At 36.2% G+C, this 72,089-nt stretch overlaps 1 protein-coding gene across 1 annotated transcript; it reads left to right on the top strand.

The window, feature by feature from the left end:
• The first annotated feature begins 42,761 nt into the window (after positions 1-42,761).
• LOC129901604 (alcohol acyltransferase 9) lies at positions 42,762-44,388 on the top strand. The gene has a single exon (XM_055976845.1). It carries the CDS (start codon positions 42,911-42,913, stop codon positions 44,219-44,221), a length of 1,311 nt encoding a protein of 436 aa, XP_055832820.1. The 5' UTR covers positions 42,762-42,910; the 3' UTR covers positions 44,222-44,388.
• The last annotated feature ends 27,701 nt before the right edge of the window (positions 44,389-72,089 follow it).

Below are 72,089 nucleotides of genomic sequence, written 5' to 3'. Positions count from 1 at the left end.
AATACTGATTCGAGGCATCAAGGATACGCTCTTTTTATTATATTAATTTGAGGCATTGAGAATGCGAACATTTTATGATAATAGCCTGATCGTAGAGATTTTTGACCCTTTCTATATTGATTTGACTATTTATCTCTAGTCATCACAATGAAACGGATTTTATGATCGGATACATATTGATATAAGACCTACATCGGCACCAGGCAGGTATATAGAAGCACTCCCGAGCTTCCCATGGCGATCCCATAGAGGTACATGGATCCTACTTCCTGACCAAGACTGAAAGTCAGTGTATATATCTTGGATGAGGCACTTTGCATTGATGGTATTACTGGTTTTACTGCATGACTTTAATTTACATATGCATTGTCTACCACCCGCATAGTTGTTTGTACCTATCGGTAGGATGGGATGACGTGTGGGTTTACTTATTTGTGAGTGAACTTCTTGGGCACATAGGGGCTCAAGAGGTATTGCTTTACCATTTGTGAACTTTTGGCGGTATAAACGGTGGTCTCTTATTTGAAGGTAGTTTTGCCCTTATTTTTATTTATCAATCTTTTTTGCAGGGATTTAGTGATACGGTCCATTGGGGCTTTATGTGATATTTGTGTTTAGTTCTATTAGTAGGTTATCACTTAGTTATCTTCCTTCATAGTAGGTTGTTGTGTTTAGGTCTTGGGCTGGCGCCACCAGGTACATCCTCAGTTTCCTTGTTTGTTTCCTATCTTCTCTCTCTTTGGTATATCTGATGCTTTTTATTGCATGGTTTTGTATTATTCTTGTTAGTTACTTGTGATATATACACCTTGCTTACATGTTCCTTATACCAGCTTTATCTTTTGAGTTCAATTGGTCGATGCCTACTGATCATAGTATGGGTTTTCACTATTGATTGGATATCGTACGAAGCAGCTTTTGGATTTTGGAAACTTGGGTGAGCTCTTGGCGTTCAGAGTTACCTATCTCCTTCTATTTTGGCTTGTGCTAGTCTATTTTTGGTATTCGGAGACAATCCATATTATTATTACTATTATTGTATCTATATAAAATTTTGTATTTCCTTATTTGATCTAGATACTTGACTACCAACTGATACAGGGTCTCGGTGGTTGTCTTGTTGTATTGATATTATTTTTCTTTGATTATGTTATTGTTATTATTATTATCATTCACTTCTTTCCTTTTTCTTGTGATGATCCATTGCTAATGGTTCCGGATTGTAGGGTTGGGCTCACCTACTGGTGGGTGATAGTAGGTGCCATCATGACTCGAGAAATTGGATTATGATAGAGTGGTATCAGAGCTTAGTTTTTTTGGTATCGTCGGCATAAGATCAAGTGCCTAGTAGAGTCCTGCGGATCGATACGGAGATATTTGTATCCTCTCTTCGAGAGGCTATAGGCATTTTAGGGAAACTTCATTCTAGATGCCTTATCGTGTGAATTTTTTTGATCAACCTCTAAATACTTTCTTAAAATCTCTTTCTCATTAGATGGATAGTACAAGCTTTTTGATGGACATGGCTGGAGCATTAGCACATATTACCCAAGTTTGACAGTATCTATGACCGCCTCAGCTTTTTTGGATCCTTCATTAGAGATTCAGCATCTCGATGAGCATACACCACAAGCAAGAGTAGTTTTGGGTTCATCGATCAGTTCTCATCCTAGAGTTGGATCTATTGGTCCTCAGTAAGGTTCTTCGTTTGTTTCTGAATATATGATTGAGTTTCTGGGGTGGAACGGATAGACTTCCCTTTTTTTCCTATTGAACGAGAGTTGATTCAGGGGTTTATTGATTTTGCCACTCCGTCTTACATCACAACACTTGATAGCAGTGGGGTCTACTTTTCCCCAGGTAATCAGTTATGTGAGGTTTATTGAGACGTATGTATGGAGACTTATAGAGGTGGAGATAAGAGATACCGCCATCAATGAAGTAGAGGTAACACCCCGCTGTGAGGTAGGCATCATCCTTGTGAGGGTCAGCATCAGTCTAGACCTACCAGACACCTGGATGGAGCACCTCATATTCCAGGCAGTCCTGTGATAGGTTATGGTACCCACGGTGGATAGAGTTCACGACAGGCTTCTTAGGGTTTGTTATCCAGGCATTCAGGTTTAGGGGATCACATTAATACAGTTGGTGTATCTTATCGGGATACATTCGGTAGAAAGTGTCATACGTGCGGTGAGTTTGGGCCTCTAGGTAGGGAGTGTCCTACAGTCACATATTGAAGGTGACAGGCAAATCGGATTCGTAGGGCTCAAGGACAGTCAGTTAGAGGTGGTACCCCTAGTTTTCGATTAGTGGTTTAGGTGTTTAGTTTGAGGCAAGGCACATTCTATCCCATGCTTCTGTAGGTCAGAAAGAGTACGGGGGTCCAAGTATCAATCAAATTTGCATAAATTTTATTTCTAGAACCTTTCTTGCTTGTAGTGCTTGGGTGTTGGGGTCTTCATACCCATTGGTAATTATTTGGATTGTTAGATCCATCTTGTGAATCTGGTAGTTACTTTACTTAGACTTATGTGAGTATACTTATCTAGCCTGATTACTTGTCTATTATTACTATGATAGCTTTATTTGAAACTATGTGTATGTATTTATCTTATCTAAGTGATTTCTTTTAGTAGTGTATTATATTGGTGTTATTGTTATATGGTAGTAGTGGTAGAGTTATACCTTTTAGATGTTGAGCTTAGTTGATTTCTCTAGTAGGCTTTATTCAGCTATTTTAGAGTTTCTAGGCTTAGTCTGTCCCCTTTCTAGTTTGCCCACTATTGTGGTTAGCTAATGTGAGGTTACTGTCGAGAGAAGGATGCATCAGTAGTCGTGGCCTTTGTGTTCTACTGTATATCTTTTTTGTGATTCCTTCTTAGTTCGATTTCATGTTTTTATCTCCTAAGGTTAAGGTTTGCCCTTTGGATTATCTGGGTTGTCTCTTGATGGTAAGTTTAATGGTTAAGTGATCGATTCACCAGGTTGTGTGATGTAGTGTCAAATGGATATGTTGAGTTGGGAAGGATGGAAATGAAATTTTCCTTATTCAGTCTAAGTATGGCGATGTTTCATCTTGAAGAGTCATGTAAAGAGGTTTTATTAGGTTCATAGAAATGGTGGTCTTCTTATGCTTGTGACCGACCAACAGTTAGAGGAAAAGGATGATTGTGGAGTGAGAGCATTCAAATTAATGAGTCTTAATTTATCAGAATTGCCTTGGTGTTCTCTTATGAATTATGGACTTTAAGGTGGTTAGTTAATATGTCAGAAACTTCAGTCACCGGCTTGTTTTACCTTACAACTTGAACTATATTTAATCTCGACGATTTCTTGTTGTGCCTTGGTTCTGTTGCTAAACTACAACAGGTGTGTTGATGGTTCAAGAGTCATATTGTTGATTTGGGTTTTCTTCTATGGTGTACTTTTAGTAAGTTAGACTTTCGTTTCCATGGGTGAATGGAATTTCTCTTAGAAACCTCAGCCTCAGGATAGAGTCAAAGTAATTCTGGGATCACATCTTGGTTTCTTGTTAAGGGTGCGAGGTTCGCTTGTGTTATTGTGGTTAACTGGAAATGTTCCTGGTGGTATACCTTGTCATGGTTCAACTTCATTTGAAGTCACTTTTGGTGAGTTGATCTACTTACTCACTACCTATCGGCTTAGCTTTTCTTGAGTTTAAGTAGTTAGCTCAGACTTGCACTAGTGGGTCAACTTGTGGTATTTGTTGCAATGGTTCAGCTCCATTGGGTCACTTTTGGCAGGTTTAACATGCTAATAAATTACGTATTGGGTTAGTTTTTCCCTTGGATTAGTGGTTTGCTCATATTTTGACCCGTGGAGTGGTATGTGGACTCATGGCCTTAGTTCCGATTGCTTTTGGGGTTAGATTTTCATATTAAGCTTTGTAGAAGTTTTGTTGGCAGTAGAGAAACATTGGAGCTGGTCTCAGTGCGATATTTCTACTCGAGGATTTAGTTGTCCCTTGGAGTAGCCTTTTCAGTTTTGAAAGATAGACTTTAAACTAAAGCTTTTGGTTTTGGGGGTTATTGGGTTCGAACAATAGGTTTGTGCCTTGGGCTAAATTGGTTGTTTTGAATTTTTGTCTCTCTTCAATGTTCAGGTGGTGTTTCCGATTCCTTCATGGTTGTTTGGGAAATCTTCAAATGGTGTTGGGAATTTTTACTGTGGTCTAGGATGGGTAGGATACCCATGATGACTAAAGAGTCTTGAGTTGGGAGTATAAAGAAAAGGATTCAACTTGGGAGTTATTTAGAATCGTTTTTGTTTGTGGTCGCCTAATTCTGAGAAATCTTTGTGGTTTTGGGTTATCTTGGATGAGTCTGCTGCATTTGGTTGAGTTTGTTCTTGTTAAGTTGATGTTAGTATCAAAAGAGAGAAATTGGAAATCGAGTTGAGTTATGATGGAGAAAAGTGAATTTGAGAGTTTTCTCTTAGCCTGAGTCTAGGTTGGCGTTGTCCGACCCGAGAAGGTACTTGTAGGTCAGGCGAAGGTTGCTGGCTTAACTTCTAATCTTTTTGTGCCCTTGGGTTCTTTTCTATCTCTTGACTTTCGAGGACAAAAGTCCTTTTAATAGTGAATGTTGTAATGACCCTTCAAGTTATTTTTGTCCTTCTTCATATTTTCAGCATTTAAAGCTTTCCTGTAGTGATTTCAAGTCATTTATGATTTGTTAGCACTAACAGTTCGATTGCCTAGTCGTCCGTTTGAGTTTTATGTCTGATTCCCTATTTTGGAGTTTTTGGAGTTTGAATAGTTGACTTTGATCAAAATTGTAGGAAAATAACCTCGGAATAGAATTCTAACGGTTCAAGCAGCTCCGTAATAGACAAATTAGGCTAGTAGCATGGTCAGCACGAGCATCGAACCTTACAGTGTGAGTTTGAGCTATTATGCATTTTAGCCTTTAAGCTTTAGCCTAGGGTTGAATTTGGTGAATATTCTTGGTAAACGCATTCGTATTGAAATTTTATCACCTAGGTTGGCTCTGAAATGTCGAGTTTGGTCTAGAACGGTCTTACATTCATGTCCTGAGGCTTTCGTTCCCATTTTGAGCCTCCTTGTAGAATTGGCAAAACATTATGCTTGGGTATGGAACCCATGTTTTTTCTAGACGACCACGGATGAAAATTTTGACTGTGCCATTGAGTCTAGAATATCAAATTTGGTGGGGTATCATAGTATGTTTGTGTGCACGGGATTCCTAACGAATCCCAACCACCCTGTTGTTAACATTTTTCCTCAAACATCAAAATGCAATTTCTTGAAAGTGGGAGCTCTGATTGAAGCGATTTCAAGTCCTGGGTGTTCGTGATGATCTTGGTTATGCATGAGAGTGTTCGGGGAGCTTCGAAAAGCATCGTAGTGAGGTAATTTCTTGCCCAAAGGAGCTGTCCAAGCTTAGTTAGGGTTTTAATGGTGAAATGTATATGGATATAATCAATTTCAACGTCACGACCACTAAGAATAACAATGAAAATCTACATGTTCATATTCACTACTTTCACTATCAATCCAGCCCCGCTTCTTGCGAATATGAGGACGTACATGCTGAATTGTGCAACATTTGGGCCTTTGTTCTAATATAAAAATAAATATTAATCATTTTCTATATTTTTCCAAAATAATAATATTTGTAAGTGTGAATTGCAACGTAAAAAAATAATTTCTTTGTAATAGTTAATTTACCTTTAATATTACTGACACATTATACAGTATATGACTAATTAGTATTAGTGGACGTTCATAAGTGATTCGTATAACAATATTTTTTGAATATATGTGTTTATAAATATTCAAATCTGATGACATTATACTGTTCCAAATGAATTGATCAAGTTGATGGAAATTATTCTAGTTTAACTAATTTGGTTACAAATAATGTTATAATTGCAGCATCTCACATAGTCTTAGAGTACTATATTTAATGATTTAATATTATATTAATAGCAGCATCTCACACGTATTTTCTAACTTGTGAGTTAAATTAAGTAACATTTTTATCATAATTTGGAACATATAATGCAGCAGATCATTTAGGTAGTACATTATAGTGATGTGACAGCCATGGCAGCGCATTTATTGCATTGACACATACTTGTCGTGTCATTAACGTTGATTACAATAAAGTAAATAATTAACGTTAATTAAAATTAAAATGAGGAAAAAAATTATTTTATTTTACATACTTCAAATAATTAATTTTGAGTTAGAATTATATTACAACATAATAAATAAATAATAATAAATAAATAAATAATCTTGAAAAAAAGGAAATAAATCTTTATAGGTCTTTTCAATATCTTCTAGGAAAGGTAGGGTCAGAAGGTGTAATGATGAACAATTAGTGTAGTTAAAAATTAACCAAATGAAATATAATCCGGTTCCATCGTTTTGCTTCATTTTTATCGACTTAAATTAATTTTACTTTACGTAATGTCATACATTTTACATTGAGTTAGAATTAATACACTTCTCCTCTGTATCTAACAAATAAGTATCTAAATTATCAAAATTAAATATATATATATATATATATATATATATATACAATCATTATTTTTGTAATTTTGTCTATAAATTTTGACTCCAACTTCTCCTTACCAACATTCCTAAGAACCACATTTTACAATCCATTCCTCTTTTTCTTCTCTAAAAAGATATCGACCTCACGTACACAAAAAATAACTCCTCGCCAACTAACGACCTCTCCGAAGGTTGTAAAGAACTCTATTACTAAAAACGGGATGTCGTTGAGTAGCTGGAGGAGGAAATGCGCGAGGTTTTGTTAAGACTCATTTAATGGAAGGATAAGAATTGGACTGAAATAGTTCTCTTGACCAACACCTTCCCCTTGACCCAAACATTCAATGCCTTTCAGAAAGTCGTGAAGAAGTATCCTAACATCGACTTTAAATATGAAGTTTATAGACTGAAAAATTCCTCTGCTAATACAGTGCACGACATTTCAAATGACAACGACTCTATTATCGAATCAAGAAGAAGAATTTCCAAAGATCATTGTTGTTGTAGGTTTATGCAACAGTGTCATTCGTAATGTAGTGCACGTTGTAGTGATGTTGTAAGATATTTTGATGTCATTTTATTTACTTCATCCATGGGTATGTATGTTATTTTATTATTGTTCTTAATAAAATGGTATTTACCTTGGTCAAGTCGTCAAACCAATTCACAACACTTCTTACTAAAAAATCATATTGCACTAAATTGACGAAAATAACTGACGCAAATCCACAACATATATTATAAGAAAAAATAATACGTGATTTGTTTTTTTTGGTGCCTGATCATGAGTGCTTATTTGTTATTGTAGTCTCTCATATGTTTCCGTATAACGTTCATATTTCGCAACATAAGACTCAAAAGTTGAATCAGATGACAGTAATATTGCAACATAAGCTTCACTTGTCGCAACATAAGGCTCATATGTTCCAACATATGTCTCATGTGTAGCAACATACATCTCATATGTTGTGACTCATGGGGTCTTATTTTGTGATATATGGGTCTTATCCTACAATATTACTGTCATCTGCTGCAATTTTTGAGTCTTATATCACAAATTTTGAGTAATTTATTTCACGTTCTGAGTATTATGTCGAAATATAAGATTCATTTTAAAATTCCTGACTAATAAACATAACTGTGATGACTAATACAACATAAAAGAATACATGAAATTGTCAAAGTGAAAGAAAACTAGTAAATAGAAAACAGTTATTAATTACTTATAATCTCCCAGATATCACTTTACAATTCAAACTCGATAAACGCAAGCGAGTATGATCTTATTCGTATGATAACTTATCAACACAAATTCATGTTATTTAATCTTGTAATAAATAATTATTATTTCTCACTAGAAAAAATTTAGACATCACACCTAAATTTTTCTACATTCAAAGGGGAGGCAGCAAAACAATCAAGTCACTCAACTACCTAGAGTGGTCATTGGGCTATACCAACGAGATTAACAACAACGGAGCCACTGAGTCTCATTCCAACTTTATTTAACAAAAGCTCTCTTTACGATATACTTTGTGCATGCATCCATCAGAGAGAAAGTGTGGCAACTACAATGACAAAACTAAGTAGCCTAAGTTATGTCTACCCCAACAACAAATATTGTCACCATCAAAAAAATTCAACAAAGGAGTCAGATATGAAGTCTTGAGCATGCATCCAGCAAAGAGATCTACAAGAAGTCTGTGAGGAATGAAAAACTTGTTTCTCTCCACTTCCTCTTCAACTGAGGAAAAAGAAAAGTCAGTACTAAAAAATAATGATTAAAAGAAGAAGGGAAGCTTACCTAGTTCTTCAAAGAAAGAATACAGGACTCCAGCTCTTAATTACATCGTAATAGCAAAACATCTTTGCATGGAGGGTTAACAATATTTATCACCCAAAAAAGAATGAGAATAAGACTAGAGTTCGAGGAAACAAAATAAAACACCAAACAAAACATTCTCGGCCAAGGCAAGAAGAAGTAGGAGAAGAAGAGCTTAGTGAGAACTTACTTAGGAAGAACACTATTTTTTATGGTTTAAGTTTGGAATTTTGAGATGGTTTTTAAATCAAAAACTTTTTTTATTGGGACTTGCCAGCTCAAAGCCACGTGCCCGTGATTTAGCTAAACACGTCATAGACCATAGTGCATATATCAGTTGATACTATGAGAGTAATTATCCGTTTATTTTCAATAATTTTATCTATTGATATTAATAATATTAAAACAACAAAATATTATTATAATGAATTTGTTCACAATTCTTACTTGTCTTACAAACAATAATAACAAGTTTTACGCTTTGTCTTCATTGCAATTCACAACATAAGTTACTGCTAGGTAAATTTTTTTTTGGTGACTGATCATGACTACTTATTTATTATTGTAGTATCTCATATGTTGCCACATAACAGTCATATGTTGGAACATAAGAATCAAAGTTGCAATAGATGATAGTAACGTTGCAGTCTCATACGTTTCAACATAACAATCATATGTTCAACATATTACTCATGTGTAGCAACATTCGTCCCCTACATCTAGAAAAACCATTGAAGCGACATATTGATGGTATCGATTTGCTTCAACTAATTTTTGGACCATGGTATAATACATTCATCTTTAAAATATTAATCGTTCTTGATCAAAATCAAATCAATATATAACTCAAATGGGTATGATTTGACTACTCAAATATAGTATTACTTTCTACTCAAAACTTTCTACATCACTTCTACCACCTCTAGTTCCACCACCTCTACTGCCTCTACCAGCCCTTCTACATCCAACCCATCTCCCACTACCCCTCCGATCTTGACTAGTCTCACCCTCTTAGGATGCATCATAATAAGATGTATTCCATCTACCACCACATCTCATAAATATGTTATCTCAAGCAGATCTGTTTCTTTTCATTTGAGGCCTTCCACACAAGCGCACTTTCCTTGAATTTCTAATGAATGTAACATTATTGTCCGAGTCTAAATCACCAATACTTGGGACAACCATTTCATCATTCCAATCGGCATATGCATTGAAATGATCTTTCAAAATATTTTTGAAGTCCACATACTTAGCGCTATTGTCCAACACAAGATCACAGTTCCTATCAAACCATTTCTTCAACGAATTATACTTCTTGTACTCATCCGTCATTGTTGGATAGCCTCATGAAAAAAATTTGCACAAGTGAGGTCAGATTATATCTCATTTCTACCAACGCAGAATATACCTAAAGTAAAAATTGTTAATCCAGTTGAGAGACATGGTCCTCAAAATATGACAGCAAATGATACCTTCCCTTTAAAAATTCTTTCAATTGCATTTGAGATATTGATTGTATGGTCGATATTCCACAGTTTAAACAAAATGACTGCCATGAAAATTACTCCTGATTGAATGATTTGTTACAATGTACTTCTCAACTCTCTCCACTGCAACAAAATTAACATGATTTTCTATTTCGTAGTAATAAAACCTCTTTAAATGCTTGTTGAGGAACATATCATAAATATTTTGGGTGTAATGTGTTTGAACCTGCATCTCCCAATCAAATCCACTAAAGGGCACTGAATGCGTCTTTCTTGAGTCAGCTTCTGCATGTAGTTCCTTCTCGTATTTGTATGGCAATGCTATTGCATATTGCTCGACAAACTACTTTAGAAAGCTTCGTCCGTTTATATAGCCATCAAAAAATACATGCATTGACTCACATCTTTGAGTAGATCATGCCAACCCAAAAGTAGTGCTTGACAAATACAGGAAACCAGTTTTGCCTTTCAGAATATAGATTATGGAACCACATTCTTTCTTCAAGCTCATACTTTTGGATGAATGCACCCTATTTTTCCTCGAATTCATTTATGGTGATGTTGTTGAAAATTATTGATTTGAATTCTGATTTGGTAGACCTCTAATCCGACACATCTTTTAGCCTTGCAGGTAGCTTTGTCATGATGTACCAAATGCAATACCTATGTATTGTGTTTGGAAGCACCTCTCTAATTGCTTCCTTGTTACTCTCACATTGATCTGTGAGGATAGATATTGGAGGTGCATTATCCATTGCCGCGAGTCAAGTAGAGAATACAAACTTATATGTCTCGATATCCTCGCTTGTGATCAAAGTGCAACTCAAAAGAATCGAATATTTGTGTTGATTCACACCGATGAACGAAGCAAATGGCATGCGCATTGATTTACAAGCTATGTTGTATCAAAAAAAACATCACCAAACTCGCGATACACATACTTGCAATGTGTGTGAACCCATACTACATTGCGAAGTCTTGCACTATTATCCGTGTTGATAACATAAAAAATTCATCATCCTTCAGCTGCATATCGGAGAAGAATTTATGTATTGTTGCGGCATCGGTGGACAATGTCCTCATCCTCCGTTGTTGAAGAATGTAATTTCGATAGTCTTTGGGAGTGCACCTCATTCTATCAGGACCACCGGCTTTGACTTCCAATAATTTTATGCTCTTTGAAGGTTTTATTCCTGCAATATCATGACTTTCAAGGCTTTTCTTCAATGTCTGGCTTATCTTCCTATGGCAACTAAAAAAATGTGATAAATAAGATTTCAATTGGTGATTGTGCTCTGTCACAATTTTTGTAACCTGACATAAACCATCAGATTCGACTAGGCAGTTAACTCTTGCTCTATAATCGATCCTTTTAGCTGTTGTCCTAGGTGTTGATTTTCTACTTTTTTTCACAAGCAAAACACACATACCTAGAATATTCACAACCTCCTTTGTTTGTGCTCTTCTTAACAACACCAAAACCAGTCAAATGACTATATTCTTTGTAAAATGAGAAAAGAGCTTCGACACTACCAAAAATCATACCTTCAACAGGGCCATCAATATATTGTTGCTCGGAAATATTATCATCATTTCTTGGATATTCTTAATCTTCTTTAGACCATATATCCTCAAAGTCAGATTCGTCTCCGTCCAAAACACTTTTCAGATGATTCTTGCTTCGCTTGATTAGACTTATTCAACTCTTCATGAAGCAAATTTGGAAGATTATCATCCGAACTCTCCAAAAAAACATCAGGGCCATCGCCATAGCCACCATCTGAATCTTTATGTTGTTCGCTATCTGTGCTCATCAAACTATCACTTTGAGCTAATCCGAAAACATCATTCAATATTCGATTTATTTCACTATTGCCATTACTAAAATTCATTTTGATAAAATTGTATTACTTGAATTTACAAATAGCCCAATAAAAAACAAGGACAAATTTAGAGAGAAATCTGTGAAGTTGGTAATAATGCCAATGAAATAAGAAAAATCAACATGGTCTTGATTTTGAAAGGAAAGGTTAGTGATTTTGGAGCCAAAAGGGCATAACTGTCAATTGGCATTTCGTGCCAATTTGTGACAATTTTTTTCGTGCCATCTATATTTTCCGATATATATATAGTAACAATCGTTTTTCTTCCTTTATTGTCATTAATATGACATTACCATTGCAGCGTATTTACTTGGCACTAAATCTAAGGCAATGCACTTTGGCTGTGATATGGTCTTCTGATCATGAGCTTTTTGCTACCTATATATGATTGGAATCTTTTTCTTATTGTGGACAGATTTGAAAAGATAAACTCTTCTTCTAATAGTAGAGTGTGTTCGGTTGTTCATAAAAATGAATTTATGTTAGTTTTTGACTTCTAATTTGTTGAATCATGGCCGATATATTTATACAGGGTGAGATATCGATCTTAAGGATAATATTATCGACATGTATCAAGCTTTGAAGAATTCTCTACAAATATTCATGATGAAATATTTTTCATAAGATTTCCAACTGTTAAAAGATAGATGACAAAGCTTGGATGAGACAAATTAATTAAATGCCCGTGTTTTGCACCCTATTTCACCTGGCAGTAGACTGTATCTAGCTAGCTCTTATATGTATTGCTTTTCTAAGATTCCCTTCTCAAAACTTGGAATGCTACTCGTAGCCTAACTTTTGCATCAAAATCTTTTCTGAAGTCGATTTGAAAAATCTAAATGCATAGTTGTTTAATTGAAAAAGAAAATATACTAACTAGTTGTTCGTTAGTTGAATCATGTATGTATGTGTATATAAATATATTTTCAAGTGTATTAATACTTTGAACATAGAGAGGCGGTCACCATGCATATATAAGATGCTGACCCTCCACAAAAACCAGCCTGGTCCACAGGCTGTCCTTTGCGCATCTCTGCTCATCAGCACATGGCTAATCTGTTGGCAAATGGCGATGTGTTTTATCTTTTCTACTGTACAATTGCTGCCATTGCCCCATGTTCCACATATTCCTTTGCTCCGATACATCAATCATTAATCCAATACACCCGCGACTCATTTTGTCTCTCTATTTAAAGGACTAATACATAAATTAACTTTTCTCTTAATATTCCACCAAGAAGCAAGGATATGCTAACTTGATTTTAAACCGTAAATACTTGTCTTAATGTTTACTTGTTTCAGGGGTTCCACTTTTATCATGATCTGTGATCAAATTTATACTACTATACAAAAATCAAAACGGACATACAAGTTTCTCAAAGTATTAAAAATATTCCAAATAAAAGTGGATAAACAAATAGGATTGACAAAGCACTAATTTTGCATCACTATATAAAGAGTTTCACTCCCCATCCCTTCCATGACAGCGTATTAATTTATCACGTCCTTTAAAAAAAAACACTATACTCTAAGGAACGAAGGAGCACGACAAGAGTCGTGGTACAATTAATTTGATCTATTTTAGTTAAAGATAGTGATCCTTTCCATCAATATTAATTTGTCTTATGGCCTCCTAACCTACCAAGAACTACAATTAATTGCATAAAATCTCAAGCATGGAAACTTAATTGGTTTTTCTGATTTATTTATTTTTAAAAGAGCAGATTGCATTTGTTACGGAGAGGTCTAGAATATAGTATATTATTTTTCATTAATATGTAAAAGCACTCTTTATATCCGCATATAACGTGCTGATATAGAAATGGCAACAAGAGCATCTCTTTTCATACTTTTTCCTTTCTTGTTTCTAATAGTAGTAGGTGAAATTTGATGATATATATGAATCTTTATGTGGTGATGAAGACTTTGGAGTGATTGTGGATAGTGTGAAACTGTACGCCACCCTGTTCTTATTTATATAGCCCTTGTTTCATTTTGAAACAAAATATTTGACACAGCTTACTGTTAATATCATTTTATATGACTCATAAAAGTTTTTGCCAATAAAATAAAACTAAAATTTGGAATCTATGTGTGCATGGATATGTCTTCTTCTTTTTTAAACACACAACTACTATAATTTATCTTTTTGGTGCTATTGTATGAATGAGACACAAAAAGAGCAACCAAAATTTGTTACAAGTTCAGGGACTATAATATTGATATTATGGAATCTTTTGTAATGAAATGAAAGACTTAAAAAGTTATGTCATTTCATGCGCCTCATGGCCATCCGACTGAATAGACAGAAAGGTGAAAGCCGAGCTGTTTCAATTGATTTTGTAGTCATATTTTCTTGATTTTTCCATAAAGTAGTGCGCTAGGAGAATCTTGCACCAATCTTTTAAACACCGGAGAGTGGAGAAATGAAATTAAAAAAAAAACTTTTAATGGATAAACATGATTTGACTCCTTTCTATGGCACTTTCTCTCCTTTCCCCAAATATATGTTTAGATAATTAAGCACTTGCCTAGGACAAGTTTTAAAAATTAAGATTAGAATAATTTAACAAGTATCTTAATTATAATTAAAATATTAATTTTTAAAAAAAAACATTCTTTAATTTTGGTATTCAATATAAATCTTCGCACATATTTTGATAGTCATTAATTTCAATTTGTAATTTCCATTAAACTTCCCTACCCTCTCCCATTCAAAAATCTGTATAAATAAGAACACCAATCCGTGATCATAAATCTTAGAAAATTGATTTAACAAGTCTAAAAAATAAATTAAAAAACATATGAGCGGAAGTGAAATCATGGTTCTAATTTTTAATTGACCAATGAAATGCAAACTAGAGTATTAAAATTATCTATGATAATATTTATTTTGATTCTCTTTCATTTAATCTAGTTAAGGTGGTCAATATATGATGAGACCTTACAAGAGCACCATGACAGTAATGTTTAATTTAATGCTATTAAATTTAGTTAAGAATCTATATCTATTTATGATAAAAAGAAGAAACATAAAAAAAGTAACATGGCATCTCCATTCATATTTATCTTTTTTCTTCTTTTTTGACTTTTTTTCTTATTTAAATTAATTATTTTATTATAAAATAAATTACTTAATTTATTACAAATACATATTTTATTAATGAAGGAATAATTACAACTAAAACTCTTCACATGCCACTAAGTAACTATTCATAACTCTCATCTCTCTAATTTACCTTCTTAATAAATTTGTTTTCCTTTTTTCTCCTTTTTTGGACCTTCTTCTAATATAAAATGATAATCTTTTTAAATATTTTAAGTATTTTTCTCTTTATTATTTACAATCAATCTATATATCTATATGTATATTTTTTAGGTTTTTAATATACATACTTAGGAGAGGTGATGTGACATGCTTCTAAACCCAAAAATGACATTTATCTTTTTTTTCTCAAATTTTTGATATTTTTTCTTAATTTTATTTATTGATATGATTTGTTAGAAAATCTAAAAATCATTTCTTAATTACATTCTCTTAAATACCCATCTAAAATGTTCAGTTTAGATAGTGCAAATAGTCATTGTTATAATTAGTGATCATTTATAATATACTAATAAATAAAATAATATTATTACTTTTTGTTTTGGCTACTACCAGTCCCATCGTTTTTCCCTCCTATTTAATAGTGCAAATTCAACACTTAAATATTTATCCTATGAATTACACCTCATTTTACCTCAATTATGTCATTAATAAAAATGAGATTATATCACATTTATTTTGTTATTATTTTTTATTCCTTTCATTATGTTATTTTAGTTTAAGCCCTCATAAGTCATAACTCACATCTATTATTTTCTTAATCTCTACTTATTATATGTAATTCCAACACCCTTCATGTTCATAACCTCCAAAAAATTAATGTGTAGATTTATAACACCTTATGATATTTTCCTATGAAGTAATCATATAAATTAATATTTTCTAATTATGTTGCAAAGCAGTTTTTTTTATTGCGGTAGTCTTGAGAATGCATCATTTTGAATATCAATGACATGTAGGGAGACTTGGTAGTGTTTCTAATTGATTTTCTTGAATCTTCTCATCTTAGAAGTTTGCAGGTACACGTCTCATATTATATCTTCTAAATGCATATGTTTTCTTCTGTTAATTAGTCATGGATTCAGTTATGTCTAGCACACTATAATAAATTCATGTAAATGTATAAGAAAAGTTCATAAAATAAGAAACGATGTTTTATTAAGGAAGGTTCACCTCATCAGCAGTGAAAAAAGTCTTGTTGTCACGACTCAAATATGAATGTGATGGCACTTGTCCTTTTCCATCTGACAAGTCAACCTAAAACCCAACATTTCGATAAATAAATCAGAAATAGTCTAAATAAGTAAATAATAAACAAAAATGAAAGTTCTTCAACTTAAATACCCCCAAGATTGGTTGTTACATGTACAAGCCGCTAAAGAAAACAAAATTGAAATGAAATAAAGTCTCAATATGTCTTCAACTCTCAAGTAGAGTAAGCATAAAAGTACAAGAAATAGGAGAGTAAGTTGATTGTCAATAACTACCTCTCTCAAAAATTCTAGAAGCCTCGAATGATCAGAAAAGATGGTGATCAAAATCCAGGCTTAGAACCTACACAAGTGTAGAAGCAAGGGTGAGTACCAAATAAGCGGTACCCAGCAAGCTAATCAGAAAATTAAGTATATATAAAAGAATCCACTAACTCCTTTTCCAACCCGCCCGAACCTCCAAACTACAACCTGCACGAAAATCAGCCCAACCTAACAGTTCATTCTATACAATTCAATAACGTTCAGATCACGGCTCAATATCACAAGAAATATCATACAAATACTCACAAGTCACAAATAGACATCAAACTGTCAACACAGATAGCAGAATATGTGTATGCACACTTAATGATCATGCAAGTGTGTAATTGTCGGTAAAGACCTCGGCATAATAAACTCTGATCAGAAATGACCTCAATCTCGTAATCTCTGACCGGAAGTGACCTTGGTCCCACAACCTCACTAGAAATGACCTTGCCATATAATCTCGTCGGAAATGACCTTGGCTATGTAATCCCACTAAAAATGACCTCGGCAATGTAATCCCGCCGAAAATGATCTTGGCAATATAATCCCACCGGAAATGACCTCGTCAATATAATCCTGTCGGAAATTACCTCAACTATCACAATCTGACCTAGGACCTAGTCGTAACACGACGATCGGGATGTGAGGAACCCCAACCATAAGCCATCTTAGAATACATCGCATACATAAGGTAAAGAACATGATAAAGATAAGCCGAAGTAATCATCACAAGGGAATGGGAATAAGGGAGATCAACTCTATAAACGTCTAATCGGACTACACCATAATATTGTCTAACCATGCCTCTAGTCTAATCTTTGATGGGGGATTAGGAAAACCTCCTATATCACCTTAACAAAAGAAGAAATTAAATATCATATCAATATGAATAAAATCCATGTCCTCAACAGAACGAGGACACATCAACTTCTCGAGAATCTAGGGTAAACTCTGGCCGCAAATAGGATGATCGTGAGTGTCGTTCATCCCTTTATTATGAGATAATATAGGCAAAATATACGTTAGTACGTTTAAATATACTAAGTATGTGAGTTATGCATGAACAAGTAAAAGAACGTAATCAATATGCCATAAGATGCATGACCAATCATAATGAACATGAGTAAAGCTTAAAAGCAATTTAAAACATAAAAAAATCTTGGTCAATACATAGCATAAAACTTTATCATAAACTCATAGCTTGACATGTCATAACTTAAGTCCAGCTTGTGTGAGATAGGACCATTAACCGACAACTAAGACTATGCGAGCTATTACATAGAATCTGATGACTCCTGCATTGAAACAGGGGAGGCTACCTTGCCAGGGCCTACTCTAAAAATAACTCAATTTAACTGTGCTATATGTAGATCCATTAGTTAGGCCATGAAGGCAACCTATGTGAGCAACATAGTTTGAGACTTTAGGTTGCTACTAGGATTCCCTTGGATAACTAATTGTGTTACCGAACCGAACCCACCTAGAAGGCCTCTCGGTGCTTAGTGAATATCCCAACGAAAACTCATAAACATGATCATAACATAGTAGGGAAAGATAGTAACTGTCTATCAATCCATCTTTAAAATATATTAGGAATAGCTCATCTATTTGGTGATTCACAAGAATCCATAACTTCGGTCAGAATTGTCATTATCACCATCTTTAAAACATCTTTTGATCGTAACTCTAATCATTATCATAGATCTAACTTTAAAATCATAAATCTCAACTTTAACTCATATAAAACTTTCATTAAAAATCATTTAACTCATGATCAACTCATAAACTTATCATAACTTCATAGTCATGGCTTGAAAATATAGCTTTATGCATGTGCATCTATAATTCTACTCGAAATCAAGCAATTCATATGAGAACATGCATATAAAGATCATTGATAACATTTAAAATGAAATCAAACCAGCCCAATGCAATTCATCAAAACTAGGATTCATAATCAATTGAAAATTGAGTGAAAACTTGAGAATCTTTGGGACTTCATGGGTGAAAAGAGCCCATGAATCAATCTCCAAATACCTTGAGTGAGAAAACCAAAGAATTTGAGAGAATTTGAGAGTTTTGATGGAAATCTTGAGTAAATTTCTAGGAATTCTTCAATGGAGTCCTTAAGCGCTCTTGTAGAGAGAGAAATATTTGAGTAGTTGAATTGTAGAAGAATAAATGGAATTAAGGGTTTAGGATAATTTATAGAGTAGAATTAGGCTCGAAAATTTCCAGGTTCATTAACTAAAAACTAGGGAAAGGTCTAAAGTCCCCTTACTTAAAAACTGAATTCGAAAAAAAAATATCCCCCAGGTCTGCGACGCGGAGCGGCTCCCGAATAGGCTAATTTTAGCGAATGAGATTTTGACCAAATTTTGACTCAGGAAAAAATTACACTGAATGAGACCAATTGGGCGACGCAGAGCTTCCAGATTGGAATTTTCCAAAAAAGAATAAGGACAATGCGTTACACAAGTGGTTTATTTATAAGGCATTTTTAAGGCACTTATGAGCATTTTGAAGAATGTTACATCAGCCTATCAACCTTTCACCGAAAATGACCTCAACCATGTCATATCTTTGACTGGAAAAGACCTTGATCTCACAATCATATACTTCTTATCATAGTGTTTCAGAACCACTGCAAAAAACATGCTCACACAAGTATGAGGAATAATCAATTTAGACAAACCGTAATCACAATTAGACAATCAAGTATTTCATCAAATACACATTTATATCTAGATTATGGCCTATAATATTCAATACTCAACAATATCAAACATCGTCTGTTATTAACCCCATAAATTCATTTTAGATTAGTTCATAACATAATTAAATCCATAACCTCATCCACATTACGCCTCAACACATATACAATGGGATATTCAGAAATTCTAAGAGATTTACAGAGTTTTAGGAGTACTTACCTTAGTCAATACGCGCTCGATCAATCTTCATGAGCCTTTTCCTTACGAATGTACTCCAAATCACCACAATCTATGCAATTTCATATTCCCAATCCAAATATGAAACCAACGATACTAAGAATGTGAAATTCGGTGAAAAAGGGGTCAAAGGCTCAAAATTCAACTTCGAATCCGAAAATGATTTTTAAAATGGGGTTAAAATTAGATCACAATCATCCTATAGAGGAATGTTTTCATGTTCTTGAAGAAACCTCAAATTTGGGTCCAAAATCCTCAATTTGTAACCAAAATTATGATAAAATAGATGGGTAACGTAAATATTTGGTCAAGAATACTTACCCAATCACCAATACAAGAAATCCCGCGTTAAAATTCGCCTATTCCATCTCCCAAGGTCTAAAAATGGGGGAAAAGACTAAACTCTGACCTTATCCCCACTCAAATGTCGCTTAAGCGGCTGGGGGTTCGCTAAAGTGGACCTCGCTTTTGTGACCACTTGGTAGATTTTGCGACCCCTAAGCCTCGTTAAGGTGACACGCTCAGTCACTTTCGTGACACCTCACCTAACCCAAACCTTTGCTTTTGCGAAGAGGGCTCTCTTAAGAGAGCGTCGTAATCGGACCTCCCCCTCACACTAGTGAGGTCTGCACTAGCACGAAGCTAAAATCCAAAAATTCACCAAGTTTCAAAGTTCCGAATTGACCCTCAGGATTCTTTCAGGATCCCGTGTAGACAAACCATTTATCAACCCTATTAAAATTGACGTTTCGGACTCAACAAAACCATAGAAATTCAATTTTGAAGCTTCCTTGACCCAAAAAGCAAAAAGTCGTAACTAAAATAACTTTATTCCTCAAATAACTAAATCTTCCTTGGAGCTTCTGAAAAAATACGCAGGAACTCTTCCTAGGCCTAAAATCACCCTCCAAATCCAATGAAGTCATCAAAATTCAATTCCGAGCATCCGATCCTCAAATATTGACCAAAGTCAAATCAATGGCCAAAAATTCAACTATTTTTAACTCAACACCCAAATCCATGATATGACCCAAAATCTGATTCCGTCAACTCTCCTAGACCAATTTCAATATTCCGCAACTGGTTGAGTCGATGAAATTCTATTTCGAGACTCAAAACTTTAAATGACATCAAATACCACTTTTGAGTCATTCTAAACCTCTAAAACTCAAAGTTTATCAAAAACCTCAACTTTTCAAGAAAACTACACAACCGACATCAGATATCAATCAAATATGATTCGGAATAACTACTAGGAGGGGTAAAATAGTCTTTTATGAAAATTTTCAAAAATGACATTCAAGGTCATTACATCATCTACCACTAAAAATCTTATTCATCCTCCAACATAAAGTAAAAGAAAGTACCTGAAGCTTCGAAAAGATGTGGATATCGGGCTCGCATGTCGTCCTTCGATTCCCAAGTCGCCTCTCCGACTAAGCGGTGCCTCTACTATACCTTCACTAAAACTATCTCATTGGTCCTAAGCTTACAGACCTATCTATCAATAATGGCTGTGGGTTCCTCCTCAAAAGTTAAATCTGGACCCAACTCTACCATGTTAAGAGATAGCACATAAGACTCATCTGGAACATACTTTTCACGACTCAAGCCTAGGGCCTAGAAGTGAAATATGAATGAGGAACTCAAAAATTACATCAAACAAGCCTCTTAGCACTCTTTTAGCATTTCATAGGTAATAACAATAAATAAACAAGCAAAACTTATAACAATAAATCTTCAACTTACATATGTCCAACAATACCTCTAACTTTTAGATTTAATGGGGCTAAGACAAGTCCCTAGCTCACCCTCAATTAAAATAGACAGAAATGTAAGTGTCTAAATATCTCAATATATCATAAGCTAGAAAGATAAAGGAGTATTGTTCCCGAAACATGGGAACTCACCAAAAGTAGCCTTCAAACAAAATTTCAACTAGCCACATAGAGGATAACGAGGAGGAGTATCGGTCCCTACATGGTGATATCATGTAGGAAAAAGAGTACGCGTTAGTACTTTGAATGTACTAAGTATGTAGGTATGCATTACAAAGTAAAACATTTAGGACATTTATAAGGTAAAGTACATAAATGAGTTCATGCATAAGTAATCAAGTAGATATCATTTAAATCATACATATGTGGATATATACATGCAAGAGTAATCATGTAAATAACATTTGAAACGTTCATTTGTGGAAAATTAACTATAACCGATATTAAGACTATGTGAGCTATTACATGGAATCCAACGTAACCCCCCTACGTTGGCCGGGGAGTCTACTTGCCTAGGGTAGAACTCCATCAATATTACATTCATTCTTTAACTTTAAGGGCTTTTATGGATCCATTAGCCTAAGCCTACAAGGGCTCCTATGTTGGCACATAGTTAATAAGACAAGGGGTTTCTACTCGGATTCCCTTACTGAATCCCACCTCAATGACCTATTCAGTGCTAAGTCAATCCCACAGAATAGTTTAATAATTCAAAATAGTTATACCATATAGCTTGAGAATTCAAAACATCATATTTGTTAGAATATCTAATTAAAACCTTTGGTAATTCAAATGTGCAATAATTGTCCTTATTGCATAAAGAATCCATCATTCATACCATTTCATCATTTTTTTATTTCATAAGACTCCCTTTTGATCATAGACATTGCTTTCAAAATATTCATTTAGAGTCAAAGGTTTCAAGTCAAACTTCATTGAAAACATAGTAAAACTAGGTGGGTTCAAATCAAAGTAGGTGGGTTCAAATCACTTCAACTTTCAAACATGAATATAAATAAAATTATGCATAAATACTTTGCAATACATCAATTATAAATCATACTTTAAACAAACCACCATAAATTTCAAGAACCTTTAAAGAGATAAATAGAGAAAAATACTTGCAAACCATCAATTCATATGTATGAAATCATTTTGCATTAAAATAGACTAATAATCATTAGTTTAACTATGATTCATGCTATTAAGTAGAAATAAGAATTACCCATAATAAAATCTTATTTGAAATCAAGAGATTTAGTTGAAAGAGTTTTGGACTCCGTTGTGGAAGAATCCATGGATAAACACCCGCATACCTTAGAGTAAAGCTTTAAAAAAAATAGACATAATTTATCATATAGTCAAAATACTTTAGGCATGAGAGTGGAATAAATACTCTCATTGAAGCCTTACATACCTGGAATTCGAAGCTTTACTCAGAATCAAAGGACTTAATGAACACTTTTGAATCCTAGCCTTTTTTCCTCACCGGAGCATTTTGTGTACTATCCGGAGTATACAAATCACCGAAATAGTATTTATACTCTATTAAGAACTAAAACCATATTTTGAAAATGAGTAAAGAAGTGTATAGAGAGAATAGTTGCTTGAGAAAGCTTGATGAACAAAATGATGAAATAAGGTGGGTATTTACAAGTGTGAAGGAGATACCTAACAATAATTAAAATAATTATAAAGAAAAATCTAAAAATTTAATGGAGGATTGTGATGTCATGGGTGATGTCAAATGGATCTAGGTCTTCTATGATTGGTGAGATGAATCTTTTTTTTTACGGAATATCCTTTTTTCGGAGCTGTGTTTGAACATGATAACTTCTTAATTAGGATTTGGTGTAATGAATTTTAGGTCTAGAAATCTCCTTTCATATCATTCAAGAACCAACTGAATGGGATCAACCTATAGTGAGATATGATTTTTCTTCTACAAATACTCTATTTCGTCACAACACCAGATCTTGCAAAGATTGATTTATTTGACCTACTTAGCCTCTAAATCTTAAGCTATGGTCTTCACAAAAGTTGTAGGTAATGATGTTGGAATTATATAGAAATTTGAATCACCTAAGTTTAACCATCTAATGAAAAGTTATGCCCAAAATACAGAAGCAATATCATTTTTATCGAGAATTAGAATATCATATACAATATTTTTAAGGGGGTGTTACAATACTTCCGGAGCATGAAAACATGAAACATAGAATGTACCGTTGATAATCTAGGTGGAAAGGACAATCTGTAAGCCACCTACCCCAATCGCCCCAAAATCTCAAATGGTCTAATAAATTGAGGGCTAAGCTTGCCCTTCTTTCCGAAATGCATCAATCCCTTCATGGGCGATACGCAAAGCCAAACATGGTCACCCTCCATGAACTCCAATAGTCGAACTCTTTTATCGCATAGCTCTTTGGCCTACTCTGGGATGTCAAGAACTTACCCTGGATCATCCAAACATTCTCCATGGCATCCCTAAGCACGTCCATGTCTAAAGATTCCATCTCAACTAAATTGAATCACCTAATAGGAGTTAAACACCGCCTACCATACAATGCCTCGAATGGGGCCATCTAAATGCTGAAGTGATAACTCTTGTTGTAGGAAAACTCTGCTAAGGGCAAATGTTGATCCCACCTAGCACCAAAATCAATAACACAAGCTTGGAGTATATCCTCTAATTCCTGAATCGTCCACTCAGACTGGCCATCAGTCTGTGGGTGAAAAGTTGTACTTATATCAAGCCTAGTTCCCAGGCCATCTTGTAAAACCTACCAAAAGTGCGAAGTAAACATTGAACCTTGATCTGAAACAATAGATACTGGAACTCCATGAAGTCGAACGATCTGACTAATATAGAACTGAGCTAGTCTATCAACCATGTACTTCACCTTAACTAGAATAAAATGGGCAGACTTGGTCAGTCTGTCGACCACTACCTATATAAAATAATAACCACCCACGGTAGAAGGCAAACCCATAATGAAGTCCATGGTGATCCGCTCCCACTTCCAAGTAGGAATGGGTATTCTCTGACTCATATCTCCAGGCCGGTGGTGCTCACACTTGATTTGTTGACAGGTCAAACACTTGGACATAAACTATGTGATGTCCCTCTTCATCCTACACCACCAATAATGTTGACTAAGGTCATGATACATCTTTACCGCGCCCGAATGGATAGAATAACAAGAGCAATGAGCCTCCTCTAATATCAATCTTATCAAGTCGTCCACCTTGGGCACATAAATCCGGCCCTCAATTCTCAAGACACCCTCTGAATCAAGTCTAGCCTCCTTTGCTTAACCCCTCAACACTTAGTCTCAAATAAGACATAACTTTTCATCATCAAACTGCCTCTCCTGAATATGCTCAACTAAGGAAGAGCGGGCCTCAATAGAAGCAATAAATCCTCCACCCTTCTCAGAAACTCGCAATCAGACAAGGTTATTAGCTAACCTCTAAACATATCTAGCCAATGGCCTCCTGTCAACACTAATCTCTGAGAGACTCCCCATACTAGGAGCCTTCCTACTCAAAGCATCGTCCACTACATTGTCCTTCCCTAGGTGATACAAGATAATCATGTCATAGTCCTTTAGTAGCTCAAGCCATTTACACTATCTCAAATTCAGATCCCTCTGACTAAAAATGTACTGAATACTCCGATGATCAGTGAATACCTCACAATGTACACCATTCAAGTAATGGCGCCATGGCTTAAATACAAATACCGCCACCGCTAACTTTAGATCATGGGTAAGATAGTTCTTCTCATGAGACTTCAACTGTCTAGACGCATAGGAAACTAACTTCCCTTTATGCATCAGAACTACACCCAAATCAACACCAGAAGCATCACAATACACGGTGAAGTCTACACCCTTCTCGGGTAAGGTCAAAACAGAAGCTAAAGTCAACAAGGTCTTAAGCTTTTGAAAGCTCATCTCACACTCATCGTATATGAAAATCTACCGCCTTCTAAGTCAGGCTAGTCAATGGGGACGCAATAGTAGAGAATCCCTGCACAAAGCATTGGTAATATCCATTGAACCCTATAAAACTCTAAATCTAAGAGTGGAAGTAGGCCTGGTCCAACCTCTAACTGCTTCAATCTTGGCCGGATCTACCCTAATACCCTCCTTGGACACCACGTGTCCTAGAAATGCCACGAAATCAACCCAAAACTCACAATTGGACAACTTAGCATACAACGTTTTCTCCCTCAATTTCTAAAGCATCAACCTCAAATGACTAGAATGGTCCTCCTCTTTTTTGGATTACACCAAGATATCATCAATGAAGACAATCAAAAAGGAGTCCAGATATAGCCTAAACATCCCATTCATCAACTCCATGAATGCTATTGGGGTGTTAGTCAACCCAAATGATATAACTAGAAACTCATAATGGTCATAACGAGTCCAAAAAGTGGTCTTAGAAATATCTGACAGTCTAATCCTCAACTGATGATACCCGAATCTCAAATCTATCTTGGAGAATAAGGTCGCTCCTTGAAACTGATCAAATAAATCATCAATACGAGGAAGAGGATGTTTGTTCTTAACTGTCACCTTGTTCAACTATCTATAATCAATGCACATACTCATATACCCATCCTTCTTCTTTACAAATAAAATCGGTGCACCCCAAGGTGACACAATAGGGCGAACAAAACCCCTTAGTCAATAGATCCTGCAGCTGGTCCTTCAACTTTGTCGGAGCCATATGATAATGTGGAATAGAAATGGGCTTAGTAGCCAACTCCAAATCAATAGAAAAATCAATATCCCTATCCGGAGGAACTCCTAGAAGATTAGTAGGAAACACATCATCGAACTCCTTAACTATGGGAATAGACTCTATGAGAGGTGACTCAGTACTAGTATCCGGAATAAAAGCCAAATAGGGCATGCATCCTCTATCAATCAGTATCTGATCATGCATTTAGGAGATGACCTTACTAGGGTAAGAACCACTAGTGCCCTTCCACTCAATCCTCGAAACACCCGGTATCGCTAAGGTCATAGTCTTAGCATAGCCATCAAGAATAACACGATAAAGAGAAAACCAATCCATACCTAATATCACATCAAAGTCTACTATACCTAGTATAATTATGTCTACCCCATTATTATACTCGGTTAAAGAAATAAGAAAGGATTGATACACTTGATCCACCACTAAGGGCTCACCTACGGGTATAGAGACATGAACAGGCATGAGCATGCAATCACAAGTCAAATCAAATCCGGATGTAAAATAGGTAGACACATAGGAGAATGTAGATCCAGGATCAAATAACACTGATGCGGGTCGATGGCAAACTGGGATAATATATGTAATGACCGGATCAGAAGTCATAGCCTCAGATCTCCCTAGAAAAGCATAACACTGAGCTCCTTTACCACCACCTGCCTGAACCATAACCCTACCTTGCTGAACCACAGCACCACCACCAGAGGCTCTACTACCTCTTCCTATCTGAGCTCTACCCCGACCTCTAACCAGATGCGCCGAATCTCTCTTTAGAGCCATTAAATAATTGCGTTGATGCCCTGAATGAGTCTATAGTGGGAACTGACGCATCAAATGTCCTAGATCTCTAGAACTAAAATCAACCTTGGGATAGAAGATTGTTGTGACAACTTTAATGGAATACCATAACCAACTCGACCCAAACTCTGAGACCCTCAAACTAACTGTCCACTATCAGTTGTTGTCATAGAAGCATGAACAAGTCTCTAGCGCTGAAACTGACTGTCACCTCTATGTGAACCTTTACCTCCAGACGAGGTACCTAAAAACTGACCACTAGTATGAGCCCTCTTAGTCCCAAACTCCTCTTTAATAATCAATTTTGCCTCTTTGGCGGTGCTCATAATGGATTGGAAGGAAGCCCCCTCACGGGCTGATCTGAGCACATAAGATTGAATAAATAAGGTCAAACCCTTTACGAACCTGTGGACTCTTTGCAATATTCAGGATCAATGTTGTATCATGTGTCGATAATTGGCAGAAATGGGCCTCATACTCGGGAACTAACATGTCTCCCTGAGTCAAGATCGCGAACCTTAATCTACTCTCCTCCTATATGCTCTATGGGATGAAGTGATCCTCAAAAGCACTAGCAAAAACTCCCCACTCAACCAGAGGGGATTTAACTGGTCTGGACCTCATGAATGTCCTCTTCCACCCCCGACTGACCCCAGAGATGGAGTGCAATAAATCGAACACCCTGAGCATCAACCATGCTCACTGCCTCCAACATGTCATGACACAATGTTAAAAACTCATGTGCATCCTCACTCTTACCACCCTGGAATTGGGGTAATTTCATCTTCTGAAACCTCTCATAGCAATACTGATCTACTATAGTCATAATCATATCTGGAGCAATTTATGCACCGATGGTTGGTGTGGGAACCATTGGTGGCTGGCCCACCTTATCTTGAACTACTAGACCTGATGCTTCTCTAGAGTCTGTACACCAACGCTAGTTTGTGAACCCTGTGGCGTGCCTACAGCACCTTGAGTGAAACTCTCCAACATACCCAGCATTCTCAATAAGGTCTCCTGAAGCAACGGTGGTACGAGAACTATAGGAACCTGGTCCTCGGCAATCTCAAACTGTGGCTCTAGGAAGGCCTCTCTAGTATGACCTCGAGAAAATGTCGCTCCTTGGGCACGACCTCTAACAACAACCACTCTACAGCCTTGGCCTCTAACTCGGCCCCTACCCCTACCCCTAGATGGGATCTCAATAGTTGCCTTACAGACTGCCTCTTCTCTACCAATATACGTAGATCTGGTCCTCGGCATCTGCCAAAACAACACGTTGTACTCAGTACTAGTCATAATGATTTGACAAGATTAGAAATAATGAATAAAGGATGTTTCTCAATAGTCTTCATAGCCCTTGAAGATAAGTACAAAATTCTCTGTATCGACCCTCGAGACACTATTAGACTTGGCTTGCACATGTGAGACCTATGAACCTGAGCTCTGATATTAATTTTTCATGACCCAAATTTGGGTGTAATGGCACCTGTCCTTTTCCATCTAACAAGTCAGCCTAAAATTCAATATTTTGATAAATAAAGCAAAAATAGTCTAAATAAGTAAATAATAAATAAAAGCAGAAGTTCTTCAACATAAATACCCCCAAGATTAGTTGTCACATGTACAGGCCGCTAAAGAAAACAAAACTGAAATGAAATACACTCTCAATATGTCTTCAACTCTTAAGTAGAGTAAAGCATAAAAGTACAAAAAATCTAAGAGTATGTTGACTGTTAATAGCTACCTCTCCCAAATATCCTAGAAGACTTGAATGATCAGAAAGAGACGGTGATCAAAGTCTAGGATTCAGAACCTACACAAGTGTAGAAGCAAGGGTGAGTACCAAACAAAGTGGTACCCAACAAGCTAACCAGAAAACTAAATAAATCTGAAAGAATACATGAACTCCTTTTCTAACTCGACCAAATCTCTAGACTACAACCTACATGAAAATTAGCCCAACCTAACAATTCATACTATATAGTTCAATAAGGTTCAGATCACAGCTCAATACCACAAGAAATATCATAAAAATACACACAAGTCACAAATAGGCATTAAACTGTCAACACAGTTATACACAATATGTGTATGCACACTCATGATCAAGTAGGTGTGCAATTGCCAGCAAAGACCTCGACATAATAAAATCTAATAAAAAATAACCTTGGTCTCATAATCTTTGACTAAAAATGACCGCGGTCCCTCAACCTCACCGAAAATGACCTCATCCATAAAATCTTGATGGAAATGACCTCGGTAATGTAATCCTGCCAAAAATGACCTCAATAATATAATTCCATTGAAAATAATTTGGCCTATCAACCTCTCACTGGAAATGACCTCGGTCATATCATATCTCTGACCGAAAAAGACCTCAGTCTCACAATTATATACCTCTCATCATAATATTTCCAAACCAATGCAAATAGCATGCTTACACAAGTAATGAGGAATAATCAATTCAGACAAACCACAATCACAGTTACACTGTCAAGTATTTCATCAAACATACATAGATATCCAAATTATGGCATATAATATTCAATACTCAACAATATCACACATCATTTGTTATTAACCCTATTAATTTATTTTATATTTGTTCATAACATAATTAAACCCGTAACCTTATTCCCATTATGTCCCAACACATGTACAATGGGATATTTGGGAATTTTAAGAGATTTAGGGAGTTTTAAGAGTTCACTTGCGTTAGTCAATACGCGCTCGATCAATCCTCTTGAGCCTTCCCCTTTTGAATGTACTCCAAATCACCACAATCTATGCAACTTCAAGTTTCCATTCAAAATATGGAACCAACGATACTAAGAATGTAAAATTCAGCGAAAAAGAGGTCAAAGACTCAAAATTCAATTTCAAAATGTTTTTGAGGATTTATACATGAAAACGTTCCTTGGGGTATTAGGAAACCATTATCAAAAACTAGTTTGAAAATAGGGTTGAAATCAGATCACAATCATCCTTTGAATGAATTTTTCATGTTCTTGAAGAAACCTCAAATTTGGGATCCAAAATGCTCAATTTGAAACCAAAATCATGATAAAATGGATGGGAAACGTAAATCCTTGGTCAAGAACACTTACCCAATCACCAACACAAGAAATCCCGATAAAAATTAGCCTATTCGAGCTTTCAAGGTCTAAAAATAAGGAAAAAGTGTTAGGATCAAGAACTCGGGTAATGCGAAATTTAGCCAAATAATATTATAATAACAATAGAGAAAGACAATAGTAAGTTGATAATAACGAAAGTAAAAGCAAATAAAAAAGATACAAATTTTACGTGGTTCGGTCGGTGTGACCTAGTCCACAAGCGTAGAGGAGGATTTTACTATATCAACAAGAGTACAAAATTAGAGTAAATACTCTAATTAATCCCAAATACCTCAAGAGAATAACCTCACAAGATCACTCCAAACAAAGGGTTCACACAAGTGTTTCCCAACACTAACTCTCTCACAAAATAACCATTTAATAAAAATATATAGAAAGTAAGCAATGAAATATTTTCATATGCTTCAAGGTATATTTCAATTAATGGCCAACTTCCCTATTTATAGGAAAATAATGGGTTGCTTGATGTAATGGATGATATCATTTGAAGATACAAAAATTTAACATCTTAGTGTGAATACATCAAATATTATGCCTACCAAATCTTTGACATTTATTATTGCCAAATGTGAACCTTATCAATATATCAAATATTTGACAAATATGGTTACCAAATGTGAACTTTATCAAGTATACCAAATCTTTGACAAATATGATTGCCAAATTCCAACATTTATGGCTTCCAAATTTTTGACAATCAAAGGCCACATTACAAATTTCCACTTTGGCCTGAGTTTAGCAAATATAGTAAATTTGGTCCATCCTCTCCAAAAAAGCCCATATGGGCTAAATTATTCTTGATAAATGCCAAACAAGTTCCAGCAAATCTTGAACTTACTGACTAGAAGAGATTTTGTAAACATGTCGGCAGGGTTGTCTCTAGTGTTAATCTTTTGAACAGAGACCTTCCTTAAGCAATGGTTTCTCAGATGAAGTGATACTTGATATCACTATGTTTCATTCTCTCATGATACATTTGATATTTAGTCATGTGAATGGCATTTTGACTATCACGAAAAATAATAATACCACCTTGATGTAAGCTGAGTTTAGCAAATAGACCCTCAATCATAAGGCTTATTTGATCGCCTCGGTCACTGCTATATATTCTGCTTTGGTAGTAGATAAAGCTACTGGATGTTGTAATGTAACTTTCCAGCTGATAGCAAAACCACCAATATAAAAAATATAGCCTGTTAGTGATCTTTTTTTGTCAAGATCACCTGCATAATCAGAGTCAATAAAATCAACCAAGGTGTTAGCATTTCTCACAAACTCCAAATATGCATTTGAAGTGCCTCGCAAGTATCTGAGGATCCATTCCACAGCCTGCCAATGAGCTTTACCAGGGAAAGCCATATACTGGCTTACCACATTTACTGCTTGTGAAATATCTGGACGTGTACACACCATTGCATATGCCATATACATTTCTTCTTCCTCTGTCTACAATGATTGAGTAGCTGATAGCTTAAAATGAGCTGCAAGAGGATTACTAACTGGTTTAGCATCTTTCATGCCAAACCTCTCCAAGTACTTCCTTTGGGTTAGGAATAACCTGTTGGCTCCTCAATCTCTTTTGATCTCCATGACAAGGATTTTCTTAGCTATTCCCAAATCTTTCATTTCTAATTCATTTTTTAGTTGACTTTTCAAAATGTGAATTTCTATCAAATCCTTAGCAGCAATGAGCATATCATCAACATATAATAATAAGTAAACAAATGAACCATCATTTAACTTTCAGAAGCAAACACAACTATCATACATGCTCCTCGAATAACCATAACCCAACATAAAGGAATCAACCCTTTTATATCATTTGTCTTGGAGGCTGTTTTAATCCATCAAGGATTTCTTCAACAAACAAACATGATCTTCTTTTCCTTCAATTTCAAATCCTTCAGGTTGATGTATGTATATTTATTCCTCAAGTTCACCATGTAACAAAACTGTCTTAACATCAAGTTGTTCTAATTCTAAATCATACATGGAAATTAAGGCAAGCAAGACACAAATAGAGTTATATTTAACAACAAGTGATAAAATATCATTAAAATTAACTTCTTGTACCTGACTATAGCCCTTTGCTACTAATCGTGCCTTATACTTTGCATCTTCAACCACTAGAATTCCATCATTTTTTTTGAAGACCCATTTGCAACGAATAATTCTTTTTCCTGACGACTACTTCACAATAGACCAAGTACTATTCTTGTGGAAAGATTCAACTCCTTCATTCATTGCAATCAACCACTTGGCCGAATCAACACTAGAAACTGCTTCTATATAATTTGATGGTTCTCTAATTTCTTTATTTTTCTGTGCAACGAAACAAAACAAATGCAACATAATCTCCATACCTTACTGGTTTTTGAATTTATTTCCTTAGTCTCTGTGTGGCTATAGAATACTCATTTGGTTCAAATTCAGAAGTCACAACTTCTGAAGCTTTAACTTCAAGAGTTTCAACTGTATTTTACTTCAAAGTTGATGAGTTTGGCTTAGAAGGAATGTCAAGTTCAACCTCTACCTGCTCATGTATATCTTGCTCCTTATTTATGTTACAAGAACTTAAAGGCTCTTTTCTACGGTGTAATATAGAGAATTCATCAAAGGTTATATATCTACTAATTATAAATTTTGGTAACTTGGGATTAGGATACCAGAGTCTGTATCCTTTCACCCCAGATGCATATCCAAGGAAAATATACTTTTTAACCCTTGGATTTAGGTTTCCATCATTCACATGCATATATGCAGGACAATCAAAAAAATTTAAATCAGAATAATTAGCAGGAGTACCTAACCGTATTTCCTCCGGGGTATATAGTTCAAAGGTGCAGAAGGAGCACGGTTGATAATATAACAAGCTGTGGAGACAGTCTCTGCCCAAAAATTATTTGTCAACCTAGCATTTAAAATCATGCAACGAGCTCTTTTCAAAAGAGTTTTATTCATCCTTTCTTCAATACCATTTTGTTGAGGGGTCATCCTCACGATGTCTAGCAATTCCTTTATTTTTGCAAAATTCATTGAACTCGTTATTACAAAATTCTAAGTCATTATCTTTTCTAAGACGCTTGACTTGTTTTCCTGTTTGCTTCTTAATCAAAATTTTCCATTGTTTGAAAGTTAGGAAAATATCACTTTTATTTTTTAGAAAATAAATTCAAACTTTCCTTGAATAATCATTAATGAAAGTTAACAAATACCTGGCACCACCTTTTGACAGGATATAAGAAGGACCCCAAAGATCTAAATGAATATAGTCCAACGTACCTTTTATTCGATGGATTGCTAGAGATTTGAAGCTGGCTCTTTTCTGCTTTCTAAACACACGGTGTTCACTGAACTCCATGTTCCCGGTACTTTATCCACATAGAAGACCTCTTTTACTAAGGATGGAAAGACCTTTCTCACTCATATGCCCTAATTGCATATGCCACAATTTGGTGATGTCGGAATTAGATTGAGTAGAAACTGCAGCAGCATCTGTAAAAGTGGATCCCAATAAAGTGTACAACGTACCAGATCTGTGTGCTTTTATGATCACCAGAGCACCTAGTAAGGTTTTCGTAACTCCACCTTCACCTCTGTATTTGCACCCAAGAGATTCTAGAGTACCTAATGAGATGAGATTTTTGTTTAAATCAAGAACATATCTAACATTGGTGAGAGTTCTTACCACACCATCATACATTTTAATTCGAATTGTATATTTACCAAAAACTTTGCAGGGAGCATTGTTTCCCATTAAAACAACTCCACCTCCAACAGATTTGTATGTGGTAAATAAATCCTTATTAGGACACATATGATAAGAACAATCCGAATCCAAAATCCACTCGTCGTTAGATTTAAAGCTATTACTAGTAGCTAAAAATATTGTTCCATCATACTCATCAGCAGTTACACTTGCTTCAGCAAAGTTAGTATTTTGGTGTTTTTTTATTTTTCTTATGTTTTTCTTTGTTTTTCAACTTATAGCACTAAAAAATAATATGACCTTTCTTATGACAATATTTGCACATCACATTTCTGTATTTGGACTTTGACCTTGATTTAGACCTCTCGCTACTTGATTCTTTCTTATTAGATCTACCTCTTACGAATAAACCTTCTCCATGGGTTTAACTACTTTCCCCAGTAATATCTCTATCTTTTTGTTCTTTTGATTTTAAGATAGATTTGATTTTCTTATAAGACATATTATCCTTTTCATAAATCATAGTATCTCTAATATACTTAAATGATTGGGGGTAAGGAAATAAGTAATAATACGGCTTGATCCTCATCTTTAACTTCAGCACCTATATTACTCAAATCTATAAGAATAGAATCAAATGCATCAAGATGTGAGAGTATAGAAGTACCTTCAACCATATAATATGTGTAAAATGTTTGTTTTAGGTAAAGTATGTTTTCCACTATCCTCTTCATATACAAGGTTTTTAATTTTTTCCATATGCCTTTGGTTGTGGTTTCTCCAAATATTTCACATGAAACCTCATTTGTGAGATTTAAAATAATACCTAATTTTTCCTTTTTGTCTATGACAGCAAACTCCATGTCCGTCATATTTTCTAGCTTCTTCACCTTTCCTTCCAGTGCCATAACTAGGCCATCTTGAATTAGGATGGACTTCATCTTTAATTGTCACATTCCAAAGTTTGCACTTCGGTCAAATTTCTCAACATAAGTCTTTGTTACTGTCATTTTTGGCTATTGAAATTAACCCAATTAGATCCGGCTCTGATATTAATTTATTAGGATCGAGAACTTGGATAATGCATAATTTAGCCAAATAATGTTATAATGACAATACAAAAGACAATAGTAAGTTGATAATAATAAAAGTAAAAGCAAATAAAGAAGACATAAATTTTACGTGGTTCGATCGATATGACCTAATCCACAGGTGGAGAGGAGGATTTTACTATATCAACAAGAGCACAAAAGAGAGTACATAATTACATTAAATACTCTAATTAATTCCAAATACCCCCAAGAGAATAACTTCACAAGATCGTTACAAAGAAAGGATTCACACAAGTGTTTCCCAACACTAACTCTCTTACAATATAACTGTTACACCCCACCCTTTTTAAACTCAGAATGTCTCATAAGTTCCTTGGATATTATCATGTGAGCCGGATACGCTACAACACTATCAAATGACTCCAAGGAGGGGAAGATGTGATACCCCATAGTAGAGAAGGTTAGAGATGAAGTCATAAGAATCCGAAAGGAATTGGAGGCCAAGTAATGAGTCGTAGGACTCGATTTACCTACGTAAGCTACTAACTTGGAAGTCTTATATACTTAAGCTATTGGATTACATACCAAGCTTGCGTAGCATGGATTACATAGGCTCTTAAAATAAAACGAGATTATGAACCCACGAGGAAGAAGAAAAACGTGAAACGTGGCAGCCAATGGAGGAGTGCCACGTGGCAGCACCTCAAGCAAGAAGGTGACCCACCTACTTGGGATCAAGTAGGTGACCCACCTGCTTCGGGGAGGTGGTCCCCACTGCCATGTGGCATCCCCTAATTGGTTGCATAGATATGGTGGCCTAATCACGGCTGGACACGTGTCACCCTAGGGGGATGACATGTGTTACCCCCATAGCCACCCTATATATATGTGTATTGTGACTAAGTATCTCATTCTTAGCCAAAAATTCAGCCAAGAACAAGAAAAGAAAAACGTAGAGAGGAAGAGAAAGAAGGCAGCCATGGTTTCTAAGAAATTAAGGTAAGTTCTTCACTTTTCTTCCATGAATTAATTATTTACAGTGTTTTATAAGCACGTGGAGGTGTATATATGTATTTTACGATGTCTACGGAATTAATTCTTCAGCTTGGAACTTGAGAGGAAGTTGAAAGAGCAAAGAGGGAAAACGTTAAAAACTAGTTAACAAACCCATTTTTGGAGGGGACAGTTTTTAGTAATATTGGTATAACTTCTTTTGTATAGCTTCTTTTTAGGTGATTCAATATGTTTTGGAAATGTATTTCATAGTTATATAACTTTAATTTAGACTTTCAAATCCAGTTTTGCTTTTAGCTTCTCGAAAAAAGGTGATGAAGTGTAGAGGAGGTACTGCCCAGATTTTAGTTTTGGAAATCTTACAAGGATTGCTGTTGGTGTTTTGGGCATATATTTTTGTACAAAATTGATGTAGGGATGATTCAAAATTGTATTCTACCCTAAGACACATGTCTATAACTTTCATGAAGGATGTAAATCTTGTTTCCCTCCATTACCCCTTCGAAACGAAGCGACAAGGTAAAACAATAAGCTGTCGAGAATTCACGTTTTGATAGTTTTGAGTGAGTTGTTGCTGCAAGGGTGTAATGTATTGTTACAGAGACTAAATGCATTCTAAAAGGGATGTGGATTCTGCTGGTTGCAGCCACACGACCCCTCGTTGCGTATAATAAAAGGTGTTACAAAATAAAGGCTAGACGCCCTATTATGATATCGTATTTTTGAATAAGTTGTTTGGAGTTTATGTTGTATATTGTTGGTGTGGATTACTTAAACATATGCTGCAGGTTGTTGTTGTTGGTTGGCTGTAGGTCTGAGGGACCTAATTGGAAATTTGGATAGGGCACATTATAGGGGAGGTGCTGCCCAATTTTCGTTAACGTCTTAACAAACTAAAGAACTAGTCGAGGAAATGACTAAGGAAATAGATTCCATTAATAATAAGGTGTAAGCTAAGATGCTGGAAAGCCAAGAGTAGTTGATATTCGTATTACTTTCATATTGAATAGGTTTAGAGGACGACAAGATGAGCAGGATAAAGAGTAACTCCCAAGAGGTATGTGAAGCTTGTCTTGGTATGTTTTTGGTATAGGTATGTAAAACCTATCTTTTCTCTTTTGGCATGTCTTAGATGTAAGCAGGATATGATATGAGCTTTGGGGGTAATTCCATTCCCAGGTTCTGAATATGACTTTAGGACCCTCACTCACTTTTGAATGTTAAACTTTAAAGTAGTAAGCTGCTATCTTTGAGTCTTCTATATGACTGTTGATTCGACTAGACTCTTGTTTGTAAAAAAGAAAGGCTCTGAGATAATCAATGCTCGAACTGCTATAAGATATTTCACATTGGCATACGTCTAAGATTTCTAAAAACTCCTTTTTACATAGTCCTTAGTGTTAGTTAGAGAGTATACGTCAGATACCTTCTACCCTGATCCCCAGGTGATGGTTCACTTGATGACTTCATTGAGTCTCAGATAATGATTTAAACTGTGTTTTGTTTCTCACAACTCTACTCGTGTATACTGTAACACTTCTTTCACTGCGTTCAGGGCCGGGTCCGTTATCATGCACAACTCACTGCATTGTCCACCAATCCCTTCACTAGAGGGTCGGGTACGTATGTATATATATATAATGATGATGTGTTGTAATAAGGTGATGATGGCGCGGGGCCTGATACTGATACTACAGATATGATTCACCGGATCCTTAAAAGGATCGGCTATATTGTATAATTTGAGCATGCATGCTTTTATGACTCACAGAGTACAGGTACATGTTTCCAATTTTGATAGTTTATCCCCTGTTTCTCTACTTCAAATATGCTTTTAGTTGTATTATGTTATGTTTTACATACTCAATACATATGTCATACTGACCCCCTTTCTTCGGGGGGCTGCATTTCATGTCCGTAGGTACATGTACGGGTTTTGGGAGTCCGTCATTTTTGGATTCCGCTTAGCTCAGCTGGAAGAGGCTCCATTGTATCGGAGCCTAGTTTTGATACTAGCCACTGATGTATATCATCATTTTATTTATTTAGGGGTACGGCGGGGGCCCTGTCCTGCCTTATGTTGTCATTATTATTTTTAGAGGTCTGCAGACATGTATATGTGGGTTGTGTATGTCAGTTTGATTTAACTAGGTCTACCTGATATATGATATACGTGATTATGTTATGGCAGCCTTGTCGGCTTGTGTGCCTTGTCATGTTGTGACACAAACGAAAAAGGCTACAGGTTTATGAAAATGTTATCGTCCAGTGGGGCTCTGTTGCATGATATTATCTTATTTACGATTCAATGTGACCACAGCTAATAGATATGTGTACGGGGAGTCTAGGTCGGACCCTAGTCACGGCCTACGGGGTTGGGTCGTGACAATAACTCTTAATGAAAATACAAAGAAAGAAAGCAATAAAATATTTTCATATGTTTCAAAGTATTTCAATTAATGGTCAACTTTCCTAGTTATAGTAAAACAATGGGCTGCTTGATGTCATTGATGATATCATTTGAAGATACAAAAATTCAACATCTTAGTGTGAATATATCAAATATTGTGACTACCAAATCTTTGACATTTATGGTTGCCAAATGTGAACCTTATCAAGTATACCAAATCTTTGACAAATATGGTTGCCAAATATGAACCTTATCAAGTGTATCAAATCTTTGACAAATATGATTGCCAAATTTCAACATTAGTAGCTTTTAAATCTTTGACAAACAAAGGCCACATTACAAAAAGACTAAACTACGACCTTAACCCCCCTCATATGTCGTTTAAACTGCTGGGGGTTCACTTAAGCGGACCTCGCTTTTGCAACCACTTGGTCGCTTTCACGACCCCCGTGCCTTCACTAAGGCGACATGCTTCACTTTTGCGACACCTCACCAGACTCGGACCTTCGCTTTCGCGAAGGGGGCTCACTTAAGCGAGCGTCGCGATCGCGGCCTCCCCCTCGCAATATCTAGGTTGCACCAACACACAGCTGAAATCCAAAAATTCACCAAGTTTTAAAGTTTTAAATTGACCCTCGGGATTCGTTTGGGATCCCGTGTAGACAAATCATCTATGCAACCCTACTAAAATCGACGTTCTGGAATCAACGGAACCAGCAAAATTTGATTTTGAGGCTTCCTTGACCCGGAAACTAAAAAGTCACAACTAAAACAATTTATACCTCAAATGACCAAATCTCCCTCAGAGCTTCCGAAAAAATACACAGGAACTTCCGTAGGCTTAAAATCACCCTCCAAATCCAACGGAGTCGTCGAAATTCAATTTCGAGCTTCTGATCCTCAAATGTTGACCAAAGTCAAACCTGTGGCCAAAAATTCAACTATTTCCAACTCAACACCTCAAATCCACGATATGACCCCAAATCTGGTTTCGTCAACTCTCCTTGACCAATTTCAATGTTCTGGAACTGATGAAATTGGTGGAATTCCATTTCGAGACTCAAAACTCCAAATGACCTCAAATACCACTTTTGAGTCATTTAAAACCTCTAAAACTCAAATTTTACTAAAAATCTCAACTTTTCAAGAAAACTACGGAACCGACATCAGATATTAATCAAATATGACTCGAGAAAACTATCGGGAGGGGTAAAATAGTCTTTCTACAAAAAAAATTCAAAAATGACCTTCAAGATCATTACACTTGTGGCTTTGTTTTTTTCTTGTTGAATCTTTTTTACAGTTCGATAGATAATTCGATAAGCCAATGATTTTTTTTTTGAATTTCAGAATGTGGAACTAATCGATTATGATAAATTTGATCGAATTTTATTATTTTATCTTTGCAATTATATGAGTGTGAAAAGGGTTCAAGAATCAATTTATTTTAAAAGGGCTAAAATCACTTATTTTAGTTTTTTTACCTTATATAATAAAATGAATCTCGAAAGATATAAAAAATCTCCCTACAAGTCATACAGACAAATTTCACAAAATCTTTATTCTCTAAAAATGTATGATATTTAGTAGAATGAACGATGTGTATGTTTTAAGGATAACGAAGAACTGAAGGAGCATAGCGTGATTTAATAAGATTTGTTGAATTATCAAATAATCAATGGTGCCGTCTTTTAAAAAAAAAAAAAACTTGAATTCATAACAAGATTCTACGGTGGGTGGGGAGATATTTTTAAGTGAATTAGAGAGGAAACAATAAGTTTCTACATTTTTAACTAATCATACTTACAAATTTTTGCCACAAACGACATAAAATAAATATATAATTTAGAAGAGGATGAAGGTAACAGAAATTTTTAAAAGAAAGATAGAAAAGGAGGAAAATGAATGCGAAAAAAAAAAAACAAATAAAAATACCGTATTTAAATTCTGTCTTTTTACTTTGTCTTCCACTTATCTGTTAACTTATTTGAAAGGAGATTTCTTAAAAAAACTAAAGTTATGACTATCATATAAATAAATGAAATCAAATATTTTAGACATGTAATGAATGAATATTAGATATACACATATATATAGTTGAAACATAAAATTTCAAACAAAATATTAATTTAAAAATGTATAACTTTAAATATTATATAAATAATAACTCATAAATTTAATAAGGTTTATGGGCGAAGCACGATCAAATTTACTAATATATATAAAGCTGAAAATAAGCATCCTGATGTGGCATACCTCATTGACCACTATCACTATTTATCTATTTTCTGAGAATTTTTAATTTTTTAATTCATTTTCTGTTCAATAATCTTTTTAAAAAGTTAATCTCTTTCCTCATTATGAGTATTTATTACATTTAACTCTTCCTTCCAAAAGGTTAATTCATTTTCTGTTCAATAATCTTTTTAAAAAGTTAATCTCTTTCCTCATTATGAGTATTTATTACATTTAACTCTTCCTTCCAAAAGGTATTGTATAATGGCTATAAAATTGCCAGTAACTAAAAACTGAACGTCAATTTTGCTATTACATAATAAATGGTAGTTTAATTTGACTGTATATTTATAATTAAATTACCAATAACATGAATGTTGCCAAAAAAATTAGCAGTAACACGAACGTTTTCCTATTCCAAGATAATTGATTAACTAATAACTAGCACTAATTACGAAATGTTAATTTTTTTTTCCTAATTGCAAAATTAATGATTACATATAATTTCTAATCTTTATCTATTAGCATATTGTAACGGACTTTTTCCAGTAACTTATCAACGTATCTTTATAGCTCCACACTTCACATATGAACCCAAAATACACTAATTAAATTCTCTTAATTACCACTTTCTTTTTTAGTCAATAAATTATCTCGGATATATATATATAATTCACAAATGAATGTGATTTTTTTCATCAAAATTTCATTGTTTCATGCTATTACGAATCTCGAGCATCTACTTTGGTAAGTTCAATCTCTTGCTTGACTTTTTGATCACCTCAATTCTCATGCTCTTTAATTTTATATATTTTTTTGAATTTGTATTGTAAAAATTACGTATGTCGATGTTTTCATTTTTTTAAAATGTGTTTGAAATTGACTGACTAAACATGAAATATGAAGTCATCTCAAAGACAGATAACAAATTGAGATGATTGATGCGATAACCCATGAGAGAAAACTAGGGATTCATGTAGAATTGTAGGAGTTGAGAATTTTATCTCGATTGTAATCATAAATTTTCACAATATTTTGTCACATTGGATGTTTGTGTGACAATTTGCAGTGCCTAAAGATAATCAATCATTCTCTCTATCTTGAGGTAAGTATGAATATCATAGTCTTTATAAATTACTGTGTGATATTGTGCATGATTTATTGTCACCATAGAAGCATGCTAAGTGAGTTTAGAAAGCATAATTATGCAAGTTTTTCATAAAGATGGGATGAGTAAGTATCATTATTTAGACAGCTACATTATTGTGCAGACAATGATTTACCAATTTTGAGAAAGAAAAAAAAATTCGAGCTTTTTTCAATATATTGTCTCGAAACCTATATCACATATGCATAATAATATGATATGTACTTCACTTTGTCAAAATAAAATGCAATTGGTGAACTTTAGAGACGTGTGCGAATATGCCAATAATATGTTGGTTGTTTGTGTCTTTATGATTTTAGTTTTGTTTGGTTTTATTTCATGTTTCTTTTATTTGAAATACAAAATCATTTTTCTTTTGAAATGCTATTATCTAACATCAATAAAAAATATTATTTTTGTGTTTTAATCAATATAATAAAATTAAAATTTGTATATTCTATCTGAATTTATAAAAATGACATTTCGGAGTATGTTAATTTTTTTTATAAACCGCGCAAACTGCGGACAAATTCACAAATTTAACTATACGAGCGATTTTAACATTGATTCATCGATTTTCTCAATGTAAAATTTACAAATGAGTTTAATTAGTATCAGAATATGTGGCGAATTTAATATTGCATATCAAAATTAAGGAATGCTTTTCAAAGTTTTGTATTTTAATTATAGCTAAGATGCTTGTTAAGAAAATGAAGAGAAACGATTAAAAAAAAGCCGGATCCAACAATTACACTATTTCATACATAATCTGTCCCTTTTTTAGTAATAATAAAAAATAGTAGTAGTGTTGGGTTTAATGTATGTGCATTTTAATTGTTCTTTCGCTATGTATCTACTATCTTTGATTAATAGAAACCGTAACTATCACAAAAAATTAGTATCGCTTCGACTGATTTTGGGAATATTTTTAAAAAGTAAATTTAGAAATTTAGAAATAAAAATAAAAATTAAAAATATGATATTTTAAAATTGAAGTTGTTTTTGATAACACAGTTAAAACCAATATCACCTTCAAAGTTGGAGTGAAAATGTGACTTCAATATATAATCAACCATTTTTTAAAAATGAGAAGTTTTCTTAAAATAAAAAATTGTATGACCATTGATAAATAGGTTGTAAACAATAATCAAACAATAATGCTCTGCTCAATTTACTCTACACAATTAAAAAATTAAAATTTTGAGATTCAAATTTATAAATTTTAATCATAAATTAATATTTTTAAATATTTAACAAACATATGAAAAATTAAAATAAATAAAAAACTTGTGTAACTTTTAAAATTGGCACATAAATTAGAAGAGAGGAAGTATCCACCTTTAAACATAACACGGTGCAAACCCACCACCAGCCACGCCCTCCCTTTAACCCATTACTGGCCAGAAAAGACCGTACATATTGTATCACTATATATATACTCGCATATCTTTATTAGATATATGCATATAGTTGTAATTGCAAATTACTAGCTTTATATTCACATATTGTTCATCACAAGTTTAGATGCTAAAATGTCAAGCTTTCTTGTAAAAGAAGCTGTTTTAATCACCCCTTCAGAGCCAACCCCAATACAAGTTCTACCACTTTCCGCTTTGGATTCTCAGCTCTTTTTGCGCTTCACCATCGAATATTTGCTGGTTTACAAGCCCTCACGCCATGTATTAGATAAATCGGCTACAGTGAACCGCATCAAGACTGCACTTGGTCGAGCCCTGGTTCCTTACTATCCCTTAGCCGGGAGAGTCAGGGCTCGAACCAATGGCTCCGCAGGCCTAGAGGTGGTCTGTCGAGCTCAGGGTGCGGCTTTCATACAAGCCGCCTCCGATCTCACGGCAAAAGGATTTGAAGGAGCTCCCCGGCATAAAACGCAGTGGCGGAAGCTCTTATCGTTACAAGTGGCCGACGTCCTCAAAGGGGCCCCAGCCTTAGTTATCCAGCTGACGTGGCTCTCCGATGGATCCGCAACGTTAGGGGTCGGGTTTAATCATTGTCTCTGTGATGGAATTGGTAGTGCTGAGTTCCTCAATTTGTTCGCTGAGTTAGCTACTGGTAAGCAAAAATTATTCACAGAGTTTAAGCCCCAACCAGTATGGAATCGTTATCTCATGGACCCAAAACCGTATAATAAGCTTTATCAACAAAAATCGACAAATCATCCAGAGTTTAAGAAAGTTGCCGATCTTTGTGGATTTGATTCTCGATTTTCTCAAGAAAGGCTCGCACCCACTTCAGTCACATTCGACAGGAGCAGAGTAGGCGAATTAAAGAAATTATTAACATACAGCCAGTCCTCGTGCACTTCGTTTGAAGTCCTCTCTGCTCATATATGGAAGAGTTGGGCAACATCATTAAATTTACCGGCCCACCAAACAGTAAAACTATTGTTTACCATAAACATACGGAACCGAGTGAAGCCGAGCTTGCCCATTGGTTACTACGGAAATGGTTTCGTCCTGGGATGCGCTCAAGCTTCTGCGAAAGACTTGTTTGAAAAGGGGTTGGGATATGCAGCTGGGTTAGTGAAAAGAGCAAAGGATAGAGTAGACGATGAGTACGTGAGAGAGGTGGTGGAATCGGTGAGTTCGAGTGGAACGAGTCCAGACTCAGTCGGTGTGTTGATAATGTCACAATGGTCAAAACTGGGATTAGAGAAAATTGACATAGGAATGGGGAGGCCTGTTGAGGTAGGGCCAGTTTGCTGTGATAGGTACTGTATATTATTGCCAGTGTATGATCAGAAGGATTCTGTGAAGGTAAATGTTGCGGTCCCTACTAGTGCGGTTGACAAATACTTGCATCTTTTAAACACCATTGGCACCTGACAAACAAGATGTGATATGATGAGATGCAATTTCATGACTTTCACTCTTTAATGAGGAGTACCTTTTCTTTTTTCGGATTTAATGAGTACTAACCTACATATGTTGACTTCATGTACATTGATCAAGGAGGAAAAAAACGCTTAAAGATGAAATTGTTGACTGGCAAATCTTTTGCTTCGTATATTTGAATCTTATTCAGGCAATGGACCTGTCCCTCACTTTCCCTCTATAGTATAAAAATGGTAGTTAGTGACTTGGTGCTGGAGCATAAGAACTCTAGCCCAGTAGCGGAAAACAATTTTTAGAAGATGCGATGCAAACATGCTTAAGGAGAGAGCAGTGGTGATTATTATTATATTTTGACTTGACACGGGTTTAAGAAAAAAAAGAATACTTTTGAATTATATGGCCATAAACTAAAGACATGTTAAATGTTATTTAATCCTATATATAGCTTAAAATATATCATGTGAAAAATTAAATTAAAGAATTGTCGAAAAAGAAAAGAGACATACTTTTTGAAAAACACTAAAAGAAGTAGAACAAACAAATTAAAACAGAAAGATTATTTAATATGTTTGCGTGGTAACTTATTGGGTTTAACAGAGTTTTGATGATTGACGAAATACTATACAGGTTCACAGGTGGTTCATAAGGACTGTTGCAGATAAATTCATGTGTGCTTAAATCAAGAAATGTAATTACTTTAGATAAATCACATTGGAATAATCAGGTACTAAATATTCACAAGTTAGTGTTTGACTACGAGGTTCAAGAAAAGAAAGACTTTGATTTCAAGAACAGTTTGACTTTATAAGGAGTCTCAAGTAAAGTACAACTCTGTGAAAAGGTTGTATAAAATGGGAATCATTCAACAAAGAAGGTTACACACTTCCACAATAGTAAATACAATTCTCAATTGGCCGAATTAACATTTAAGTGATTGACTTCTGAAGTGCATCTTGATACAGTGAAACACGTCGAAGAACCTGATTATAGTTAAGGAGTCTTAGCTGAATAAGGTTCATTGTTATGTTTTAGGATCGTTCATCGAATTATTATACTAATGCTTTCTAGATCCAATGAGTTATAAATTGGAGTAAGAGCTTGGTTTCCAAGTTGCATGACTCAAGACTTGGGAACATAAACCTTGGGAGGTTTGTGTAGTTTTAGGAATTAGGGTAATTTCCTTGGGTTACATAGTTTGTAATCTTCATTTGTTGTTGGCTCATTGTGCTTAGTGGATTTATCTTAAATCCTACAAAGGTGTTGTAATGACCCTCTAGGTCATTATCTCTATATTCCAATCCTTTTAGCATTAAGAGCTTTCCTGTAGCGACCTCAAGTCATTTATGACTTACTGACAATGACAGTTCGGTCGCCTAATCGTTCGTTTAGGTTTTAAGTCTATTTTCTTATTTTGGAGCACTTGGAGTTTGAATGATTGACTTCGGTCAAAACTCTAGGAAAACGACTTCAGAATGGAATTCTGATGGTTCCATCAGCTCTGGAGTGGTCTAATTAGACTGGTTGCATGGTCAGCTCGAGTATCGAAGCATTCAGTACGAGTTTAGGGTCATTTAGTATTTTAGCCTTTGAAATTTGGCCTAAGGTTGTCTTTGGTCAACATTCTTAGAAAACGTGCTTGGAATGAAAATACGACAACGCGGTTAGTTTCGAAATGTCGAGTTTGGTATAGAACGACCTTTTGTGCGGTTTTCAAGACTTTCGGTCTCATTCCGAGCCTCTTTATAGAATTGCAAAATTGGCGCTTGGGTGTGGAACCTACTTTTTATTCAAATGACTTCGTATAAAAATTTTAAGTGCTCCGTTGAGTTCGAATCGTCGAATTTAGTGGGTTAACATATCTAATTTATTATTATCGAGTTTCAAATGAATCTCGAGGGGCTGTTCGGAGACTTTGAAAAATAGCAAAATCTGATTTTCTGGTGCAGACCTTCAGCCACCAGAAAATGAGTTTTTAGTGACCAGATTTTTACTTTTTGTCACCAGACCTGCTTTTATTTAAAACTTCATTTTAGGTTTCAACCCTCATTTAAAATACGATTTCTTGAGCATTTCAAGTCCAAATTGAGTGATTCAAAAGGCTATCTTGCGTGATTTTTTTAGGAGAACACAGTGGTATGATCAGAAAGCATTGGGGAAGCTTCATTTGAGGCATTTTATTGGTTTTAACTGCTGCTCTCCTCTTGACTCTTCTCTTTAACAAAGGTTTTGATTTCTTAAGCTATAGAGCTCCGATTAAGGTGATTCAAAGTGTTGGGTGTTCATGTGGATTGTGGGTTCGCTATGGAGTATTCGGGAGATGCATGAATATTTTGAGGTAATTTCCTCCCCAAAGGGGCTGCACAAGCTTGAAATTTAGCTTTAATGGTGAAATAATTGCATGGGATGAATTCTTCATGTTTGAGAATCGAATTGTGCTATATTTTGGAACACAAGTTTGGTAAGCTCAAATGAACCTTTTCACTGAGCTAATTTTGAGATTCCCAACGCGAGTCCTACAATCCCATTTTTGATTTGATTTTACATCCATCTCCGAAAAATGTGATTTTGGTGTTAAAATGCTCGTATTGACGTGGGGATCAACAGTTTGACAGCGTGGTGACATTTGGAGGTGATTCGGTACAAATAGCTATCATGAAGTGCATTTAGTGTGCCCGTGATCAGTTTTGAGGTAAGCTACGGTCATCCACCTTGACTGAGCTTTAGTAGATATTTATTAGTATATATTTTATGGGATTTAGGTTGGTATTTATTGAGATTAGCATTCTCTTCATCCTTTTCCATTTTCACATTTCCCGGGTGAGCTTTTGGCTAGAATAGTCCCGTAAAATCCTTAGATTAGGCTATGGGCCTTGGTTTTGGTATTGACTTAGCATTATTATCCTATTTAGGATTGTTATTGATGGCCTTAGATTAGGTTTGAGCCTTAGGTGCTTTAGCAAGTATTTTATTGCCTCTATAGCTAGGCGTAGCTTTCGGTAGGGTTTGTTATGGATATCATACCTTAGTGCTAGTGTTAGAGATCTCTGTGGCTAGTTGTAGCCATAAGTTTGGCTTAGATATGCCCGTTGGGAGATAAGATGGCATATTTAGGGGTAAGGCGTCGATCTTAGAGATATTTCTCCCTATATCTAATTCTGAGCCATGTCTTGATTTTTTTCTTTTTTTAGCGATATGCTTATGATGCCTTCTTATCTATTATTCATTGTTAAGCCCGAGGCCATATTCGAGGAGCGATTGGACTCTAGGTTAGTTTCTTTGCCTTGTTAGTATGGCATGACTTGATGTACTGTTCAGATTGTGTGCATCTTATTTGAATGCTGGTGATGGCATGCCTGCATTGATTGAGCATATTCACTCATTTTGTGGTATAATCCCGGATTCTTTATGGATTTTCACTACTGTTTTGAGAGGACATTCTCAGACTTTTACTACTTTTAAACTAGTTTTTAGTGAGAGTCGTACCACCTAGACTACTTTGATAAAATGGTTTGTGATATAGGAGGCATCGAGGACATGCTCCTTTTTATACTAATAGTTTGGAGACATCGAGGATGCACTAAGTTTGGTTGCATCTGGGATGTCTTTAGCCTGTACTTAATTATCAGGTGCAGCACCGTCCTTTCTACATCGGCTTGGCCACTCACTCTCCGGTACCACTACGGGGATTCTATATGTCTATGTAATACCTAGTTCGGGACCAGGTAATGTATACGGACTTCTCGTATCCCCTATGGGCCTCTCTGATCGGTGCACCATTGAAATAGATGAGGGAGATGCATGGGTCACACCTTGCAGGCCGAGGGCTGGGGTGGGTCTATACACTTGTTATTGATTACTGAGAGCCACCGATGATGTTATCAGGTTTTACTACAAGCTTGCATTCATTAGCATCGCCTATCACCAGATATTTGTATGGTGTGGTCTACTGGTTTTATGGGAGTCAGAGATATGTTTTTCATTGTTTATACCTTCTGGGGGTATGTGCATCCATCAATTATTATCTGATTATACATGTACCTATCTCTTGTTATTTTTTTATTATCTGATTATATCTGTATTTATCTTTTATCGTATTTGTAGTTGGGTTACAGGATGTATTAGTCTAGGTTGTTGTTGGAAATTTCCTGTTAGATTTAGTTGATTTAGTCCTTAGGTGGCTTTGTGATTAGCAGTAGTATTCAGTGCTTCCATCCTTCATTTATTCCAGCTCTTTACTATCATTTTCTACCTTATCTTGTATTAGATCTTAATTTTGCCTAATTGTGCTATATTTACTTGATTATCTGTGATATTTACTTTATTTATTTGTAGAGCTTAGTTGGCCTATGCCTACTGAGTACCATTCATTTGGTACTCATACTACACTTCTACCCCTTACAGATCATAGTACGAGTTATTGTCGATGATTTGGACTTGGTGCAGAGCAGCGTACATTCGGATATTGGCTGAGCTCCTGGTGTTCGGAGTTGTCGATTTCCATCTATTTTACGCTAGGACTAGTCCTTACTTAATTTTGAAGACTGTCTATATCTATTTTGTATTTGTAAAAGCCTTTTACTCATATTTTGTTTAGATGCTCGACTACTGACTGATGCCAAGTCTTGGGGATGGGTCTTTGTAGTTCTTATTATTATTGATTTGATAGTTTTTTTGACTATCTTCCGCTTGGTTTCCCATTGCTTTTGGCTCCGGACTAAGAGTTAGGCTTACCTACTGGTGGGTTGGAGTAGGTGCTATTATGACCTAAGAAATTAGGTCATGATATGTAGGTCATGAATTTTCACACTAATGTAAATATGGTGATCTCCACATAAAACTAAGTGTTCTTTACTTACTGCATTTATTATCTATATAAGGAACACGTTAAACGAATTGTGTAACTCAAAGATAAATCTAAGGTTAAATATTAGGTTGTGTACAATATCAATTGGTGTTAGAGCTAGGTTATCTTGTGTAGGCTAACACCTTAAATTAAGATCAATTATGCAGTCTGCACACCATCTACTGGTCACAGTGAAGGACAATCCACTACCAAACATTCTTTTTTTAATGGATCTAACTTTATCTGGTGGAAAGTCTCTTATGGAAGATTTCATTCAAGCTGAAGATTATGAACTTTGAGATAGAATCACTGAAGGACCAACAATTCCCACTAGAATAATTGATGGAGAAATAGTAAAAAAAGGTGAGAAGTGAGTTCACTGCAGATGATCCTATTTCTCTCAGGAAGAATGCAAAAGAAAAAAATATTCTAGCATATGGATTGAGACCTGATGAATATATTTGAGTGTCCGGCTACCCATAGCTTAACAAATCTCAGATGCACTGCAAAATACTCATGAAGGTACAATTCAAGTGCAAAGATTTAGGATCGCAATATTGTCTAAAGTAATATGATGCTTTCAAAATGAATGATGGAGAGACATTGCAGAAAATGATCACTCGATTCATATCATTGGTAAATGAAATGTCTTCACTTGGAAAAGTCCTTACCACTAAGGAGCAGGTTGGAAAGTGTTGAACATTCTCCCAAAAACAAATTGGGATGTGAAGGTAACCGCGATAAGAGAAGCAAAGGATATCACCACCATGTCTCTTGATAAATTGGTGGAAAGTTTGAAGACTTATGAGATGAACATTAAAAAAATTCAAAAGAGATGAAAGCAATAAGGAACTATCATTAGCCGTTAAAGCTTCATTTAGTGAAAACTTTGATTTAGATGAAGATCAGGTAGCCTTCATTACCAATAACTTCAAAAAGTTATTTAAAAAAGGAATCAAATATGACAGGAAAGGATCAAGTATTTAAAAAATATATACAAAAGTCATTCGAAGAATAATTATCTCTGATATCTCTCTAAAAAACATACTAAAATTATAATACTATGAGCCAAAATCTCTTAGAATATTCTAATAAACTTACTCCTAAAATACCCGACATTGAAAAAGCAACAAAAGCAACCCAGATCCACGACAAATACCAAAAGAAATAGCTCTCATAAAAACCCTTATTCTTTCAATTATAGTTATTGATTTAAATAAGTAATTTATATTAGATATACGTTTCTCTGTACCTCTTTGTGAAAGAATAAGAATACAAATCTAGTTTTTCGTGTGTATGACAAAAATACTCTCTTGTTCTTACAAAACCCTGAAAAACATTCAAGAGCTCATTGATATTGTAATGGTGTCACGACCTTATCAGTATAGTTCAATCTAATTACTTCCATAATCATTCATAAGACTTAGAGAAAGGATTCAAGAGGAGAAAACTAAGGTTTTGAGCATCTTCTTCAAGCTTTTTTATAAATCTAGCTCTTCCAAGTATGTAAGGCTATTCATAATGTTGGACTAAGTTCTTCCTCGTGACTGATGAACCACAACACAATTGTTTGGAAATAATACCCAACTTATGAGGTTAGGGTCGAACCAACAAGGACATGTAGATGGGATTATCTCCAATTGATTCAAAATTCAAACAAATTAGCAATTATAATTCTCAGCATATATATATACACACACACACACAAAAGTTGGAGGTTTAGCTAGCCACTACAATTTATCAATAGCAAGTACTAAAATCAGGGAATTATAATAAATCTGTCTACTAAGATTGGAAATGACTAAGGGTGTGTTCATAATGATTAGGGTTTCAACTCGATAGGCTAAAATTAACCGCAATAAAAGAGATTGATAGATGGATAGAGTTTGTTCTAGGCTACATTTTGATATTCTCCCAGACTATCAAATGTTTGTCCCTTGGTTTCTTTCGAACACCAAGACCTTTTCAAAGCCACAAAGAAGCACCTATAATTTATGTTCTTTGTTTTTCAGCACTTTCTTTATTTTGAAGCTTATGGTTCTCTATACTTTTTAGCTCAAACCTATTTTGCTCTTTGTTGAAAAATCCACAAACTTAGACTTTTGCCTATATTTTATTTTATTTATCTTTTCTATTTTTCTTCCCAAAATATAGGCTTTTAGCCTATTTCACTACTCATGTATTACATAGGGAGTTATGAGAGTATCTAGACAAAAGGTTGCAACGTTTCAAAGTATGCGACAACGTGGCTAAAAAATTAGATTTAGGCTCAAAGAAGCTAACTAAGATCATATCATTTAGAGAAAAATTTGAGATAGAGTGGTTGTTCAAAAAGGGCCTAGTTTAATCTTTCAAGTCAAGTTAAATCTAGAATTTTGCTTGAAATACATTTGGGGAAAGTTCTACACAACATGCATATACAAGAATGAATCAAAACTTTCCGCAGAAGGAAATTCAATCCAACAAATTCACAAGCTAGTCTTAAAATCAATTGAATCAAATAAATTTTTAGAAACTACTATGGGGATGTACCGCTTGTAAGTAATAAAGCCAAATCAAGAATGTACAAGCCATGACAAGAGATTGCTCTTCAATTTGCTTTTTCCATTTTGAAATCATCAAAAATTTTGGTGGTCCCTCTTCAAAGAGGTGTGACACAAGATTTGATTAAACCCTAAAACTTAGAATTTTCCATAAGAAAGTCACCTCTCAATCTATCATTGGGAAACACCAACTCGGATTGACACAAAGAGACTCAAGAAGACAAAATAAATAAAAGAAAATGAAAGTAAAATATTTTACTTCTTGGGAAAGAACCATGGTATAAAGAAAATCCTTGGAGTTTATTTGACTCACTACTATTAACTGAGATAATTTTGAATCATACACCATCAATTTATTATTAGAACACGGCCTCTAGAAAGGCACTAAGCGTGAATTTTCGAGCATGAATAGTAAGACAATAGAGAATGTAGAAACAACTCGGATAATGAATAAACAAATAAATTTACTATATTTACATAAGTGTAAAGTTCATTAGGGTACAAAAAAATAAAAACAAAATAACTTGTCCGTGAATTTTTCAACATTCCTGACAATGGCTCAAAAACTAGTAATCATTTTAAAATTTACTAAGCATCCCCAAACTTACTTTAGCATTGTCTTAAATGCTTTTATGTGAGGTACATGGTTATAGGAGGGACTCTTATCCTTTCTTTGGTGCGGCAGAATTCGGTATGCTTCACTGGAAATGAGACGCAACACCATTCATTGCAATTCTGCCTTCTTCTTGATTCCTACCCACTCGATCAAATCATCTTCGGCCTCGAATGTATCCTCCACCGAGACGCTGTCCTTATTTCTCTTAAGCTCTACCTGCATCTTCGAGACTTTATCTTCTAATGCTTTAATTCTTGTGCTCATTATTTTCACTTAAGCAACTTGTCTCTTCAAGGCATCATAGTTTGCATTTTTTGGCCTCTTTTCTTCACTAGGTGTGTATTTTTCTCGATTGTGAGTCATAAAAATCAGGGGTATGGATTGGATGTAGTGATTTATTTCTTGAATGTGGTACAACCTACCTCAATACACAAGTCAGTAATGATTGTCAGATAAGTTATAGCCCCTTTCAGATCTCTAAAAAGCCAGCTTAATTTGTTCAACCATGATTTCATGTTTGAAAATCTCTTTCCATATCATAATTCAAGCCACCAAAGGGGATGCTTTCTATGAAGCATGGAGTTTATCTCTTGCGGACAGTAGATTCTTCCTGACAAAGTAAAACCAAACTATTATCTCAAGGAGGAGGTCTTGATGGTGAATTTTCCCCTGTTTTGTGCCCAAATCTGAGATCCAATTGCAATTGTAATGACCCTCTAGGTCATTTTTTTCATTTCCTAGTCTTTTTAGCATTTAGAGCTTTCCTGTAGTGACCCCAAGTCATTTATGACTTATTGGCACTTATAGTTCAGTCGCCTAGTAGTTCATTTTGGTTTTATTCCCGATTTCCTATTTTGGAGCTCTTAGAGTTTGAATGGTTGACTTCAATCAAAACTCTGGAAAGATAACCTCAGAATAGAATTCTGATAGTTTCATCTGCTTTGAAATGGTCATTTTAGGCTAGTAGCATGCTCGACCCAAGTTTTGAGCCTTTCAGTGTGAGTTTGAACTATTAGGTGTTTTAGCCTTTAAGCTTTAGCCTAAGATTGAATTTGGTCAATATTCTTGGAAAATGTGCTTGGATTGAAATTTTGTCATCACGGTTAGTTCCAAAATATTGAGCTTGGTCTAGAATGACCCCTTTATGCAGTTTCTGAGGCTTCCGGTCCATTTTGAGTCTCCTTGTAGAATTAGAAAAAAATATGCTTGGGTGTAGGACCCATAAATTTTTGAGACATTCTCAAAGGGAAATTTTGACTGCACTGTTGAGTCCGGAAAGTCATATTTGGTAGGGTAGCTTAGTTCATTTGCGCACACGGGATTTTGAAGAAATCTCGAGTACCCCAACAAAGCTTTTTTAAAGCTCAAGTTTGAGCTGGTGCAGTACCTTCTGGTGCTAGTGTATTCTTTCATTGCGATTGCAATGAAGTGTCCACAATTGTGGAGAGTCACTCAGTATAGCAATCGCGATCGTGAGGCTCCTGGCTGTGATCGTGATGGTTTCCAGTGGGGGGTGGACCAAGTGGTCATCGCGATTGAGAGGTTTTACCACTACGATCGCCATGGTCATTAAACGTGGGTGTCGCGATCGCGACCCAATCTCCTGCAATTGCGATGTAGTGTGTGTCTGGTATTTTAATTTAAGACCAGATGCGAGCTAGCCCAAACCTCATTTTCCTTTTTCTATTTTGGGAGTTAGGGAGTTCTATTTTTGGCGATTCCAAGTGCGTTGGGTTTCTATGAGACATGGGTACATGTTGGTATGTTTGGGTAAGCATGCAAGACGATGATTTGAGGTAATTTTCCACCCCAACGGGCTGCCCTAGCTTAGCTTTAAAGCTTTAATGGTGAATTTATCGTTGGGCTGATTTTTTCCATTTTGAGCATCAATTTGTGCCCCATTTTGGGGTATAAGATAATAATGCATTTACAACCTTTTTAAGGAGTTGATTTTGCAATTTTCATCATGGGTCCCACAATTTTATTTTGACCCAATTTTTGATCCGTCTGCAAAAAATCGATTTTGTGTCAAAATGTCCGTGTTGATGAGGTGATTGATATTTTGATAGTGTGGAGACAATTAGAGTTGATTTTAGAGTGGAAATATACCAAGTGGACTTGGAGCGCGCGTGTTCAGCTTTGAGGTAGGCTACGGTCTTCATTCCTTTGATTGGGCTTCATGTGGTATCGTTTAGTATATATATCTTGTGGTTTGGATTGTATGTTATGGGTTAGGCTCGATTCCTAGATTCTCACTTTTTTGTCCCGATACAAGCCTTAGGCTACATTGTCTCTATAAAACCCTCCATGGTTTGGGTAGATTATTGATTTTGCCTCAGTTTGGCATTGATTAGCCTATTTAGGTGGCTTGTTAGATGTTTGTGGTGATTGGCAGAATTATGCTTTAGAATTGAGTTTGGGTTAATTATTAGTTGTTGTAGCCATTATTGGTGGGAATTTCTTAGACTTAGTGTCTTTCACTAGTGTAGCACCTATTTTGGAACCTTGATGTAGTGGTTTTTACCCGGTTAGGTTTGTGAATTAATGCTGGGCCCCATTTCTAGATTTAGTGTTAGAATCCTCTATGCTTTCCTTTTTTCCGTTGGCGGGGCTATCTGTGTTTTTACTCTCGGGGTTGTACTTTAGTTGGATCTAGATCTATTGATTGACTAGCTGAACACCTGTTTTCTCATATTCTCTTTCTTTTACCTAGTTAGGGTTGAGCTCCCTTTTAGGCCTTATTGTTGAGTTAGAGGAGTAGACTTGAGTTGTAGGTCTTTGTTAGTGGTCGGTTTTATATATTAGTCCTATTTCGATGCTCACGAGGGTAAGGTGCTTATGGCATCATTATTATATGTGATTGTGCGTGTTGTTTGGTTGTTGGTGATGACATGCATTATATTGGACCACTATTTTCTCTTGGATGTAGTCGACTTCAATGCATGTATTGGTTCTTGGCATTGATTTGAGAAAGCTGGGTTGTAACTCAAATTATTTTATGCGGATTTTCTAAATGGGGTGTACTACCTTTATTACTACTATTTACAATGGACTTGAGGAATCAAGGATGTGCTCAATTTATTATATTGGTTCGATTGGAGAGAGTTCTCGACCCTTTCTCTACTGATTTGACTATTTATCTCCTGTCACTGTGATGGAGCGGATTCTAGATGATTGAATATATAAATTGATATCTATATTGATATATGATATAGATCGGGACTAAATAGGTATATAGGTGTGTTCCCAAGCCCCTCATGGCGATCCCAGAGAAGCGCATGGGTCCTACTTCCTGGCCGAGACTAGAAGTAGGTGTATATATCTTGGTATGAGGCATTTGGCACTGATGGTACTACCGATTTTATTGCAGAAATCTTATTCATATATGCATTAGCTATCACTAATATAGTTGTTTGTACATATCGATAGTAGAGGATGTCATGCGGATTTACCTATTTGTGAGTGAACCTCTTGGGCACATAGGGGCTCAGAAGGTATTGTCTGACTATTTGCAAACTTGTGGTGGTATACAAGGTTTTCTCTTGTTTGAAGGTAGTTACTGCCCTTGTTCTTATTTATCTAACCTTTTGTGTAGGGATTTAGTTGATGCGGTGGCCTTATATGATATCTGTGTTTACTTCTGTTAGTAGGTTGTCACTTAGTTGTCCTTCTTCATAGTGTGTTGACGTGTTTAAGTTCTGGGCTGCCACCACCAGGTAAATCCTTGGCTCCTTTGCTTTTTTCCAATATTCTCCCTTCCTCATATCAAATGTTTCTTATTCCAGGCTTTCGTATTTTTCTAGTTAGTTACTTGTGATATGTACTCCTTGCTTACATGCTCTTTATACTTACTTTATCTTTAGAGCTCAGTCGATTGATACCTGCTGAGTGCTACTTATTGGTACTCATAAGACACTTCTGCACCTTGCAGATCATAGTACAAATTTTCTTTGCTGATTTGGATATCGTGTGGAGTAGCTCTTGGGTTTTGGAGACTTGGGTGAGCTCTTGGTATCAAAGTTACCTATCTCCCTCTATTTTGGCTTGGACTAGTCTTTATTTTGTATTCAGAGACAATTGCACTATTACTGTATCTGTATAAACTTTGTACTTCCTTATTTAGTTTAGTAGCTCGACTAGCGATTGGTACCAGGTTGTCTTCTTCATTTTGTTCTTCTTCTTTTCCTTCTTCTGCTTCTTCTCCTTCTCCTATTTCTCGTTCTCCTTCTCCTTCTTCTGCTCTTTCTTCTTTTTCTTCTTCTTCTTCTAATCCTTCTCCTCCTCCTCCTCTTGCTTCTCCTTCTTCTTTTCCTTATTCTTCTCCTTCTCCTCCTTCTTCTTCTCCTTATTCTTCTCCTTCTTCTTTCTTCTTCTTCTCCTTCTTCTTTCTTCTTCTTCTCCTTCTCCTTCTCCCTTTTCTTTTTCTTTTTCTTCTTCTTCTTCTTCTTCTTCTTCTTCTTCTTCTTCTTCTTCTTCTTCTTCTTCTTCTTCTTCTTCTTCTTCTTCTTCTTCTTCTTCTTCTCCCCCTTCTCCTACTCTTCCTCCTCCTTCTTCTTATAATATTCCTCAAAATGATCATAAGTGCCTCAAGAATGCCATGGGAATAAGCCACTCGTGTAATGAATTATCCTTATTCTTTATGGAAAATTCGAGTCCGAAATGTCGACCAGGGAATTAAAATCTGTGGGAAAATAGTCTCGGTGGATTTTTTGGACTCGTGTATCAAAAGATAAATTTTGTCAAAAATTGCATAAAACAGTGAGGTGCACGACAGCTCTGTGTTGCCCACTTGTTCCAGTTCAGTGTAATTTTTCTCCGAGTCAAAATCTGGCCAAAATCTCATTCGCTAAAAGTTGGCCTATCCGGGAGCAGCTCTGCGTTGAAGACATGGACAAGCAAATTTGTCCGCATTCAGTTTTTAAGTAAGGGCACTTTAGATTTTTTTCTAATTGTTAGTTAATGAACTTGGACATTTTTAGGGCATAATTCTACTTTATTAACTTCCCTAAACCCTTAATTCCATTAATTTTTCTACAGTTCATCTACTCAAATATTTTTTCTCTACAAGAGTTCTCAAGGACTCCATTGAAGACCTCCAAGAAATTCACTCAATCTCTCCATCAAAACTCTCAAATTCTTCCAAATTCTTTGGTCATCTCACTCAAGGTATGTGGGTATTGATTCATGGATTCTTTCATCCATGAAGCCTAATCAATTTCTCAAATTTTCTATTAAATTCAAGTATGTGATTTTATGGGTTTTATGATCTCTGTTTCAATTGCATGAATTATGATTCAAATTATAATTATGAGTCTATTTTGATATAAATAGATGGTTATTGCATTGCATTGAAGAGTTTTTCCATGAATTCTCCTTTATTGATCTCTAGGATTCATAATATGAATTATGAGTATTTTCAATTATACTTCCAAATGATATTATATATATGAAATATGTATGCTCTGATAGAAAGTATATGATCATGCATGTTTTCAAGTTAATTTCATAATTTTCTAGTCAATTGATCATGCATTCATGTTTTACCCTAATTTTCAAGTATGAATTATGATTATGTATATATGATTTATAATGTGGAAGGAAAATACTCACATTGCACTTATGTTATGAAAAATGGGCTACTCTATAATTTCTAACCTATGATCATGACTATGATATATGTCCATTACAATTTTCATGCTATGTATGTATTCCATGGGATTTGACTTAGCACCGAATGTGGACTTAAGGTGGGGACTCGAAATATGGGGTCTTTATATAAAGTCTCTTGTCCCATAAGTACATGCCACCGTAGGTTGCCTTCATGGCCTAGCTAGTGGATCTACATATAACATACATTATGACCTACCTAATGGGGTGGAGTCTACCTTGGAAAGTAGATTCCCCTTTTTTTGGTGTAGGGGTAACATCAGGATTTTATGTTATAGATTGAATGATCTTATTTTCGTCGGTTACGGTTTCTATCCCACATATATAAGATCTCTTATGTATTTCATGATCTAAATTATCCTCTTCAAATGCTTTGGTCATTATGATTTTCTCATGTTTTACTTATCTCATCTTATCATGTACTTTACTTGACCATTGCATTCTATTATTTACGTTAAATGTCATTCCCTCATACTTAGTACATTCAAACGTACTAATTCATACTTTTTGCCTACATTATCTCATAATATAGGGGTTAAGTTTGAGGATCATATCCATCCATGTGGCTAGTTCAGCTTTCCTATCCGACGAAATTGTGATGAGTCCTCATTTATCGGGGACTAATTATCAAGTTGGTTATTGTTTTCAAAGACTTTTGTTATGTTTCATTTTGAGGGTGATCTAGAGACATGTCTTATCCCCTCCCAAGTTCATGAGTAGAGGCATCTAGTTGGACAAATATTTTGAGTCTATGTTGTCATGTGATACTCTTCATTTACTATCTATGGTTTATACTCTCTTATGATATTTTCTCTTTTACTTTACCTTATGTATGCTTATGATATGAACAAGAGGCTTAGTTGGAGCCCTTAGGGGTTTCGATTGGCCTGTTACGACTAAACCCTAGGTTGGGATGTGACACTTCTACTTCTCCTCCTCCTTCTTGTTCTTGTTCTTGTTCTTCTTATTCTGCTTCTACTTCTGCTTCTTGTTCTTCTTCTACTTCACTTTCTCCTTCTTCTCCTCCCCCTCCTTCTTCTCCTTCTCCTTCTTCTCCTTCCGCTCCTTCTCATTCTTCTCCTCCTTCTCCTCTCCTTCTCTTTCTGCTCCTTCTCCTTCTTCTTCTCCTCCTCCTTCTCTTTCTTCTTTTTCTTTTTCTTCTTCTTTCATTATTCTTCTCCTCCTTCTTCTCCCTTTTATCCTTGTTCTTCTTCTTATTCTTCTTCTTCTTCTTCTTCTTCTTATTCTCCTACTCCTCCTCCTCCTCCTTCTTCTCCTCCTTCTTCTCCTCCTCCTCCTCCTGCTACTGCTTCTCTTGCTACTTCTTCTGCTGCTGTTGCTCCTCCTCCTTTTTCTTTTTCTTCTTCTTCTTCTCCTCCTCATTCTTACTTCTTCTCCTCGTCCTTCTCCTCCTTTTCCTCCTTCTTCTTCTCATTATTCTCCTCCTCCTTTTTCTCCTTCTTCTTTTTCTTTTTCTTCTTCTTCTTCTTCTTCTCCTCCTTCTCCTTCTCCTTCTCCTCCTCCTTCTTCTTCTCCTCCTCCTCCTTCTCTTCCTCCTTCTTCTCCTTCTTCACCTTATTCTTCTCCTCATTCTTTTCCTTCTCCTCCTTCTTTTTCTTCTTCTTCTCCTTCTCCTTCTTCTTCTCCTTCTCCTCCTTCTTCTCCTTCTCCTTCTTCTTCTTCTTCTTCTTCTTCTTCTTCTTCTCCTTCTTCTTCTCCTTCTCCTTCTCCTTCTCCTTCTCCTTCTCCTTCTTCTTCTTCTTCTCTTTCTTCTTCTCCTTCTTCTTCTTATCCTTCTGCTTCTTTTTCTGATTCTTCTTCTCCTTCTTCTTCTCCTTCTCCTTCTTTTTCTTCTTCTTCTTCTTCTTCTCCTCCTCCTCCTCCTCCTCTTCCTTTTTCTTCTCCTCCTTCTTCTCCTTCTTCTTCTTCCTCTTTCTTCTTCTCCTTCTTCCTTCTTCTCCTTCTCCTTCTTCTTTTTCTTCTTCTTCTTCTTCTCCTCCTCTTTCTCCTCCTCCTTCTCCTCCTTTTTCCTCTCGTTATTCTTCTTCTCCTTCTCCTTTTTCTTTTTCTTCTTTTTTACTTCATCTTCTTGTTCTTGTTCTTCTTGCCTTCCACTTATGATAGTCCATTTCTTATGGTTTTAGACTGTGGGGTTATGACTAACTACTAATGGGTTATTAGTAGGTGCCATCATGATCAGATAAATTGGGTTGTGACAAAGTGGTATCATAACTCAAATTCGCCAATATCATCAATATAAGAGAAAATGCCTAGTAGAGTCTTGCGAATTGGTGTGGAGATATCCATATCCTATATTTGGGAGGCTATAAGGAATTTTAGGGAAACTCCATTCTTGATTCCTTATCATGTGAAATATCTTTGATCAACATCTAAATACTTTCTTGGAATTCATTCCTAATTAGATGGATAGTACGAGCTTTTCAATAGGCATGGCTAGAGCATTAAGACATACTACCCAGGCTTTGATAATATCTATAACCACCTCAGCTCTTTCATGTCCAGAGTTGGAGATTCCACATCTCGTTGAGCATATACCATAGGTAGGAGTAGTTTTGGGTGTACCGAGTGATTTATAGCATAGGGTTGGACTTGTAGGTCTTCAGTAGGGTTTTTCATCAGTCTTTGAGTATGTGATAGATTTTCTAGAGTGAAAAGGGCATGCTCCTACACTATTTCATATGGAGCGTGACATGACTTAGTGATTTTTTGAGGGATTGATTTTGTAACTCCACCTCGTATCATAACACTTTATAGAAGTTGGGTCTACTTTTCCCAGGTGGTTAGTTATGTGAGTTGTATGGAGCATGTATGGATGAAGACTTACAGAGGTGGAGATAGGAGATCCCGCCATCCACATAACTGAAGTAGCACCTCGCCTCGAGTAGGCATTATCCTTGGAAGGGTTACCTTTATCCTTTACCTATCATACCTATGGCAGGAGCACCTCAAGTTCCAGTTAGTCCTATGATAGGTTATGGTACCCACGGTGGACAGAGTTTACGACAAATTTCTTAGGGTGTGTCTTTTGAGCATCCAGGTTCTTAGGTTCATTCTATGCCAGCCACGCCATCTCAGCGGGTCGTAGTTAGTAGAAGGTGTATACATGCAATAAGTTGGGGTATTTGGCTAGGGATGTCCTACAGTCACACATCGCAGTCGACATGCTCGACATGATCAGGTTTCTATGGCTCAGGGACAGTCAGTTAGAAGTGTTGCCCTGGGTGTTATAGTTAGGGGTAAAAGTGTTTAGTTTGAGGCTAGGCGTATTAAATCCCATGCTTTTACAGTTCAGACAGAGGACGACGCTCCAGGTATTAATCGAATTTTTGCAAAATTTTGTTTTTAGGACCTTTCTTACCTATAGTGCTTAGGTGTTGGGGTCTTCGTACCCATCAGTGATTACTTGATTTGTTAGATTCATCTTGTGATTCTGGTAAATACTTTACTTGGACTTATGTGTGCATGTATAATTAACCTGGTTACTTGCCTATTGTTTGCCATGACGGCTTTACTTCAAACTATGTCTATGTGATTATCTCCCCTAAGTGATTTCTTTTAGTAGTGGATCATTTTGGTTTTACTAGTATGTTGCAGTTGTGGTAGAGTTATACCTTGTGGATATTGAGCTTAGTTGATTGCTCTGGTGGATTTCCATTTAGCCATTCTAGAGTTTTCTTGGATTAGTCCTTCCTTCTTCCTAGTTTCTCCCCTAGTGTGCTTAGCTAGTGTGAGATTGTTGTTGAAAGAAGAGCGTGTCAGTAGTTATGGCCCTTGTGGTCTATTGTAAATATTATTCGTTGATTATTTCTTTGTTCTATCTCCTACTGATAGTTCCTATGATGGAAAAGTTAAGGCTTGCCCTTCAGATTAGATGGGTTGTCTCTTTGTGGTAAGTTTGATGGCTAAGTTATTGGTTTAGATAGTTGTGTGATATGGTGTCAGGTGACTATGTTTGAGTTTGGAAGGCTGGAACTAGAATTGTCTTTGTTTATTCTATATATGGTGATGTTTTAGCTTGAAGTGTCTTCTAAAGAGGGTTCTATTGGGTTCATAGAAATGGTGGTCTACTTATGCCTGTGACCGACCAATAATTAGCGGGAAGGGGTGATTATGGAGGGAGAGCGTGCATATTGATGAATCATAGTTTATCAAAATTGCCTTGATATGCCCTTGCGACTTATGGACTTTTAGGTGGTTAATCGCTACGTCTCAAAAATTCCATTCACAGGCTTGCTTTACCTTACAACCAGGACTACCTTCAATCTCGATGATTCCGTATTGTGCCTTAGTTCTATCGGTAAACTACAGTAAGTGTGTCGATGGTTTAAATAGTAAGATTGTTGATTTGGGTGTTTTGTTGTGGTGTGCTTTGACTAATTTAGACTTTGGCTTTCATGGGCGAATGTAATTTATCTTAGAAAGCTCAGACTCAGGATGTGGTCAAAGTAATTCATGGAATCAACTCCTTGCTTGCTACAAGGTGCGAAGTTTGTGTGTCATTATCGTGTTCATTGCATTGGTTTGGTTTTATTTTGGGTCACTCTTGAAAATAATGTATATGCTTATTCGCTACCTACCAACTCAAGTTTTGTTTGATTATAGTGGTTTACTCTGATTTGCACTCGTGGAGTAATACAAATACTCATGGCATTAGTTTCGATTGCTTTTGGGTTAAAATTTTATATTAGTTTGGTTTTCTAGAAGTTCCATTGGCAACAAACTGACATTGGAATTGGTCTCAGTGCAACTTTTCTTTCCAGCTGTGGATTTTAGTTGTCCTTTGGAGTAACCTTTCCAATTTTTAAATATAGATTTCAGAGTCAAGTTATCAGTTTTGGGAGTCATTAGGTTAGAACTTTAGGCTTGTGCCCTAGGAAGAGTTGCTTTGTTTGAGTTCTTGCCGCTCTTCGATATTCAGGTGGTGCTTGCATGTCCTACTTGGTTATTTGGGCAAAGTTCAGATGGTGTTGGAAGATGTTACTATGGTTTAGGATGGGTGGGATACCTAAGATGACTAAAGAGTCTTGAGTTTGGAGTATAAAGCAAAAAATTCAACTTGAGAGTTATTTAGCATCTTCTCTTATCCGTTGGTCGCTTAATTCTGAGGTATCTATATGATTTTTGGTTATCTCGGGTCAGTCTGTTGCTCTCAATTGAGTTTTTTCTTGTTGGGCAGAAGTCAGCATCAAAAGAGAGGAATTAGAAGTTTGTTTGAGTTATGGAGAAGAGAAGTGAATTGGAGAGCTTTACCTTGGCTTGAGTCCTAGGTTAGCGTTGTCGACCCGAGAGGGTGTCTGTAGGTCTGGCAGAGTATCCAGGTCTAGCGTTCTCATCTTTTCATGTCCTTGGGTTCTTTTCTATCCTTTGCGTTTGAGGATGAAAGTCCTTTTAGTTGTGGATGTCGTAATGACTCTCCAGGTCATTTTCATCTTTTCCTGATCTTTTTAGCATTTGGAGCTTTTCTATAGCGACCCCAAGTCATTTATGACTTGCTGGCACTAATAGTTTGGTTGCCTAGTCGTTTCTTTGGGTTTTATCCTCGATTCCCTATGTTGGAGATCTGGAAGTTTGAATGGTTGACTTTGGTCAAAAATTCAAGAAGAAGACCTCAGAATAGAATTTTGATAGATCCACCAGCTCTAGAATGATCATTATAGGCTAATAGTATGCTCGGACTGAGTTCCAAGCCTTTCAGTGCGAGTTTGAGCCATTAGGCATTTTAGCCTTTAAGCTTTAACCTAAGATTGACTTTGGTAAACATTCTTTAAAAATGTGCTTGGATTGAAATTTTGCCAGTGCGGTTAGTTCTAAAATATCAAATTTGGTCTAGAACAATCCTTCATGCGGTTCGCGAGGCTTCTAGTCTTATTTTGAGCCTCCTCGTTGAATTGGGAAAATTTATGCTTGGGTGTGGGACCAATATTTTGTTGAAATGACCTCGGATGGAAATTTTAACTGTGTTGTTGAGTCCAGAATGTCAAATTTGGCAAGGTAGTATAGTCCATTTGCGCGTATGAGATTTTGAACAAATCCCGAGCACCCCACCGAAGCTTTTTCAAAGCTCAAGTTTGAGCTGGTACAATACCTACTGGCGCAAGTGCATTCCTTCATCGCGATAAAGCCTTCGTGATCGCAGAGGGTCACTCATCTTAGCAATCGTGATTGCGAGGCCCCTGGCCATGATTGCGAAGGGTTTCTAGTTAGGGGTGGACAAAGTGGTCATCGCGATCGTGAGGTTTTACCACCGCAATCGCAATGATCATTTAACCTGGGTGTCGCGATCATGACCCAATCTCCCGCGATCGCGATACGTTGTGTTTCTAGTCTTTTAATTTAAGACCAGACGCGAGCTAGCTCGAACCCCATTTTCCTTTTTTGGTTTTGAGGGCTAGGGACCTTTGTTTTTGGTGATTCCAAATATATTGTGTTCGCAGGAGTCGTGGGTACATATTGGTATGTTTGGGGAAGCATGCAAGGTTACAGTTTGAGGTAATTTCTGCCCCAAAGGGGATTCTCTAGCTTATATTTAAAGCTGTAATGATGAATTTATTGTTGGGCTGATTTCTTCTGTTTGAACATCGATTTGTGCCCCATTTTGGGTACAAGCTCAATAATGCATTTAGAACCTTTTTATGGAATTGATTTTTGGATTTCCATCAAGGGTCCCATAATCCCATTTTGACCCAATTTTGGGAAATGCGATTTTGGTCTTAAAACATCCGTATTGATGAGGTGATCGATATTTTGATAGCATGGAGGCAATCAGAGTTGATTTTGGAGCGGAAAGCTATTGAGAAGTGGACTTAGAGGGCACATTTTCTACTTCGAGGTAGGCTACAGTCTTCATTCCTTTAATTGAGCTTCATGAGGTATTGTTTAGTATAAATTGCATATGGTTTGGATTGTACATGATATGTTAGGCTCGATTCCTAGATTATCGCTTCTTTGTCTCGGTACGAGCCTTATGCTACATTATCTTTATGAAATCCTTTGTGTTTTTGGTAGATTATTGATTATGCTTTAGTTTAGCCTTGATTGGACTATTTTAGGTGGCTTGTTCATTATTTATGGTGATTGGTGGAATTGTTCCTTAGAGTTGAGTTTTGGTTGATCCTTTGATGTTTTAGCTGTTATTGGCGGGAATTTCTGAGACTTAGTGTCCTTCACCAGTGTTGCACCTATTTTGGAGCCATGGTGTAGTGGTTTTCACCCGGTTAGGCTTGTAAATTACTATTGTGCCCTATTTGTGGATTTAGAGTTAGAATTCTTTATGTTTTCCTTTTAGCCGTTAGAGGGGCTAGCTGTGTTTGTACTCCTCGATGTTGTACTTTTGTTGGATTTGGAGCTATTGATTGACTAGCTGGGAACCTATTTCGTCATATTCTCCTCTTTGTTATCAGTTAGGGTTGAGATCCCTATTGGGCATTGTTGTTGAGTTAGAGGAGTAGACCTGAGCTCTAGGCCTTGGTTAGAGGTCTGTTTTATGTGTCAGTCCTGTTTTTATGTTCTAGAGGGTAAGGTATTATGGTGTCATTATAGCATGTGATTATGTGTGTTGTTTGGGTGATAATGATGGAATGCATTGCATTGGACCTTATTTTCACATGGATGTAGTCGACCCCGACGCATGTATTGGTTCTTGACATTGATTTGAAGATGATGGGTAGTAACCCAAATTATTTTATACGGATTTTCTAAATGGGGGTCAACTACCTTTGTTACTACTATTTACAGTGGACTGGAGGCATCAAGGATGTACTCATTTTCTTATATTGGTTCAGTCAGAGAAAGTTCCCGACCCTTTCTTTATTAATTTGACTATTTATCTCTGGTCACCACGATGGAGCAAATTCTAGATGATCGAATACATAGATTGATATCTATATTGATATAAGACCTAGATCGGGACCAGACAGGTATATAAGAGAGTTCCTGAGCTCCCTATGGCGATCCTAGAGAGGCACATAGGTCCTACTTCCTAGCCGGGACTGAAATTAAGTGTATATATCTTGGTATGAGGCACTTTGCACTGATGGTACTATCGATTTTGTTGCATAAGTCTCATTCATATATGCATTGCCTATTACTAGCATAGTTGTTTGTGCTTGTTGGTAGTATGGGATCCCGTGCAGGTTTACTTATTTGTTAGTGAACCTCCTGGGCATACAGGGGCTCGGGAGTTATTATCTGACTATTTGCGAACTTATGGAGGTATAAATGGTGGTCTCTTGTTTGAAGGTAGTTACTGCCCTTATTCTTATTTATCTAACCTTTTTTGTAGGGATTTAGTTGATGCAGTCCTTTAGGCCCTTATGTGATATCTGTGTTTACTTCTATTAGTAGGTTGTCAATTAGTTGTTCTTCTTGATAGTGTGTTGTCGTGTTTAGTTTTTGGGTAGGCCCCACTAGGTGCGTCCTTGGTTTTCTTGCTTGTTTCCTATCTTCTCCCTTCCTCATGTCAAATGTTTCTTATTGCTATCTTCCGTATTATTCTTGTTAGTTACTTTTGATATGTACTCCTTGCTTACATGTTCTTTATACTTAGTTTATCTTTGGAGCTCAGTCGGCTGATCCCTGCTGAGTGCCACTTGTTGATACTCACACTACATTTCTACACCCTGGAGATCGTAGTACAGGTTTTCTTTGCTGATTTGGATATCGTGTGGAGCAGCTCTTGGGTTTTGGAGACTTGGGTGAGCTCATGACATTTAGAGTTGCCTATCGCCCTTTGTTTTGGCTTGGACTAGTCTTTATTTTATATTCGGAGACTGTTGCACTATTATTGTATCTGTATAAACCTTGTACTTCCTTATTTAGTCTTGTGGGTTATCATCATCATCATCATCATCATCATCATCATCATCATTATTCTGATTCTAATTATGATTATGATTATGATTATGATTATGATCATGATCTTTCGCTTCTTTTCTTTCGCTTGTAATAGTCCGTTGCCTATGGTTCCAGACTATTGGGTTAGACTTACCTACTGGTGCATTGGTGGCTTCCAATAGGTAGGGTTGACTTCTGGAATTGAAATATTTGTCCATCAAAATGAGAATAGAGTTGCTGGTGTGATTGGAATTTCCTTTACGCTTATTAACATTGACATTATCGTTGGGATTAACCTAACATCTCCTAGCTGATCTTGTTGGTCCATTTGTGTTCGATACTATGCATCAAATTTTCATACCATTTCAGGAAGAAATGTGTCGGGAGGATTAAGCAAATAAGTCCAACAACACTCCTCATTCTGATTCAATATTTTAGGAAAATCCTTCTCGAATGATTCTGCATCCAAAATTTCTTCCTTAATGACATGACGTTCGTACCAAAAATCTTTATAGTGTGCTTCCATATCAGGTGTTCTAAACTTCAACTAATGTGTGTTTTGGTCCCGTTGTAGGATGGGTCATGTGCTGGATGAAGTCATTGTGCTACAAGATGCTAATAAAAAAGGGTAGTAAAACTACAAAAGTTAATAAAAGAAAATGAAAACAAAGGAATGTACAAAGGATTTAGCAGTTAAATTTCATAGTTAGGCCCACTGGTAGACCGACAGTTTGCGAATGCAAGATTGTAAACCGCAGATGCAACCACTGCCTTTAGTCAGAAAATTGACAGAATTTTAGGTGAATTGGCGTTATGCCAAAGACCAAAGTGAGTGAGAATTGGGTATCAACATGTTTGTTTATAGTAAAATTCATATTAAATGAGGGTATTTTTTCATATTATATTAATTTCCCTGAGTTCACTTTATTACACATGGGTTATACCTGTATACTTCCGTTCCTCTTATCAAAATCCATTCTATCTCTTTTCCATTGCTATATTTCATCTACCAAAGCTCAAATCTTTCTCCGTCTTCAACTTTCTCACAGTCACACTGTTGCTGAAATTCTAAGATACTTCTTCGCTGTTCTTCTCTCTTCATTTTCAATTATTTCTTCACTATTTTTGGATTTTGGTTGAATGGATTTGTAAAGTTTCATATCTTTTCTTTTAGTTTTCTCTTCATCTTCAATTTTTTCATCAGTTTTTTAGATATCGTTGAATGGGTTTATGAAGTTTTGGTGTTTATGAAGAATAATAATATATGGGTGAAAAGAGCTGCAATAAATAAAAGAGACAAAGAAATCGGGGTTTCTATTTATGTATTTGACAAATTTAATTTTGTATTTTTATGAAGTTTTGGTATTTATTAGTTTTATATAGTATACAAAACTTTTATTTTTTTCTGTCAAAATTCAAAGAGAATCAAAATTAGGGCAAAAATTGAGCTACAAACCTGCCAAAAATTTCAATACTTAGATGAGAAAGACGAACAGGACTTCATGAGTAATCCTTGAAAATCTAGCAAAAAGTGTAACTATCAAGGAATTGGTATGTTGTTCGATCGGAAGACAATCATCTCTTTTAGAATTTTAACAAGCTAAACTTCATGTCTATAAATTGCCTAAGGAACTGCACGTCTTAATGTTTGCATTCAATTCTCTTATTCGATTTGTCTTCAATCTATGTTTGGAATTTTACATGTGTGGAAGCATAATTAAGTAATTGAATATGTTTTCTCTTAAACAACTTAAGCTTTACGATGCAATGGTCACACGCTACAATATGATATTGGAGTGGACATGAGGTCCTGGACCATGAAAAAGATTCGCATATGAGGCATGCTTTGAAGCATAACTAAGTAATTAAATGTGTCGCTTTAACAACTTAGGATTTTAGATGATGAGATGACCACACATTAAAATAAAGTGTAATTATTTATTCTCTATTTCTGCAAAATGGTGCATTGTAGTGTGGTCCTTTGTGGTTCCAACTTAGCTTTTGCATATGTGTATACTTGTATTGTTACTTTATTAAAGCATTTTTGGCCATGCCAAGAGAAATAAAATAATTTTTCTGCATGGATTGAAGTGAAAAGAAAAGTTCAAAGATCTATCTTTATTCTCTTCTATTCTTTGGTGGAAAGAAGATAGCAGAGAAAAATATTTTCATGTTGTTTTTAACTCTCATCAAATTGCAGATTCTGAAGTGGTCTGTTCATATGTGTTGGAAATTTGGGAGATAAAGACAACAACAACAACAACACGAGGTGCGGAACACTTAGGCGAGCAAACCCCAGTTAGCTCCTCTGAGATCTGCTCAGCGACGCACCATCACGCGTCGCTAGAAGTTGCAGATCTGCGATGCCACGCGCTGCACGTGTGGCAATTTCCGGCCATTTTTCGGCTCCATTTTTTCTCCCAGGGTGGTCGCCTCTGCATTCCGAGGCTGACCATGTATTTGTATCTAGTTTTTCGGTGAGTGAACAGTGCTCCAACGGTGAACAGTGCTTTTCGGCAGTGAACAGTGTTTCGACAGTGAACATGTTTTACTAACTTGGAGTTGGTACCTCGAATAGCCCATTTCTGATATTTTAGCCTATAAATATTTATTGCAGTGCCAAATTAAGTACCTGTCTCACTGTTATTAAACAATGGCTAACTTGTGCTATACTATTGATCATCCGTTTATCTGAGAGTAACCTTTCAGTTACGTATTTCTGCTTTTCTTGCTTTAGTAAGCGATGGTAGACTAGGGTCATATTCTAGGTTGGGATCGAGGGCCAGGGTTGGGAGAGCTAAGGTGGCTGAGGGAGCTTCTAGATTGAGAGTAGGGTCTTGGAATATTGGGACCTTATCGGGAAAGTCCATAGAGTTAGTTAAGCTTCTTAAGAAGAGAAAGATTAATATAGCTTGCGTCCAAAAGACTAAATGGGTAGGACCTAAAGCTAAGGAGGTGGATGGGTATAAACTTTTGTTTTCGGGCAAGTCGAGGTTTAAGAATGGAGTAGGGATCTTAGTAGATAGCGAGCTTAGAAGTTAGGTGGTAGAGGTTAGGAGGACCAATGATAGGATGATGACGATTAAGTTAGTCGTTGGAGGGCTCACCTTGAACATTATTAGTGCCTATGCGCCGCAAGTGGGGTTGGACGAGGAGACAAAAAGGTGCTTTTGGGAGGACTTGGACGAAGTGGTGGTCAGTATACTGCCTACTAAGAAGCTATTCATAGGAGGAGATTTCAATGGGCACATTGGGTCTGTTTCGACGGGCTATGATGAGGTGCATGAAGGATTTGGCTTCAGGTGCAGGAATAGTGGAGGAGCCTCACTCCTGGATTTCGCAAAAGCATTTGGTTTAAGGGTGGCCAACTCGGGTTTCCTAAAGAAGGAGAAGCACTTGGTAACCTTTCGTAGCTCGAGGGCAGCGATGCAAATAGACTTCTAGCTCCTTAGAAAAGATGATAAAAGCCTTTGTAAGGACTGCAAGGTCATACCAAGTGATAATCTTACGACCCAACATAAACTATAGGTCATGGACTTGGAGATAAGAAAGAAGAAGAAGAAGAGGGTCGTGGATGACCGACCGAGGATTAGATGGGGTCGTTTGACTCCGTCTAGTGCCCTAGAGATGGGGGAGAAGCTGATGGCTATGGGGGCATGGGATAGTAGGGGGGAGGTGAGCAGTATTTGGGATAGGACGGCTAGCTGCATTAGGGAAATAGCTAGAGAGGTGTTGGGGGTCTCACAAGGTCGCCATGGTGGGCACTGAGGGGATTAGTGGTGGAATGGAGAAGTCCAGGGAAAGGTAGAAGCAAATAAGCAGGCATATGTAAAGTTGGTAGATAGCAAGGATGATGAAGAGAAGCGAACGAACAGGAAAACGTATAAGATGGTGAATAAGGAGGCGAAAATGGCAGTTTTGGCGGCTAAAACGGCAGCCTTTGAACGCCTTTATGTAGAACTAGAGGAAAAAGGTGGGGATAAGAAGATATTTAAGCTTTCCAAGGTGAGAGAGAGGAAGGAACATGACTTGGATCAATTGAAGTACATCAAGGACGAGGATGGTCAAGTACTGGTACAGGAATCCCGCATTAGACAGAGATGGCAGTCATACTTTCACGAACTCTTGAATGAAGGAGGGGACAGAAACTTTGTGTTGGGAGACTTGGAGCACTTGGATAGGTGTCGCGACTTTGGGTATTGTAGGAGAATAAAGGTTGAGGATGTTAAGGGAGCTGTTCGTAGGATAAGCAGGGGAAAAGCGACCGGACCTGACGAGATCCCTGGGAATTTTGGAAGAATGTAGGTAGGGTAGGATTGGAGTGGCTGACTGCGCTGTTTAATATCATTTTTAGGACATCGAAGATGCCGAAAGAATGGAGGTAGAGTACAATCATTCCCGTGTACAAGAACAAGGGAGACATTCAAAGCTGCACCAACTATAGAGGTATCAAGCTGCTAAGTCACACTATGAAAGTGTGGGAAATGGTGATAGAAATGAGGGTGAGGAGTAGTGTGTCTATTTCAGAGAACAAGTTTGGATTAATGCCGGGGCGCTCGACTACAGAAACCATTTATAATTTAAGAAGATTGGTGGAGCAGTATAAGGAGCAAAAAAGGGACTTACACATGATATTCATTGACCTAGAAAAGGCCTATGACAGAGTTCCAAGAGAGGTCCTATAGAGATGCTTGGAGGAGAAATGTATACCTGTGGTGTACATTAGAGAAATTAAAGACATGTATGATGGAGCTAAGACCAGGGTAAGGACGGTAGGGGGGGACTCGGAGCACTTTTCTGTTACGATGGGTTTGCACTAGGGATCGACTCTTAGCCCGGTTCTATTCGGCCTGGTGATAGATCAATTGAAAAGACAAATACAAGGTGAGGTGCCTTGGTGTATATTATTCGCGGATGACATAGTCCTGATTGATGAGACTCACAACGAAGTTAATGATAAGCTGGAGGTCTGGAGACAGACGTTGGAGTCTAAAGGATTTAAATTGAGTAGGACCAAGATAGAATACTTGGAGTGTAGTTTCAGTGGCCTGCCGCATGAGGCTGACGGGGAAGTGAGGCTTGGTACCTAGGCCATTCAAAAGAAAAGAAGCTTCAAGTACCTTGGGTCTATTATACAGGAAGATGGGGATATCGACGACGATGTTTCACACCATATCAGTGCAGGGTGGATGAAATGGAGGCTCACCTCAAGAGTGCTGTGTGACAAGAAAGTGCCACCAAAACTCAAAGGCAAGTTTTACAAAGTGGTGGTTAGACCGACTTTATTGTACGGGGTGGAGTGTTGGCCAATCAAGAAACTTCCTGTTCAGAAGATGA

Source organism: Solanum dulcamara, chromosome 8 (genome assembly GCF_947179165.1).
Source record: "Solanum dulcamara chromosome 8, daSolDulc1.2, whole genome shotgun sequence".
NCBI lineage: Eukaryota > Viridiplantae > Streptophyta > Magnoliopsida > Solanales > Solanaceae > Solanum > Solanum dulcamara.
Note: the sequence above shows the minus strand (reverse complement) of the source record. Positions and strands in the feature narration are given on the sequence as shown.

What these genes read in the sequence shown, in the direction of transcription:
- LOC129901604 (XM_055976845.1), top strand. Translation starts at nt 42,911, where the DNA reads ATGTCAAGCTTTCTTGTAAAAGAAGCTGTTTTAATCACCCCTTCAGAG.